Genomic DNA, 69,919 nt, shown 5'->3' with positions numbered 1-69,919 from the left:
AGCCAGCTATGTTTATAGAAATGTTTATGTGTCTGTGATGTGTAAGTGACAGAGTGAAGTCACCTAATGAGAATTTAGCAGTTGCTCACGCTAACAAAAGTTATGAAGTTTGCTTAGAATGCAGTGTGTAGAAGGACATTTGCAGAAATGTTCATTGAGCTGAAATTCTTGACTCTTTCCATCCTTTTGCCACCCAGAGTCTCCTTTTTTTTCTTTATATACATTCCTATGTTTTCTCAAGAAACTAGTGATTTTTTTAAGTTTATTTTTATTTATTTGGGGGGGGTGGGGCAGAGAGAAAAGAAGACAGAATCCCAAGCAGGCTTTGCTCTGTCAGCACACAGCCTGATGTGGGACTCAAACTCACGGACTGAGAGATCATGATCTGAGCCAAAACCGAGAGTCAGAGGCTTTAACTGATTGAGCCACCCAGGCACCTGGTGATCTTTTTTTATTAGACAAAGATATAACTGAGTATATATTTTAAAAGTAATAAGCATCAATTATAAAATGTCAGCCTTTCAAAAGCACTGAAGGTAACTTAAGTATCTTTTTTCATATCTTTATGAACTTCTCTAGGACTGCATACTGTATCACATACATATTATAACATCACAGTGGAAGTCCTGGTATAATAAAGATTTGTGCTCCTCAGCTTAGAGGGAGAGAAAATTCCCCCTTAAATATTCTTCACTAGCTCTTTTTCATTAACTTAGCATTTATTGATTGGCCTAAGCACTGTCTTTATAGAGAAACCAGAAGAAATAAAATCATCTCCTTATCCTCTAGATGTGTGCTGTCCAAAACTGGCCACATGTGACCACTTCAATTTATTTTTTTTTAAGTTTATTTATTTATGTTGAGAGAGTGAAAGGGAAAGCCCAAGGGGGGGTGGAGGGGAGAGGCAGAGAAAGGGAGAGAGAATCCCAAGTAGGCTCTGAGAGTCCAAGTTGGGGCTTGCGATCTCACAAAATGTGAGATCATGACCTGAGCCCAAATCAAGAGTCTATTGCTTAACCCACTGAGCCACCCAGGTGCCCTGTGACCATTTAAATTTAAATTTAAATTTAAATTAAAAATGTGTTTTTTCATTCAACTAGCCACATTTCAAGTGCTGAAAAGTCAAACACAGCTACTGGCTACTCTTTTGGACAGAATAGAATATTTCCATTATTACAAAAAAATTATTCTGGAGAGTGCTGCTCTAAATAGAAGGTGAAGGGCCCCCGGATGGCTCAGTCCATTAAGCGTCAGATTTCGGCTCAGGTCATGATCTTATGGTTTGTGAGTTTGAGCCCCACATTGGGCTCTCTGCTGTCAGGGCAGAGCCCTCTTGGGACCCTGTCTCCCTCTCTCTCTCTCAAAAATAAATTAACATTTAAAAATAAATAAATAAAACACATAAATAAATAGAAGGTGAAATTTTAATTGAGAGATAAAATGAAATAATCATTTGGGAAATATTAGTACACTAAAGATCAAACCTCATTAGAATGTGTACTTCTTAAGAACATGGTAATCTCTAGGAATTCAGGCACTGACTTCAGACTATAGCTTTACCTGTGCTGACCTTGCATATGTTACTTAACCGCTGTTGCTTTATCTGTAAAAGGTGGATGATAATAGTATCAACTTTACAAGGTGGATAGAGGGATTGAATGAGGTAATCCATGAATGATGCTTAGAATGTGACCTTCAAGAAAAGTTAGCTATTACTTTAATAATATACATTACTATAGTAAAGGTTTTTGTTGGTTGGTTGGTTGGTTGGTTGGTTTTTTCATTGTATCCCTGGCACTCCTCATGTACCTGGCTAGTAGGTGCTTGGTAAATGTTGAGTTAATGAAAAATTACAGTGCTACACTAATTTTATGGCTATGAGGGCCTCTGTGAAATATGAAAACCATCCTTTTTACCTCTGTTGGCCATTGTAGGGCAATTTAGGTGGAATTATCATCTTGCTTTTTTTGGTATAAAGAACCCTGTATGATGAGACTTTGGAGTAGACATGGAGAAGCAGAGATCGCTTTAGCTCTTAACAGAAGAAAAGAGGGATCACTTCACTAGCCTTCCTCTTTTGTGCTGCACAGGATAGAAAATGGACCAGTGGGGGGGCAACTGGATCCCTGCAGTCAGGCATCAGGTGTTCTCCCAAGCAACTTCCTGGAGGGCTTTGGGAAACATTACCAAACAATAGAAACTGTTACTGCAAATGTGTACAGTATTTTTCTTACATATATATCTAAAGATAATTTTGTAATCAAGAAGCATGGCTAGTGTGTCTGTTTTTAAATGCTACACTGGTTACATTTCCTTGCACTGGAATTCCAGGATACCAACAAATAGCACTTTGCCAAAATGAAAAGCTCCCTGGATAAGCAATGAATTTACAACTACTGAAAGAATTGAAACTCCTTTGGAATTTTTCTCCATAAGGGCCTGGAGAGGAGATTTGTGCATTGGGTGATGAGTTCGGTCTACTATCACCAAGCAGTTTCACTCTTTAGTAGTTAAACCTATCCTTTTCCTCACACAGAAGCACCTCCTCTCACACACCTGACTTAGGTTGGTTGGAACCCAGGAGTTCCAGAGGAGGTAAATACTAATGTCATCTCTGGATGTTTGTGGTAGTTATCCTGGACCTAGAGAGATAGAATTGAGTTCACGATTTAATAGTGTTGAAGGCAGTGGTTCATTTTTACAACTGGTGTCATTGGTACAGATCATCATGGATTACCACCTTGAATTTTGAGAAAAATGTCAATAGGTCCTTTTGTGGATGGTCCTTTTGTGGATGGTTCAGTGCTTTTCTCGGCTTGTCATAAAATCTAAAGCAGAGGTAGAAATCTCCTTGTCATTTGAAAGGAGGAGCCTGCCAGAGTGTATTGAGAAAGAAATACTGATGTATATAGAAATGGATTGCTGTCCGGGTGCCGGTAAGCACATAGAACTTACGGTTGATTACTTAGATTAAGCCCAATAAATTTGCCCTTTTCTTTTATTCACAATTCACTAATAAGTATCTGCTCTTGGAAACTTTCCTCTGTCTTGTTTCTGCTAAAAATAGTCTGTTCAGTAGCTTGAGAATTCATTACATATTTTTTACATTTTCTGAAAAACTTAGTCAAATAAGCTGGTGCAAAGACATTGTAGCTAAGATATCATTTAAAATTCTGAAATGAATCCCTAAACTGAACTGGTAGTTGTTGTTTGACTTTGTTAGATGAAAGAAATTTAGAGTGCAATAAGCTGAATAGGGTTTTTTCAAAGGAAATCATTGTAGATTCATAAAAAGTTGGAAAAAATGTGTAGGGAAGTCTCAGGTTCCAACCACCCCCACTGACCCCAGTTGCCCTCAATGGCAACATTTGGGTAACTCCAGTACAATATCAAAACCAGAAAAATGATATTGGTATGATCTTTCAAGTTTATATTTCATCAGTTTTACATACACTCATGTGTGAGTGTGTGTGTGTGTGTGTGTGTGTGTGTGTGTGTGTTCTAAGCAATTTTATCATCTGTACAGATTATTCTACTCACCACAATAAGACACAGGACTGTTCTAGCACCACAAAGCTCCCACAACCTACCCCTTTATAAAGTCACATCCATCCTCCTCCCTACCACATCTCTAATTCCTGCAAATCACGAATCCCTTTTCATCTCTATAATTCCAAAAGTGCTATATAAAAGGAATCATACCAGGGGCACCTGGGTGGCTAGTGTCATTTGAGCATCCAACTCTTGATTTTGGCTCAGGTCATAATCTCATGGTTCATAGGTCAAGCCCTGTACGAGAGAGAGGGGAGGGAAGGGCAGAGAAGGAGGAGGAGGAGAGAGACGAGAGAAGGAGAGAGAGAGAAGAGAGAGAGAGAGAGCGAAAGGAGAAAGAGAAAGCGAAAGAGTAAAGACAGGAAAAAACAGAAAAAGAGAAAACAGAGAGAAAAAGAGAGAACCTCTCTCCCTCTCTCCATCCCTCCCCACTCCCCTCTCTCTCTCAAAAGTAAATAAATAAAATTTTTAAAAAGTAAAAGGAATCACACCATCTGTAACCTTTTGGATTGGCTTTTTTTTTTTTCCACTCAGCCTAACTCCCTTGGGAACCATCCAAGGTGTTATGTGGATCAATAGCAGGTTCCTTTTTTTGGTAAGTATTCCATGTTATGGATGTACCACAGTTTAACCATCCACCTATTGAAAGACCTTTCTGTTGTCTCCACTTTGGGACTATTATTAAAAAGCTGCTATAAACATTTGTGGGAAGATTTTGTGTGAACACAAGTTTTCATTTTTCTGGGATAAGTTCCCAAGAGTACAACTGATGGGTCATGTGGTAAGTGCATGTTTAGTTTTATAAGAAATTGCCAAGTTATTTTCCAGGGTAACTGTACCATTTTACACTCCCATCAGCAAAGTATGCATGATGAGTGGTGCATTTTTAATATATTAAATAAATTTATTAAAATATAGTCATACCTGTGTTTTACTATTCACTACTCTACTGTAATTACTTATTTACTTGAACCCCACCAGACTAAACTTCAAGGTCAAGAATCCCATTTTGTTCACCTTGATATCTTTGGTGCCTGATATAGTCCCTGACATATATTAGTCAATAAATATCTCTTTAATACATAAATTAATGAACTTAAGAAGAATAGCTGAGTCAGGTTGAAATCAAATTGAAAACTAAAATTGTCAATAAATTATAACTATAAGTGAATTTGAATCGGATGCCATGATTTTTCTTCCAATATATAACAACATTTTCAAATCAGAAATTGGTACTCTGTAAGTTGAGTTGTTTTGGGAAAAAAATTAATAAAACAAAATGCTAAATTAGGTTGGGCCAAGTCATTCATTTTAGTACTTTGGTGAAAGCAAAAGATTGGAAATAATGCAAATGACCAGTATGAAATGGCTTTAAGAAAATATTGAAACAGTGCAATACTATTTAGTTATCAAAATAATGAATAACTTTTATGTAAAGAATGGACATCCTTGGTGGGGGGGGGGCTGGGTGGCTCAGGCAGTTAAGCGTCTGACTTTGGCTCAGGTCATGATCTCACGGTTCATGAGTTTGAGCCCTGTGTCATGCTCTGCCTGCTTCAGATTCTATGTCCCTCTCTTGGTCTGCCCCTCCCCTGCTCACGTTCTGTCTCTGTCTCTCTCTCTCTCAAGAATAAATAAATATTAAAAAAAAATTTTTTTAAAGAATTTTTGAAATATACTTCAAAAGGTATTTTTAAAAAACTTATGTAAAGTATGTAGAGTACGTTCCTCTTTGTGTAAAAATAAGACAAAGAAATTAAAAAAGAAAAGATACATGCATAAAGATCTTAATTCTCCCTAAGTCAGTCTATAAAGTATAGAGTGTGCCTGGACCATCTTGTGACAGAAAATAAAGAAGTGCTCAAAAATTTAGGGTGACATGTCAAAAGAATACAGGAGCCAACTTAAAGGGACTCCTTCTGGCCAAATTTGGGACAATTTAATTATTAAGAAAAATGACAGTGATGGATTATAATACCTTGAATAAAAGCACAAAAACAGAAAAAGACTATGAGTCCAAATTGATATTTAAAAATTAAATAGAGAATAAAAAGAGAAAGGAGAGAATGGGAAGTTGTTTACATGAGAATGATAAAATAACACTATTTTGCAATCACCATGGTAGTAATTTATTCAAGCAAAGATTGTCAGTGGATGCTAAAACCATCAGGTGAAAGTTTGCTGAGGAACAGAAGATTCATACATTCTCAAAGTATGGTGGACACCTTAGCCAAATACTCAGAGTTACTGTATATTTCCTATAGTTGCTGTAAAAAAAAAATCCACAAACTTAAGGGCTTGAAACAACACAAACTTATTATTGTACAGTTCTGTGATCCAGAAGTCTGACCTGAGTCTCATTCTAGGTATTGGCAGAGCTGTTTTCTTTCTGGAGGCTCGAGGGGACCTGTATTCCTCAGCTTAGGGTCTCCTTCCTCCCTCTTCAAAGCCAGGAAAGGCAGGGTGAGTTTTCCTCTGATCACATAGCTAGGACACTAACTCTGCTGCCTCTCTCCTTCATTTATAAGGATGCTTGTAATAATTTTGGGCCTACTCAGATGATCCAGGATTAATTTCCTGTGTCTCAAAACCCTTAACTTCATCACATCTGCAACGTCCCTATTGCCACATGAGGTAACACATTTATGTGTTCTGGAGATTAGAATAGGGACATCCCCATGGGGGCCATTATTCTGCTACAGCATTGATCATGAAAGATAATGTGATAGATCAGCATTATGCACATTCTGATGTAATGCACTGAGGAGAACACATCACCTAAGGTTCTTGTCAAAATAAATATTTATCTGAATTGAAGGCCTTTCTGAAACAACCGTCCTTCACTATTCAGAAAGGTCAATATTGTTAAAAAAAAAATTGGGGAATTGTTCCAGATTAAAAAAAGGAGAATACAGAAACATGACAACTAAATGTACTGTATAATCCTTGAGTGCATCCTGGGTAAAAAGAAAAAATACAAAAGGTGTTGTTATGACAATTGAAAAATTTGATTATTAACTGTATAATAAATAATAATATTGTATTAAATTTAAATTTCCAGGGTGCCTGGGTGGCTTGGTCAGTTAAACATCTGACTCTTGGTTTTGGCTCATCTCAGAGCCCCAGGACGAAGGGCTGTCAGCACAGAGCCAGCTTGGGATTCTCTCTCTCCTCTTCTCTCTGCCCCTCCCCTGCTTTCTCTTCCTCTTTCTCAAGGTAAATAAATAAACATTAAAAAAGTAAATTTCCTAAGTATGATAGTTGTATTGCTTGTTCTTAGGAAATAGATGATAAAGTATTTAAAAGTAAAGTGTTATGATGTCTGCAACTAACCTAAAATGCTTCACAAAAAGGTTAAGAGAAGTAAATATGGCAAAATATTAACAGCTGGTGACTCTAGATCAGCACTGTAAAATAGAAATACAATACAAGGCACATATATAATTTTAAATATTCTAGTAGATACGTTAAAAAGTGAAAATAAAGTGAAATTTTAATATATGAATCCAATATATTTCTAATTGAAAATGTAATCAATGTAAAAATTGTTCTTTTTACTTTTTTTTATGAGAGAGAGAGAGAGAGAGAGAGAGAGAGAATATGAATGCACAAATGTGGGGAGAGGGGCAGAGGGAGAGAGAGAATAATCCTAAGCAGGCCCAGCCTAGAGCCCAGAGTCCAGTCGGGGCTCGATCCCACTACGTGGGATCATGACCTGATCCTAAATCAAGAATTGGTTGCTCAACCAACTGAACCACCCAGGAACCCCTCAACATAAAAATTATTAATGATGTATTTTACATTATTTTGTTTTTCATATTAAGGCTTAAAAAACCAGCAGGCATTCATCACTTATGGAACATCGAAGTTTGTGCTAGCCACATTTCAATGCATGATAGTCACACGTTGCTCATCTTACTAAATTGGGGAGCACAAGTGCAGATGAAGGGCATATATGCGTTCATTTTCCTACACTTGGAATTTCCTGTAGGTTTGGAATTTTTCAAGATAAAAAGTTGGGAAAAAATACACATTCACTTGTGCATGCATAGACTGTTTCTAGAAGGATATAGAAGAAACTGTTAATGCTGGTTATCTCTGGGAAAAAGAAATTACTGGCTGGGGAAAAGAGAGGGATGGTGATTTTCACTGCACCTTTTTGTCCTGTTGTAGCATATTGTGACTAACCCTATTAAAACTTAAAATTATTCTAAAAATAATATCTGCTTTATCTTTTTATTCAAAACCATACCCTTTGCTACTAAATTCTGGTAATCCCCACTTCCAAGATAAGAGCTCCACCTACCGAACTTGATTTCCTAAAAAGTCCTTGATATAGGAAAGAGGTGTGTGTCCTAAAATATAATTAAGTTTAAAAATTAGTTGTGATATTTCCATGTTTATCAGACCTGAAAAATCCTTTTATCTTCCTGTTTGCATATTATTAAACAAGTGTAGACAAATTTTATCAACAATCTAAACCACCTCTGAGTTGCTGAAGACAAGAAACAATATCCAAGCACAGGCTCACCCAGATTCTGCGGTGGTGGATGCCCGCTGGAACTCACAGTGGCGCCGGGGGTTGAGAGCAAGTTCATTATGAATTTATTATGTTTTACTTAAGCCTCCTTCCATCTTGCAACGGAGCGGGGTCTCTTGGGTTACATTTGTTCAACTGTAACGGTTGGCACTTCAAAGAGGAGTTACATCCTGTTGCCTTCTGCTCGTATTTCAAGAGGGTTTCTGAATCGAGGATGGGCTGTAAGGTTTCTTTACTCCTCTGGTAATTGCATCATTTCCTGGCCGCGTCTGGAGCATAACGCGGAGAGATGAAGCAATTGCCCAGATAATAACACTGAAAAAAAAAAAAAAAAAAAACCAAAAAAAAAAAAAAAAACAAAAACAAAGGATAATGGAAACACAGCGGGTGGCAAGGTTTGGTGGATCCGGGTGCAGATGCTGTCCCTGGTTCTTCACTAGGCACGGCACCCGCAGCTCTCTCGGCTTCGTTAGCCTGACTCCCAAGTAAGTAGTCATCATCAGGATAGATACACAGTTGCTTCCTAAGAGGCCACGTGGCCCTTGGGCACCTACAGCTTTAGAGCCCGTGCCTTGTGCCAAGGACGCGTGCGGTGTCCCACCCGCCAAGACAACGTGAAATGCGCTCCGCCAGTGACAATCTAGATTGAGTACAATGTTTAGTGGCACTTAACATCTGCGTGAGAGGGAAAGACAGAAAGCGACAGAGGTTAGATTTAGAAAGAGCAGCTAGATGATTAAGAAAATAATAAAGCAAATTACAAGGTTCTCTAACATTACAGTACTCTAACTTGTGTACAGGCACCGACACAGTCAGGCATTCATAATTAGAATGAAATTTCAGGACCTCTTTTCTAGCAGGGCATTCGGAAGAGGATTGGAGTTGGAAGCTCCAGCTTTTTCCCGCAGGGGCTGCCTCGGTGCTGGGCTCAGAGCGCAGAAACTGTGCCTCAGTTTTGGAAGCTGAGACTCCAAACCCGAGCCAAGTAGGTGGGGCTTAGAATCACAATCTTTTCTATTGGCCAGATTTACGTAGAGATTTTTAAAGCAGCAAATACACTTCAGGAAGACGCTAAGTCAAGTTCCCTGGTGGTCTAGTGGTTAGGATTCGGCGCTCTCACCGCCGCGGCCCGGGTTCGATTCCCGGTCAGGGAAACACTACTTTTTCCTGCAAACTAGAAAAGTTTTGCGATCTTAACTGCTTTTTATCGCGGATGTGTCATTCAATCATAAAAATTGAATTCGTTTTTAAACGCTATTTGATCTCAGATTTAAAATACACCTTTTTTTCCAGCCCATGTACAACAGGTTCATTCCCTGCTCCTCAAAGCATCCTGCGGGTCGGTTGCACATAGGAGAATGTAAACATTGGGTTCCACCTGCTGGGGCCCTGGTAGGATGCCTTACCCACATAGGGACTGGAGAGTTGGAAGGGAACAAGGTGGAGGTCCTGTGAGATAAGCAGGGGAAGCCTGGTTAGAGAGGAGGGTGGGTGAAGAGGAAGACAGTAAGCAGAGTGGTGAGTGGGGAAATGAGGTACACTTCCTGTTGCAGTGCCTGTCCCCTTAAATAAACTAGAGTGCAAGCTCATTGTGGGAGGAGAAGCAAAGCACGGAACGGCCTCTGTACATAATTACAACAGAAATGTCCAGAAGCAGAGCAGGGAGAGCCTTGGCCCCCAGCACACCAGGAACTGGCAAATAAGACTGCCTATCACAGTTGTGTAGGAAATCAAAGAGAATATGAGTAAGGTTTGATTACGGCCTATTAATTTGGAAAGGGTGCTGGTTGGGAGCACGGTAAAGCAAGAGGCGCTGTTACATTTAGATCTGGTCTGAAGAGGTCATCCAAGTGAACTTGTCCTGTACAGGGAGTGAGATTTTTGACTAATATTGATAGATTTTGAGGAGATTCAGCTCTGAGGTGAGAACTGAAGGCCCAAGAGTGGAAATGCTTCCTAGGAGATGATTGAGTGCAGCATAAAGAGCCAAAGTTTGCAGGCTTGACTTCCACTAGAGCAGAACTAAGTAGGGAAGTCTAGAGAAGAGTCAGTACAAGTAAGGTTCAAATAAGCCAAAGAAGAAAGAGTCTGGAAATTGCACTGTTATCTTTAATAGGATAAAGCATATTTCTCTTGTTGGTTAGTTTTTTAATGGAGTTTCATTTTATTTAGTCTTGGTGTCATCCTTATTGTGTTTCACCTATTTTATTGTTATTTTTAGTCAAATAAGTACACTTTTCCTAAAGAATATCATCATTTAGACACAGCAACACTGTATCACATTATCTACACATAGCACAAAGTTGCTGCTTTGTAGAGCCAGAATATTGTGCTCAATTCTGTCCTTATGAGAAACGGGGGAAATGCTGAAGGACCGTTTGTAGAAATATTCCACATATGAATAGGTTTCTTAAAGGTAAAGGAATAGAAAGTATTTAACCTGCACAGATGAAAACAAAGGTTATTTGCTGCATACCAAAAATATTTTTCTGGGCTTGTCAAATTATTTAATTTTAAACACAAAATCATCATCCATCCAGCGTTGGGCTGATGCATAACTAAATATAAGGATGCCTGAGAGGAATCAAGGGTTGTGGGGAAAAGGAAGGGCAGGACTTTCACCAGCATCTAGTACAGTGCTTAGTATATGGTTGGTGCTAAATGAATGGATTACTTAATCAATTAAACCAAGAAATAGATTGCTAAGACTTTACTTGAAAACAATCATATATATGTGAAGCCCTCATAATTCTATTTCTGTATGAACCACAGTTCTGTATTTCCACTGACAGAAGTGGAAAAAGAATTAAACTGAGTCAATCTGAATGATATCCACAATTTAATGAGTTCTTTTAGATTCTGAACACTGAACTAAGCACCTGATCTATAATAATTGAGTCAATTCTTACAACAATTATCCTTGCTTTGGAGTTTAGGAAACATAGACTCAGAAAGTTTTGTAATTTAGTTGAAATAACACAAGTGTGTGGGGGAACCAGGATTCCAACTTGATTTGCCCAACCTAAATTCTGTATTCTTTAAGACTCCCCACACTACAACAAATTTTCTGGTGGTACAATGGTATCTTCTTTAGACCAGTTTTTACAAATAGCGTGGCTCATGGGGAATGTTGCATAGAAGCAAAGAGGAATTATATGGTATTTCAGGTTCTCTTTTAAAGGTATACTTGAGGGGCGCCTGGGTGGCTCAGTCGGTTAAGCGTCTGACTTCGGCTCAGGTCATGATCTCATGGTCTGTGAGTTCAAGCCTCGTGTCGGGCTCTGTGCTGACAGCTCAGAGCCTGGAACCTGCTTCGGATTCTGTGTCTCCCTCTCTCTCTGACCCTCCCCTGTTCATTCTCTGTCTCTCTCTGTCTCAAAAATAAACATAAAAAAATAAATAAAGGTATACTTGAATTCTTTGCATGGCAGATTTAGTGAAAATCAACTCTAGTAGTTTGTGGGGGTTACCAGATTCCAGAGAAATACGTGGAAAACTTTCAGTTAAGATAGAAGTTCAACAGCAAACACAGTGTACTTGTGTTTATGGCTAAGCATGTTGATTTGTGAGAGTGTTTTTTTCCTTCACTATTATTTTTATATATTTAAAAATCATAGTTGCCACACCTCCATGTTGATCATTATTTTATTGACTTAAAAATGACTCTTGTGGGGCGCCTGGGTGGCTCAGTTGGTTAAGCGTCCGACTTCAGCTCAGGTCATGATCTCGCGGTCCGTGAGTTCGAGCCCCCATGTTGGGCTCTGTGCTGACCGCTCAGAGCCTGGAGCCTGTTTCAGATTCTGTGTCTCCCTCTCTCTCTGACCCTCCCCCATTCATGCTCTGTCTCTCTCTGTCTCAAAAATAAATAAACGTTAAAAAAAATTTTTTTTTAAAAAATGACTCTTGTTTTTTCATCTTCTTCCTTTAGTAAGTAGGCTAAAGAAAAATAGTATTTTCACATTAGTTACATAAAAGGAAAGCAACTTCACTTTAAACCATGGACCTACCTGATTAGCTTTTTCTCCCAACTTATTACTTCCTCTGAATTTCTATACTATATGTAACATAATATATATTATTTTATATAATTTGCTACAGTTTTGCATAAGTTGTGTTTTTGTAAATTCCTTAAGGTCAGAGTTTGCCTTGCAAAGTGATAATCATATCATTAGTTGCTCAAAAATTGTTTCTGTATTTTGGTCTTGGTAATTAGTGTGATGCCCAAAAGCTCTGAAGTGATAGTAAGCCAAAAGCTCCATGAAGGCAGGGTCTTTGTCACATTCATCTTTGCATCCTGTAGGCTACGTCAGTACTTGGCACGTGGGAGCATTTCAAATGAGGATAAATGAAAGAAGGAAGCAAAAGACTGGAATTTGCACGTCTCAGAAGAAACACAGGTGACCAGTAATGGTTTTAAAAAGTATCAACTTCTTTTGTAATCAGGAAATAAAAATTAAAATAAAAAAGATTGTTTACACCCATCAAAGTGGCAAAAATGAAAAAGAAATCTAACAATATCGAGTGCTGACAAGGATATAGAGTAATAGACACTCTTACACACTAATGGCAGAAGTGTAAATTGGTGCAATAAAATCACTTTGGAAGACAATTTGGTATTATCTAGTAAAGTTGGAGGTTCTCATACACAGCAAGACAATCCCTGGGAAATCCTTTCACAAGTGCCTCAGGAGATATATAGAAGAATGCTTACTGTGGCACCATCACAGTGGACTCAAACCGGAAGCAACCTAAATGTGCCTCAAGGAACTAAGGGCACCTGGGTGGCTCAGTCAGTTAAGTGTCTCACTCTTGGCTTTGGGTCAGGATCCTGTGGTTTTGTGAGTTCGAGCCCTGTGTTGGGCTCTGCACTGACAGTGTGGGGCCTGCTTGGGATTTTCTCTCTCTATCCTTTCCCTGCTCACACTGTCTCTGTTTCTCTCAAAATAAATAAATAAGCTTTAAAAAGAATAGTAGAGTGACTAAATATATTGTGGTATAATCATAAAATGAAACACTGCAGTGTAGTGAAAGCAAATGGATTACAACTCCTCTTATCAACATTATGAAGCCAAGAAAAATATGATTTAATTTTAAAAGCAAATGAGGGGCGCCTGGGTGGCGCAGTCGGTTAAGCGTCCGACTTCAGCCAGGTCACGATCTCGTGGTCCGTGAGTTCGAGCCCCGCGTCAGGCTCTGGGCTGATGGCTCAGAGCCTGGAGCCTGTGTCCGATTCTGTGTCTCCCTCTCTCTCTGCCCCTCCCCCATTCATGCTCTGTCTCTCTCTGTCCCAAAAATAAATAAACGTTGAAAAAAAAAAATTTAAAAGCAAATGAAATACAGAATGATTCCATTTTCTATTAAGTTTTTAAATGCTAAATCAAAAATATTGTTTACTGGTATATACACAGATGGTAAACTAAAGAAAAGCAGGAGAGTGGTTATTCCTGGTTCATGGAAAAGATGGAGGAAGGATTTGGCAAGAAATAAGCAGGAGTATTTTGAAATACTGGTAATGCTCGCCTGGGTGTGCAGAGTTGTTAATTCTCATTTGATTATTTATAACTTATATATATATTATACTATTTTCCTCCATCCATTTGATGTTTAATTAAAATAAAAAGCAAAAAGGAATGAATGATATGTTTGGGCAAACTTTTTGGGATAATGGCATGCCAGTAATATTGAGTTGAGGAAAATCTCACTCCTTTCAGTAGTTATAGTCTATAATGGTGCTTTTCTAAGTAGGGAAGTTCCAGGCATTTTGAAAATGATAAATGCAAAAATATACCACAAGGTGGCACCATAGCCTCAAGTATCTCATTTAGGACGTATTTAATCTAAGAAACCCATACTCGCTTGGCAATGTTGGTATAGTTAAAATCTAGAGTTTATTGTATTCCTAGGGAGCAACAGAGGATTTTTATTCCTTTAGCTTCTTTATTCTCATTTCATCAATTATGCTTGATTTTACTTGCCAATATACTGTGCTATCAGATTAAAGTTTGAGGGAAGCAATTCAAATAAAGTCAACACAACAAGTACGCAGGTCCAATTTATGACGTGTCTTCATTCATTCTGCATTCAGTCAGGCAGTCATATATTTGTTCATTTAACCAATGTCCACAAATATTTACTGAGATTTCTTTCTGTAATACACATATGTCAAAGAGGCCCTGGAGACTTAATATGAGCAAAACCAGTCACTACCATTGGCTTTTAGCATAGTGGTAAAGATGGGCAATAATTATATAATCACAAATTTAAATTGCAACTGACAGATTCTATAAGAAGTATGTGATTCTACACTAAGGCAGTTGGAGAGATGAGCAGAGTATTCCATCTGTTGAGATCTGAAAAATGATGAGTTATCTAGGTGAAAAGGAGAGAACAGAACGTTCTGAGTAGAAGGAACAAATTCAAGTCCTGGAATCAGGAGAGAGCAAGGAGAATGCCAGGGGCTGAAGGAAAGCCATTGTGGCTGGATGGCAAGTCAGAGGTAGTAAAATAAGGTGAGAGGGGCCTAAGGAGTGGGCAGGAGACAGATCTTGCATGTCTTTAAAGCCTGAGATTAAGGATTCTGTCTTCATATTAAGAGGACTGGAGAGCTACAGAGAGGAGAGTGGGTGTAGCGGCCTAAAGCCCATGCCCTGTCACTGGTAAACCAGTAGCTTTAGCAGTGTCTAAGAAACATTCTGCCCTAGGTGCTGGATAGTGGCACAGCTCTGTTCACCTACGTCTGTGTGATTTGCTTTCTGATGGTGAAGAACACCATTTAAAGACAGTAATATAATTTCAATCTCAGCCATATTCATTAGATTCAAGATTTTTCTTCTAAAGAAACATGACTCCATTGTATTTATTTTGAATCAGTCTAAAAACCATTGTTTTTGAAGACAGAAAGCATTAAAGCATGATTTCTTAACAAACCAGTAGACCCATTCAGCTCATTCATAACAAAATAAAAACCTTTCATATCTAAAATATGAAAGGTTTGAAAGATGGGTACATGGATGACTCAGTCAGTTGAGCATGCAACTCTTGATTTCGGCTCATGTCATGATCCCAGGGTCGTGGGACCAAGCCCTGCTTCAGGCTACGCACTGATGTGGAGCCTGCTTAAGATTCTCTCTCTCTCTCTCTCTCTCTCTCTCTCTCTCTCTCTCTATATATATATATATATCCCTCTCTCTCTCTCCTCCTTCCCTCTGCCCTCTCCCCTGCTTGTGCTGTCTCTCCCTCTCTAAAATAAAAAAAATAATAATAAAAATAAAGCTATGAAAGAAAATGTTTGTGGTCATGTTGTCCTAAAAAGAACTCTGTATTCGAAATCAGATCTGGGTCACATGACTGTGGGAAAGGTTATCTAATTTGGCTGGGCCTCAGGTTTCTTCATCTGCAAAATGAAGCATTGGTCTAGGTTATGTTCTTCTAACCCTGAAATTTTGTAAATCTGCAAATATATTTATATAAAGCAAAATGTACATGCAAATAATTTAATACAAAAAGAACAGGTGTTGGGCAACTACCTTGGTATGTATTTGAATAAAGTTGTGTGAATGGGGCTGAATGAGACTTATTTTGGATCTTAAGACATTTTCAATAAACTAAATTTTAATAAGCTACACTACCATTTATTGATAGTGTTCTATGTACCAGATCTTATGAAGATTATCTCATTTAATTCTCAGAAAATTCTTGTGAAATTGATGTTGTTTTTAAATCCTGTTTTACTAATTAAAAAACATAATTTACACAGATGCAGTAATTTGTCCAAAGTCACACAACTAATACATATGAAGACCTATCTTGATATATCCAACTTCAGAATTTGTCCTTTTAATCATCATACTATTTATTATATTCCTTAAAGAACTGAGATTTAAAAAAATGACATGTATATTAAGTAGAGATAAATTTGTTATTATATATATGGATTTCAAGTTATTTCTAAGTGATCCATTGAATAAGTACAGGAATTTTAATAAGCTCCCACATCTTACAACAAACAAAACTGCTTAACAGACTTCATTTAACTCATGCACTATCCTAGATATGGCTGTCAAGTTGCACTATTAAGCAAACCATCTCCTCGTTAATATGTTTTTGCTGTATCCATAAAGGATATGCTTACAGAATTTTAACACCTCAGCTAAACATTTTAAAGAAACAAACAAATAGCTTCCGTCATTTTTCTTCCTATGTCATATCCTGATGACAAACAATGGTGAACTTTGTTTCTCCTTTAGTCTCAAGCTCCTGAAACCCAGAGCAAGGAAGCTGCCTGTTGGACCTTGTTTGGAGAAGTGGCTAAATGCATTTATATTGAGTTATTGCTCCTGTGTTGTTTTGTCTGTGGCTCCTGCTCTTGGGCATACTCAAGGTTTCATGGTCACATCAAAGGCATTGTGTTCTCTGTTGTGAGAACTGGTCAGTGTTGGTCAGATAATTTATCGTTTTATTGCTGGGACCCATTCTGATGATAGTCATGCTCAGTAGGCACTTGGTGTTTATGTCTGTTCCCTCAGTGCAACACATTTGCCTTAAGCCTGCGCTTCAAGAGTCAGCTGTGATGAACTTATGGGTATCTTGAGGGTGGGGGTTCTTACTGAACCTTCAAAGGGGGCACATGGCCTATCAAGCCTCCTTACTGTAGGGGTAAAGGATGTTTCTCATCAGAGGCAAATCTTGCCCACTGAGCTTATCTGATGGTCACCAGGCTATATGTAGGTTTGGTGATGTTACCATCTCTAGCCATTTGTACAGTGCTGTGCTTATCTTTCTGACAGAAAGATGTCAAGACAAGAAAATAAATTTAGCAGTGGCTGCTTGTGAGACAAAAATTTAAAAACGGGTGCCTTGCTTAGTTCCTGTTTAGGAGGTGGCGTGTGACTATGACAGAGAAATGTGTTATGACGAGAGTAGAATATGGTCTATGTGCCTCTGTGTTTTCCCCTCCTGACTGTGAACAAACACATCTCTGTCATCTTGCCAGACCTCAAGAGAAGACTATTTAAAGCAGGAGTACTGGGGCAGACTGGCTAGGATAGGGGAGAGGGCAACCATTGCTGGCCCAGGAGAAAGCCTACACAAACAGCTACACAAAGAGCTAGTTGGATTGTTTTGGTGCGGAAAAAAAAAAAAAAAGGTATTTATGTTCTCTGTAATTAGGAAAAGAGTTTAAAAAGAAGTGATGAAAGATCTTGGAAGCAGAGTTTCACAGTATGGTAAATAATATTCAGCTTGATAGCTTATAATCACAAAAGGCAGGGTTAACTCAATTAAAATACTTAGCTCTTTTATATGAGTTTTTGAGCAATTTAAAACTAAGTTTTAAATTTTAAGGTTTAAAATTTAAATTTTACAAATTCCCTTATACAAGTAAAACATTATGAATAATAGCCATTCTTTGAGAAATACTTTTTCTTCCACATGAGAAAATGGGACTTTGTTATCACTGCGGTGAAAACACAAAACTACAATGCACACTTAATGTAAGAAACTTTAGAGTTAACTTGCCAAAGATACTCAACCTCATTTTGTCCCTTAAAAAAAGAAAAAAAAGCTTACAAGGCATTCTATTACATGCATATCCATTTCATATGCATGAATCTCTTCATTCCCACAGACTAACAGAATGACAACTGAGGTCAAGGAAACAGAATATTCAATTCCCAGAAGACTAAGAACTTAGAGGCATATAAAAATGTCTCTAGTTATAAGATTTTTTAAAAACTGTACCCATATAAACTCTTAACTGTTATGGAAAACATGCTTAACTGTAGGCCAAAAGGTTTAGGCTAGTTCAAAATCCCTTCCTGTTAATAATTTACAGTTACAGTGGATGGGTTACTGGGCAAGTCTTTCTAGGCCAAAGGAAGAATGTTGTTTAATGACATGATGACCTGGAATGTATAAGGATTCAGAATGATCCAGCATTCTCCCCCTCACCAAAAACCTATCTTTTACATCCAGTAGAAGACTGAGGTATAACGTTTCTTTTCAAACTGAATTTTCTCAGATATCTTTTTTTTTAAGTTTGTTTTATTTATTTTTATTTAAGTAATCTCTGTCCTCAATGTGGGGCTCGAACTCACAACCCCAAGATCAAGAGTAGCATGCTCTTCCAACTGAGCTAGCCAGGTGACCCCAGATACCTTGTCTTAATACTTCACCATTTTACTTCACCTTTGCCATCACCTTGAATGAGATTATAGGATATTCTTTGGTAGACATTACTGAGGGTTAAGGTCACCAATCAAGGTAAGGTAGGTATGACCTGCTTGAAAGTTGAAAGTTAAAACTAGGAAACTGCCAAAATTATTTCCTTTTATGTTGTACAATGGAATAAAGTGGGGTTATTCTTTTTTTAATTCTTTCATATATTAAAAGGGTAAGATAGGGGTGCATGGGTGGCTTAGTCGGTTAATTATCTGACTCTTGATTTCAACTCAGGTCATAATCTCACCGTGGTGAGATCAAGTCCCCTGTCCAGCTGTGCCCTGACAATGCAGAGCCTGCTTGAGATTCTCTCTCTCCCTCTCGTTCTGCCCACCCCCCCCACTCCTGCTCACTCACGGGCATGCACATGTCCTCTCTCTCCCTCTCTCAAAATAAACAAACATTAAAAAGAAAGAAAGAAAAAAAGCATAAGATGGTAGAGGCTTTTATGCTAATACTATAGACAGATTTACTCTTATCAATAATCCAAAATGATCCCAGGAAGGTTGAAATATTCTTGGTTAGTCTGAGGCCAAAAAAGCAGTGTCAAAAGCCATAGCCCAGAGGTCAAAGGTATGGGCTGAAGAATCAGACAAGCCTGGGTTGAGTCATAGCTTAAACTACTAGTTGCAACCTTGGGCAATCAACCACTTATTTTTCAAATCCTAATATGTAAAGCAAAGATAATAATATATGTGCTCTACAGGACAGTTATGAGGCTTCACTGAGACAACAGATTTCACACACTTAGCATAGAGCTTAGCACAGAGAACAATGAACAGCATTTGCGGTGAGTATTCGCGTTTTGTCTTTGTTAGATCTGTGACTTAGGTTGGCCTGGTTCTGTCAGTTACAGCAGAGGACCCAATTCCCTGACCAACTCCATTCCTGTCTGTTCCTTTCAGAAGAGAGGGAGAAAGTACCACCTGGTACCTAGAGAGCCATTTCTCGTATGCCTTTGGTCCCTCATACAAGATTGTGTATGCAAGCTAAGGGGCTTTTTTTCTTTTTAAATTCTCCCATCTGAGTTCAAAGACTTATCCTTCCAAAGAATATGAGCTATAGTCACAGTTTATGATGTCATATTTGCTGTAGCATTTTGTTTTAGTTGCTGAAATATTCACAACCTCAGTTATTGCTTAGATCTTAAAAGAATTACAAGGGGAAGTCAAACTCCATTCTTCAGTAAAACCAGAACTGGGAATAGTCCCACTGGGCAATAAAAACATGAAAAGCTAAAAATACATCTATCTTTAGATCATAAAGCTTACAAAGTTAATCCAGATTCTTAATTTGACTAGGACCCTATCCTGATGCGGTTTGTTTTAATTCTAGAGAGAGAGTGTGAGCAGGGAGGAGGCACAGAGGGAGAGAGAGAATCTTAAGCAGGCTTCATGCTCAGCTTGGAGCCAGTCTTGGGGCTCAATTCCATGACCCTTGGATAATGACCTGAGCCGAAATCAAGAGTTGGATGCTCAACTGACTGAGTCACTCAGGCACTCCGGGGTATTTTTAAAGTAAGCTACTTAGCCACATTTTAATCTCTGTACATCTCTAGCCATGGATTTTTAAACTTGTACTTAAGTACACTATTATACTATAGTATTGCCTCAAATCCAAGATGTACCTTTTTTTTTTTTTTTTAACACTCTGGAAATTGGGATGTCTTATGATCAATGGATAAAGTTCTGTTGTGGTGATTCTTTTCCTTAAAAACTGATCTTAGGGATGCCTTGGTTGGGTAAGCATCTGACTCTTCATTTTGGCTCAGGTCATGATCTCACGGTTAGTGAGATTGAGCCCTGATCTCACTTTTAGCACAGAGCCTGCTTAGGATTCTCTCCCTCCCTCTCTCTCTGCCTCTGTCCCACTCCTACTTTTTCGCTCTCAAAATAAGTAAACTTAAGAAAAAAAACAAAACAAAACAAAAAACCTGATCTTAAACCAACACTGTTTCTTGCAATTGATGGTCTTACTTATGGAAATTGCTTTGTGATATGACCTAATGATGTAATGATTGGAAAAGGGACAAGTTGATTATAAAAAGAAGATAACCCAAAAGACTTAAGATTTATGATACATATCATATGTACATGTGGGTCATTAGAGCCATCAATCTAGTTAACATTTGGCCTTTTTTAATGTTTGAACAAAACGTCCTCCTCATTAGTATAGTGGTGAGTATCCCTGCCTGTCATAATGTTTGAACATTACTTTAAAAGTCCCTCAGATTTATTCAAATTATGATGAATTATCATGTTTGTAATAGTACAATATCCCAATGAGACCAAAAATCCTCTCCAACTAGTTCTCAGAAACCTCTTGTCTCACTCTCATGGCACTTCCTTATTTTGAGGGTCCTTGTGAATAGCTAGAGTGACAGTCACACCTATAATTGTCAAGCTATAGAATCACATTAGCATGTGCTACCACATGTCATTCGAAACTTAACATGTACAGACAGTGCTTGGTACACAGTAGTTATTCAATAAATACCTTCTGGCTCACTGATGGGAAATACAAAAGTGTGTTTTAATTACTGTTGAACTATATTTCTAGGCCCAAAATGGAGCTACTCCTACCCAAGTGCTACATGAGCAGATGGGCCTTCAGATAACTTTTGAGTCCCTATAAATGTTCCACTTGACTAGAGATGTGGTATATCCAGATAGTCAATCCCCCAATGCCAAGCCAACTCTGGGCCTTCTCACCCTAAACAAGGTTGATTATGTAACCCTGCCAATCAGATATTTTCCATTTTTCTCTTCCCTGTTCTTTATTCTTTATCCTATAAAATCTTCCTTTTGCCCCATTTTGCAGTTCTCCAAAAGGAGACTGCCTCATGAAGTGTTAAATAAAGTTTCTATCACTTAAATTGTTTTCTTTAATCGTTTTCTGACATTGGGCATACATACAGCTTTTAACATTTGGAGAAAACCAAATTTCTAATAATGTCACCATTTTCCTTTTATCCTATGAAAAATCCCTTGAATTAATTTTGGGATTAACTTTTACATAATTAAAAGCCACTAATAAATCAAACTTTAAAAGTTATTTTCCTCCTGGGCCATAAAAACTATTTTTTTTTCTGTTTTGTGAGCAAACATGAAAGCTACCACACTTAAAGGCAGAACACCACTTTCACAGAAAATTGTATCAGAGATGGGAAACAGTTGTTAAAAAGAAACATCAGGCTCAAAATGGAGTCACTTGTGCAAGACCCACATAGGCAACCAAGACTTAATATCTAACCAAACTGCAGTGACCTTTAACCAGTCAATCTGGAATTAACCAATCAGTACCAGTGAGGCCATCTGCATGACAGACCCCCACCCTTTCCCCAAAGGAAGGTGACCTTGCCTGAAACAATTCACTTTTTGTTAGAAACTTCCTTTTGCAGCCCCCTTCTGCCTATAAAAGCCTTTCATTTTGTATACCTTCTTGGAGCTCCTTTCTATTTGCTAGATGGGATTCTGCCCATTTCATGAGTGGTTGAATAAAGCCAATTTGATCTTTAAATTTACTTAGTTGAATTTTGTTTTTTAACACAGCAAAATGTGATGTCAATAGCTAATGATGTGAAACATTTATCAAGGACCAAGTAACTTCAAATGACCAAAATTATAGACAACAATCACCTTTAGGAACTATGACACCCCTTAGCAACTATGTCGCAAGTTGTTTTGCAAATATTTTAATCAATTAATTGGAAAAATAACAGCCCATATGTAACAGGGAAGGAAAAAAATGTAAGGAAAAACCAAAAAGGACGAGAAAGGGAGGAAAGGAGGAAGAAAGTGGATTTATCTTAAACTATTTAATCCAAATTAAAAATAAAAATTCCTGATCTCTAAAATGGTTTACATTCCAAAAAAGGAAAAGAAATTCTTTGAATGCTGACATTATAACAGGCACAGAATCAGCTGCTAGATCTTAAAATAAGAATTACTTCTATCCCTATTGTCCACAAATCATGACTCAAAAGCAAACTTCAAATACTACTAAATCCATTTCCTTATTTGTTACTTAACTCCATCAGAGCTAATAGAAGATGCAATGATCACAGAACTTATAGACAGGAGGAACAAAGTGATCTGGTTTTGCTCATATTTTACCCACATACAGACAGAAATTAGAAAAACTATATACTTAATTTTTCAAAACTAAAATAATGTAAGAAACCTCACACTTTTCCCCTCAATATCATAACTGACATGAATAAAAACATTCTTTTTTAAAAAATTCTTTTCTTACGTTTGGCCCAATAGCTTCAGGAACTAAAATAATCTCTTCTAGGCTTTATTGAAGAAGGAGGGATATGTGCACAATTTCTATAGCATCAAAAGAAAGTTTCATTGAGGTAGGTACAGAGGATTTCTCATCAGGAAGCATGTATATGCTTATCACATATACAGGTGATGTTTTAAAAACCCTCTACAAATGTTTTTGAGTTACAAGATGTATGACACATTCTAGCTTATTATCCCAGGCTCAATGTACTATTATTTGGAGCTCTTGTATTTGCACTTTTCTAAGAACCACGGTTAAGAATAAAAGGCAGAGGAAACTGATCACTTCCTGTCTCCAAATAATGTCAAACCCGCCTATGCTGAATTGATATACAAGCTCAGATAAACACTATTTTCAGGCAAGCTGTGAATTATATTAAATGACTCTGAAAGAGAAAAAGAAAAGCCACGGCTTAAATTGTTAGTGAAGGAAGGCCTTGCTTGAAATTCATGTCAACTTTCCATTCTGCAAAGCAACTCATCCACATAGAAATAGTCAAAAAAAGGACTTCATTTAATTAGTGATATTTAGACTTTTGCATAGAAAAAGGTTACAAAGTAATGCAAAAAAGACTAGGTACAATAATTTTAAAACAAATATTTAAAAGTATAATCTTGTATAATGTTTAACATTCTCATGTTTATTGCTTTCTCCACACAGCAGAGAAATGAAGTGCGTAATAATACATGCTGTGTCTTTACCTTTCAAACATAAAATCTCACGTGCTCAATTTCAATGTATTAAGAGATTATTTTGTCATTAAAAATAAAAAAACACCGTTATGCAGCACTAGTCTAGGCATGAACAAAAAATAATTTATGTACATCCCACTGCATACATTCATCTTGATTTGGGATCAAATGCAATCATGAGCTTGACAAAGAGCATTTAAAAATCGTGGCTTTTCTCTTCCCAATGCTCTCTCCCTGTCTCGTCACCTCCAGAAATGCAGCTTTTCCCAAAGGGCGACAAGAATAGGTATTACACATTATCAGGACAAAATGAAGAGGATAAATACGTAAAAACAGTCCAAATGAAACAATAAATTAACCTAAACTTTTACACACTGGAGAGTTTTCAAGTTGGCATGAATCAAATAGCTTCTGGGGGGCACATGGTAGGCAAGTGCTTCTAGGTGCACTCTATGTATGGTTTTACATAAAGAAGCACCAAATTTTGAGCCGAGGAAAAAAAAAGTGCCTGGGGGCTTGCAGGCAGGGCAGAAATGGCTGTTAATCTGAGCACTGATGGAATAATTGCTTATACCAATGCATTGCTAAATGTCACCATTTGGCAGGCAAGTCTGTACAAAGAAAGAAAACTAAGATAAAACTAGGTCTTTCAACTTGAAAATTATTTTCAGCAATCCTTTTGGCCAACAAAAACCTCTTGGTTTCAACAGAGTACTCTTCGCTGGCATTTTATTAAAATGTCTGCAGCCTAATACAAGACTTCTGTCCCTTTCCTGTCTTAACCTAACCTCTATGATCTTCTTTACTTGTGCAATGTTAATCTGTTCACAAGAAAACTTTACTAGCTCAGGCACTTATGAAACACAAATTTTTTTTTTTTTTCCATCTAGTTTCAAGAGAATCCAGTCAGGGCTTTTTTTTTTTTTTTCTTCCCCAATTCAGACATACTGATGCACTCCTGGATGGTACAGTCCATATATTTCCCAGGAAACTTCTAAATGAGAACAAGTGTGAAGTTTTCAAAAGTTGCTGATGTCAGTTACCAAGCTGCCTTAAACAAAACAAGAGAGAAAAGATAATACCACATTTCCACTTGTGAGGTTTGTGTCTCAAATAGCTTTATTGTTCCTTTGTGGATCTGTAGACATCTGTATGGCTACTTTCAGGGTGCAGAGGTTTAAGCTGACTCTGAAATGAAGGACATTCAGTTACTATTGCAAAAAGTTCAATGCAAACTTAAAAAGCTCCCACTTCTGTCCCCCAGGGTCGGTAAGGTTTACTGTTTGTTCCGCCGCTGGTCTGCTGAGGGCTGGAGGTGGCTGACACCGTTAGGGGCGGGCTGATGGCGGTGGCGGCTGCCACTGCTGCAGCTGCGTTCGGGGGGAGCATGGGGAAGGCCCCCGCGAAGGACAGAGGGAAGCTGTGCGCGGCTGCGGTGGCTGCTGCAGCGGCCGCGTGGACAGTGGCCGAGAGGGACAAGAGAGAGGTGGACAGAGGTGGCACGCAGGGGGCAACGCTGCCCGTTGACGGCATCCGAAGGGCAGAATCAGCGTGGGCAAACGTGGCCGTGAGCAGGGCGGAGCCGTGGGCAGGAGGCACTTCTGAAGCCGTGGAAAGGCGACAAGGCGTTGACTCGGAGGCGTGGAGTCCGTTGGGTTGGAGCAGGGCAGCGGGGAGATGGTGGAAGGCCGCCGCCCAGTGGTGCGGGTGCAGGGGGTGATGGTGGTGGGCCAGTGAGGACGTCATGGCCGCCGCCTCCCGCTGCGAGGCGCACGTGCTGAGATGAGAGACCAGTCGTACCCGCAGGGGATCCGAGGAGTCCAGGCCCTCCACGGAGCTCAGATACCTGGCCACCTCCGTTAAGCACTCCCGGAATCCAATGCTCATGAAGTCCATGGCAAGAGCATGTGCGTCAAAGTAGCCTAGAAGGGGGTTTGAGTGAAGTGGGGGCCAGGGCAGGGAGTGAGAGAAAACGGCACAATTACTGTGAGTAAACACCAACTGTGCTCCTCTCGTCGCTGCAGAAGATTCAAGCGGGATGACGACCCTTTCTGAAAATGTTGCCAGTTATTATGGTTGTAACTTCTGCAGAAGAAAGTACACTTTGCAATTCACATGTGTGACAAGGCTGGCAATGCTATATACTACAGTTGTTCTTGCAACCAAATACTACGGTAGGGAAAAAAAATAAGAACATCCGTGTTTCAAACACTTCCATAAAAAACCAGGAGGGGATGTCTCTCCTTTTGTACGGTGGGATAGTGAAATTCCCTCGTAAACTTTTGCACGGAAGTACCGAGTTTCAGTCTCTTTGTCTCTGTCACATGAGGTGGAGATTAAAGGGTTTATCTGAAACATCCTCACTCTTGGCATTTGTCACAGAGTTATGAAATGTATCTTAGCAGCTTGAAGACCTTCTTTAAAAATATGCTAGAATCTCTTAATAAACTCAACAACGCTTTTTGACTCAGTGTTTGTTTTTTTTTTCAAAGTGAAAACATCTTGTCGTTAGTTTGTAACAAAAAGATTTGATGAAAACAAAATGACTTTTTAAAAATCTTGGTTACTAATTTGAAGATCTTACTTTTCTATCATGCAATATCAGGCTGCTTTACTGATATGAGATTACTATACCTCTTTACTTTTCTTAAATTTAAATATATATTTCCTTCAGTGGTTAGCTTACATTTTCCTGGCATCTACCCAGGAAAAAGATGTGCATTAATTTTTCAGTGTGTATGAATGCACAGCCCACATCGAAGGTCACTACCGTAAAAATGGCTGGAGCTGGGTCACATTTAGAAGAATCCCTTTTTATCCACTGATAATATACTGGACAGAAAATAATAAAGTATTTTTATTAATAGTGCCAATTTAGGATAGAATAATAATCAGACAATTGGGGAAATGTCACCACTTTGAATGGGTGACCTCTAATATGTACAGATGCATCTTTTTTCAGATTCTTTCTCATTTGTAACTTTTTTTTTTTTTAGCTATTTTCAAATTAAAAATTTACTCAGTTTTGGGATATGGGTGTATCTAAATGAGAAATACCACAAAGTTATTTTCGTCTAAGGCATTTATATTATCTTTTTCATGTTTCTGTAGATCAAAGTATTACCTGTTTCATTTATCATCCACTAAAAATTAAACCATCTTATTCTGTAATCAAAGCATTTGGAAAATAGTATTCACAATATTCACAGTCCTAAATAAAGTTAGAATATCAACAGAAATTTGGAAGTCCCAAAAACACATCTGAGGCAAAAAATACACCATGAAAACAGTAAAAATAACAGCACAAAGCAGATATAAGAGAATATCATGAAATGTGGGAGATCAGCAACAAAAATAGTTAGCATCCCAGAACTTCAGCTTAGTTAGCAACAAAGTCCCTGGGATTAAGAGGGAAAGCTCTTCCTGAAGACGACGCCTCTGTGGACAGATTTCACATGAGGACCCTCAGGGTTCGTTGCAGGGCATTGCAGGCTTCTAATTTTCATGAGGTAAGGAGGGAGGAAATCAACAGAAGTCAGAGTCCAGAAATGCAGAGGGATCTAGAAATTTAGGTTCCTCTCTAAATTCTCTCTAGAAGCTACCTCAATACCAAGATAGACTATAAAGAATGGAACAACATAATTGGAGCCCCAGGAGCTTCCAAGAATTTTCATGAGTGGGTACAAGGTGATCGAAAGTTGTGGTTTGCCAGCTGTATGTTGTTATACGTGGCTGAGTTCTCTGTTGCATATTAAGGAGTATCAATTGTGTAATTCCTATTATGTTGCTGAATGCAGAGGGAAATGGCGACCAACAGCTGTCTCCTGGGAATAGATATTGGGCCAATAATAAAAGCACACGGGGCCATTCCACACCACTTCCTTCATGCCGTCACTGTTATGCGGCTTTAAGTGAATAAACTCACAACAACCTTGTGAGGTAGACACTATGGCTGTCATTTTGCAGATGAGAAAATGGGCTCAGCGAGGGTGAGTAGTTTACCTAGGGTCACAGAGCTAATATATGGCAGATCAAGGATTTGAAACCAGGCAACCCAACTGCAGAGTCTATGCCCTTCACCACTGGGAGGCCCCTACAGCAGTTTTGAGTCTTTGATGATGTGAGATCACATTGCCCGCCCCTCCTGTTTAAGGCCCACATTTTCTCCTATGGGATGACCTCTCTAATGACTTGGCAGTCAGGCGACTTGTGTGGAGCTTGCTTGGAAATGTCTGTTCATAAACTATTCTGGGATGAATTTTAGGACTGTTCAGGTAGCCAAGAATAGCAACCAAGAATGGAACTTAGTTTTTATAATAAGGCATAAGAACAATATTACTCTTTAGAAGTATAGCTCATGCCAAATATTTGAAACCCTGATAAGAATTCTTGGCCTTGTGGTGAACAACACCAAGGGAGGCAGAGCAATCAAAAAGCTGTTCCTGCACCATCACTAACTCAACCAGTCTTCTACATCTGAGGTAGCAGGTGCAGAGACAAAATCATGGGGCTGGAGGTGCTTTAGAGATCAGAGTGCTAGTGTAGGCCTCACAGTACTGCAGAGCACTTCTGCCTTGGGTTAAAGGTCAAGCAGCAGCCAAGTTGGGCTGGATCACTGGCTTCTACGATTTCATCCAGTTCTCCTCTATTATGTAAGAACTTTTACATCCTATTCTGAGGGTTACATTTTAATGATTAGAAATCACAATTCTATACCCATTCAGGATGGTTTCTAGAGAAGGTGGGCTTCTCTTTAAAGTGTTTACTTCCCACCTAAAAGATTGTGAAGACCAGTGCTGATGTTTTGTTTTTTAAGTTTACTTATTTTGAGAGAGAGAGAGAGAGAGAGAGAGAGAGAACGAACGAACAAACAGGGGAGGGGAAGAAAGAGAGGGAGAGAGAGAATCCCAGGCAGCTTCCACACCATCAGTGAGGAGCCCAATGTGGGGCTTGAACCCATGTACTGTGAGATCAGGACCCAAGCCAAAACCAAGAGTTGGACACTTAACCAACTGAGTCATCCAGGCACCCCCAGGGCTGATGTTCTAAAGGGCTTCAGGGGCGCCTGGGTGGCTCAGTCGGTTGAGCATCTGACTTCGGCTCAGGTCATGATCTCACAGCTTGTGAGTTCGAGCCCCGCATCAGGCTCTGTGCTGACAGCTCAGAGCCTGGAGCCTGCTTCTGCTTCTGTGTCTCCCTCTCTCTCTGCCCGTAACCTACTCACATTCTGTCTCTCTCTCAAAAATAAATAAATATTTAAAAAAATTAAAAAATAAATAAATAAAGGGCTTCAGCAGTATGGCCATACTGGAGTTAAGTACTAAAGTACTTCTATACCAATTGGTAAATAGCTACTTCCCTCCAATGCTTTGCCTCTGCTCTGATCTAGGGCAAACTGTGATACTATGTGATAAGAAGCTAATGCTGAGCAGAGAAGCCTCCAGGATGGAGGGAAGCACTTAGCCCCTGGTGGTACCCTCTCCCAACCCAGTTGTCAAATGTACTGAGTAACAAAAACACTCTTGGTTAAGGTGAATAGCAAAGGCTTGCTTGAAGGCTAAAAACAATACAAAAGGGCAAAATCAAGTCTCAGTAACATGTGAGAAGAAGGATAATAAAATGTGAATAAATTATTACAGCTTTCAGGATCTCGTCTATTTTCAATATAACATGAGGGTCCATCCCCGACCTCTGGATGATTCTAGTACAGAAGATATCTCTCCAGGGCACTGCGCCGGGGGCACCTATTCCTGTTTGCTCTCTGCAGGAATGACTGCTCCATTAGTAGTTTCCAGTCCAGAGAATTACTACCTACACTTCAAATGTTCTGTCTGGTCCAAACCCAAGACCAACCAAAATCTGAAAACAATGAAAATAATTCTTAAGTCAATTCCTTTGAAATAGCTGTACTGTATTGAGTCCCAGCCTTGATCTAATGGAGTCTGGGGGAAGGGAAAGAAGAAGAGAAAAAGATTGCCTTTAACCTCCTGTTTATGTTTGGATGTTTGTGTGTTTGTTTTGTCTTTCTGTACAGATTCCAGCATGTGCTTCTGAGGTCCCAAACAAATCTCTGACCAGGCTGCTGTGAATGAAGCTTTACTCCCACAGTATTATGAAAGCAAACACAAGCCCAGGGTCAAGTGCTTCTTTTGTTCCAGAAGTTCTTTCCCACGAGTTCAATCCTGCCATTAGCATTGATTTCTACAGCTTTAATCTGGGACCTCCTATCTCAGCTTGTTAAAGAACTGTTCAACTATGACTTTCCTATAATCTTAGGGGAGGGGAATGAAAAGAGAAAGGCGGAAAGGGGGTAAAAATGAAGTCACCTACTTACCTTTACCCCCAGTTGCCTGAAGCATCTTTAAATGATCTACTGTCATTTGCAGTATTTCGGCTTTCTCTAACTTTGCAGATCCCTGCATAAACAAATCATGAAGTCTTATAAGTCCTATGGAAACTGACTTGGAACATTTTACACTGGATTTTCAATTTTTCTTCTCACTAGAAAAGTCTAAATTTAATTTTTTTCATAGAAAAATCTGAATTCTTTGCAAGCTTTACATGCAAACAATAATTATTATGTCATACCTAATGACAGATATTTGCCAATTTATCATTTAAAGACTAAAAGGCATAACAAATAATTTTTTAATCATATGATTAAACTATACTCCAAAGATCACTCCACTAAAACTATTACACTGCAAAAATGTCAAATCTTGTATCCAATCTCTACCCTATATTGGGGGACATTCAACAGTCTAGATCAGCTGAATCCAACTCTGAAGGTTAAGGAAATAGGATCTTAGAAAATTAGATTTTTCAAAAATAAAAAGTTCTAGTAAGCCTTTAAGATACACCCCTGGTAAGGAGAACCAAAAACAAAAAAGGGAAGACTTAAGGTTTTTTGGTTTTTTTTTTTTTCCAAAAATTACCAGCAGGTGTCACTGTGAATTCCAAGTTCATAAACAAGAAAGCATAATTTACTCCTACCTAGTAAGCATCAGAAATGCTTAAAGATTATTTGAACCCTTTAGAACAGTTCTTAATAAAATGCCTTGGGAATATATTTATACGTTCTACTTTTCAAAATAAGGCAACCTCTAGAAACCAACCAAAATACAAATGTGCCACCTTGAACTGCCTCAGAGGACTCGGGTAGCTTCTAATTTCCTGGAAAAACTAAATAATTAAATCAATGTGTCTTTCTCAAAAGGAAACTGAAGTTTTCTTCAAGTTCCTATGCTCTACTTTTTTGTGAAAATTATCAGCACCCTGTACATGGTGAGAGTGCCAGAGTCATTGAAACCGCTAGAAAGAACACTCTTCTAATCACACCGTAACAGGGCCAGCTCGCCAGGGTTGGTAGCCAAGCCTGGCAAATGGGAAAGCCTGTGTTTATGGTAACTAACTGCCAAACAACTGAGGTTAGCTTTTAAGGTTTAAGTCGACATTTAAGAAAAAAAAAAATCTAACAAAGTGATGGGAAAAATACTCACCAAATAACTGCAGACATTTCAGTACCCAAAGTGAAAACAGTGATTACTGATGTTTTCATTTTCAGCCTATTGTCATTGAAAATGTTACTAATCAAAACTACAATTTCCACATTACATTTAGCTTACCAAAGTCGGTTTCAGCATATAGGTATCTTTTTTTTTCTCTCACAAATGTATAATCAAGAGCCTGTTACATCTTGCACTTCTGTCAATATTCACTTTTTCCATCAAGATGTACAGGAGTTTCAGTGAAAGTAATAACAAAATTGCAGTTTCTGGATAATTGCCAAGGGCTTTTGTAGGGCTTGCTGTATAATGTTTGTAGTTCAAGAAGTAAACAACAAAATGACATAAACAAACAACTGCTGTCTTATACGTTATTTGAATTAAATTGAAAGTATTTTCAACAGTGTATGATGCCATATTCTTTGATGAAAGATGCTCTTAGAAATCTGTGCCATTAGCCATTGCGGCAAGAGATATAAAACTTTTCCAAGAAAACAAAGGAAGATTTAAACATTTGGCTTCCTTCTTTTCTAAGTATGCAAAAAAAAAATTTTTTTTTTTGGTAAAGGAATACTTGAATTCTGAAAGAGGGAATTGTTGGCTAGTTTTATTTTTATCAAACTTCCAAAGAGATGCCCCAAATAGAACACCACTCTATTAATCTAGGGATTAAAAATGAAACCAAGTGATTTGGTAAATAAATTTTATTAGTATTACCATTCAGGAACTAGAGCTAGAAATGTTACTTCCTGGACTTTTGTTATTTTTAAAATAAAAAGCGCTTTTTTTTTTAGCAGTTTACAAAAAAGTGAAATTTTGTGATATATATATGTATGTGTGTGTATTTAAAGAGTACGACATACAGCTGGGTTTTGAACAAAACCACTACTGGTCTTCATAGAAAGAACAGAGAAAGCATGAACACTGTTACCCTTAAGGGAAAATAAGCTGAAGAATGGAAATGTTTTTCAACTTCATGATGGATTATGTTTTTAATAGTTTTGCCACAACAAAGCATTTTATTGAAATAGCTGCTCTGTGCCAGATCAGGGCACATACACCATTATTTTAATGAGCTTTAACAAGAACCCACATTCCCAGATGAGAGAATCAGATTTTCTGAGTCTTTTGGTGGGGTGGTCAGGGGTGAGGGTTGCTTACTTGTTTCTCAAAAGCAGTTGGCACCAGTCGTCTCAACTCCGATAAACTGTTATTTATCCGATCTCGACGCCTTTTCTCTATTATCTATCCCAAAGAAAGCAAAACAACAACAAAACTTTATGAATACACAAATGATAAAATTACTCTTAATGGAGGAACACCACTGTTATACATTAGTCTGAATCACATGAACTAAAAAGAAAAAAAAATCACATACCCCTCTCCTTTTCTTTCTTGCCATAATCTGAGATGTTGTTGTTGGGGAATTCGATCTAATCACAGAGCTAGTACTTTGCCTGTGAAACAGGAACGGTACATCAGGTGCTGCATTAACATAACAATGGTTTCTTCTGGGTACTTCATAGCACCCATTAAATATTGAGTGACTGCACAGCTCAGGTCTATATTATTTTATTCTTAATTCTTACTTTTCTCTTCACATACTTTGTTTCCAGCCCTTATATCTCTTTCCGTGCCTTTTTTTTTTTTAAACAAGTAATCCAGACACCAAATCCATTGGCAAAAACATCCCTCAACTTTTAAGTCTTGCAGGGAAAAAAATTACAGGCAGACAGAATGAGAAGTTAGAAATTAGTACTTCCTGGTGCCACTCAAAAATGTTTCTTGAAAATCAGCTAATCTCTAATAGCATCCTTCCTGCACCCTCCTCGTCAGACCCACTAAACAAAGCAAAGCAATTTTAAAATAAAAGCCATGTTTAGCACCACTATCAAACAGATATAAGGTCATCACATGTCAAACTGTTGTCCCTAGATGCAATCTTCAAAATAAACAGAAGTTATCTTACTATCTCAAAACTTCAATTAGACATACCTCACAACAGAAAAAAAAATGTAATGTTTTGTATACTAATCTTCCAAAAGAATGCCCCAAATTAAATACGGCACTGACAGGGAAATTAAAATTACATCAACTACTAGGTAAATGTTTTAGTTTGAAAACGAAACTGTAGGTGAGTATCCCCCCGTCTTCAAGCTAAGCTTAAATCTCTATAGGGGCTGCAATCAATCTTGAGTTTACTAATGAAAAGGTATTTTATACTGAAAGTTCAATCAATTATCACTTATAACTTTTATGATGCTTTCTAGTTTGTACATGTTTCTCTTCATAATTCGTGGATACTATGCTTCTTTATGTTCTCGAATTCTCCAGGTTCCTGTTATTTGCTCTCTTTCATTTTAGAAATGTTGCACACACCAGGTTCTTATTACCTCACCTTCTCACTTCTGGATCTTATTTCTGAATTAACTGTCTCCCTCAGTCCCACCCCATCTCAACTGGTTTCATCTTTCACAAGGCTTCTTCTGTTTTTCAGATCTCATTTTTTTAAGACGACACACGCTTTAAAAATAATTAAAAGATACTTTGGAAACGCTTCCTGTAAATATCTTTGCTGTTGCTGATTTCACGCTTTGGCTTGTGCTTACGAGAATAACGATGTGGAAAGAAAACCAGTATTCCAAAGGTAGGAAGAATTTTGCTCTTTGAGTGACAGCTGCAGATAAATAATTAAGGAGCTTGTGGGGATGCCAATTAGAAGCAATTATCATTTGACCCGCCTTGGCACTAAAATGCCTCGGTAATCTCCCTCTGTCACTGGAAAGTGGAGGTCTGGCTTCTGTGATCACGACTCCGATCTTTTCCAGACTTAACAGCAAGCAGTCGAAGAGATGATCTACGCCCAAAACGATCCCTCACTCACTCTCCCGTAAACCCACTCACACATGGCCAACGGAAAGCTTAACCTCCTTAGCCTTAACATCGCAAACTACTTTACTGTCTCCAAAAGGCAAGTCATCATTTTAGGCTCTTGAAAAATTAAAAAAAAGAAAAATTCAATCTGTTTTGCTCTTCACCTGGCCCATCCTTAAAGTGCTCCCACAGTTTCAGAGGCGGGGGCGTCGCCCGTCGCCAGCCGGTCCGCTTGCCTAACGCTGACAGCCTGGGACCCTCCCTCGCCAACTCCTGCGCAGTCTTTCAGTCGCGTCCCCTTTCCTCTCCGCCCCACCCCTGGTGTGAAAGCCGACATCCCCCGCCCCACCCCAACGCACGCTCCGTGAGCGCCCACCGCTCAAAATTTCCCGGGCAAAACTTTCCCCGCTATGTTAGGACGCCGCGGAGAGGAGCCTTGGGATTTCCAAGGAGCCGCTCGCGCACAAAGCTCCCCGATGCCTCGGGCTCCGGGCAGTTCCCGTCGAGCCCGCGCTCACCCCGAGTAATTGTTCTCGCTCCCCACGTCGATGGTCTCGTCCATGTCGCTCTCGGAGGTCGTCTCCTCGCAAGGGCGCTTCATCGCGGCGAAGACGGCGCTGGGCACAGCCCAGCCCGAGCCACCGACGCCGAGCGGGGCGCAGCGCCCTCCCTGCCTGCCTCCTCCCTTCCTCCCTCCCTCTCTGGGCCCGGGCAGGCGCGGCTCCCGCGGCGGCGCGGTCGGCTCCTCGCGGCTCTTTCCCACGCCGCAGCCGAGCTCGGCCGCAAGAACCGGCGCCGGCCACGCCCCTCCGCGCGGGCGGGGCCACCTCGCGCGCCTCCCGCGCGCAGGCCCCGGCCGCCCCGCCGGGTTCCGCCTCCTCGGGGTCGGCGTGGCCCGCGATTGGTTGGGGCGGAGGGGCGGGGCCGCGCTCGCCAATGCTCGCGGCGGAGGCTTCTGCAGAGGCGTGGGAACGCGGCCGCGCACCTGGGGTCCGGGAGCTGCGCGCTGGCGGGAGAGGCAGCGGCGAGCCTGAGCGTGAGGTTGATAGCTCCCGCTAGGGCGGCACGCGGACGTGGGCGCGAGCGCGGCGAGAGAAGGCCGCTGAGGGGCGGGCTCCGGACCTCGGGTTTCGGCCCTCCTCCTCACCCCCCCCCCCACAGTCTGACGGTGAAGTTTCTGTCTTGTGTTTAAAGAATAACTCCAAGCGCGTGGCTGAGTGTGAGCGAACGTGTAGTGACGTTGGGAGGCGCCTTGGCTTAACCGAACCGCCCCACTCGGCCGTCCCTCGTCTGGACCAAAACTGCTGACTGGCTGACCCTGACGGTCACATTTGCCCTCTGGGGTTTTAGAAAACCTTAAATGAAAGTTGCTTTTCTCCCTGGCAACTCCCGAGGCTGCTTCCGCGGCCTCTGGGCTGTGGACAGATAAGGACGTGAGTTTCCCCGACCAGGTACTTAACCGCTGGCTGTCGGAGGGTCTGAGGTCGGCTACCATGTGACGTTCGCTTTGCTCTAAATCAGTTATTTCCATTTGGCCACAGGGGCCTTGGGTAGTAGACTCCGCTGAGTAGACCGTGAGCCGGAGTTGTGTCTCCTCCGGCGGCGGGAAAGACTAGAGCAATGGTGCAGGTATTTCACGACACACTTTTAGTAGTTTTTCAACTTCGAGGTTTTCGGGCTTGGATTATCCGCATGATGGCAGTTCTCCGCTCCCCTTGGTGTGTGCCGTCGCAGCGGCAGAGTTCATTAGAATCCCGAACGTGAAAAAACCGCGCTTGGAAAATCAGTTTGTTTTCTAAAGGACGAATTCGTGTCCTGTGTTCAGTGCATTAGACAACGTGGGTTGTAAAAACGACAGAAGTGCTTGGAAAACATGTTTTTAAGCGGCTCTTCCCCTGTGTTGCGGGGCTCGGAGAGGCTACGCCGACGTGCCTCGGCGAGGGCAGGAGCTGGGCAGACCCAGAGCGAGAGGCGGCGTCGGCTGGCCCGCCCCGGCGCCGCGGTACCGGGAGGCGGGTGGCGGGTTGGTCGCGGGCGAGCCGGAGGCTCCTTGCTCCGGGACAGCTCCGTGCTTAGTGGAGAAACGGCTCTGAGAAAGGGGCGTCTGTCATTCATCACAACCCTCCGCCACGGACGGATTCCTGATTTTCTAGGGATCTGATTAGGGCGTCCCTTTGACACTCCATTCTGTCCCCACACAAGACCGGCGCGGGGCGGGGAGGAGGAGAGGAAAGGATGAGACGGGAAAAGACTGGGCCCGGGCGGGGGTTGGGCGGGGGAGAGCGGGAAGGACGTGCAGCCAGCGTGTTAAGCCCTCATTAAAACACAAAACCCCTTCCCCACACGCCTTCGTTTCTTTTGTGCGGTCCCCACCGCGGTGCCTGCAATAACCGTGTGAACAGAAATCCAAAACGTTTCATCCTGACTTCTGAAACTTAACCCCAGGCAAAGCACACAGTCGGCGGGGGCCGAGCGGGCCCTGGTGGGCTGGACCAGGTCAGCTCAGGACGCCCGGGACGCGGGGGTGGGGGGCGATGACCCCCCCCTCCCCCCCCGCCCAATTCGGCCGTCGGCCTCAGGGCGGGAGCCCAATCCGCGCGGGTCTCTGGGCCTGTGCTGGTCTGCAGTGGCTGAGTAGCTGGGCACGCCGAACGCAGCTGAGCCGGCCCGCATCCCTCGGGCTCTCGGACCTCCCCTACGCCACTCAGCTCCAGATCCCCGCAGGCCTGCGGGGCTGAGCCCGACGCGCGTGTTGTCCGCCCCGCATCCAAGGAGGATGTGCCAATGACCTGTCCGCTCAGGCCACAGGTGAACGCGCTGCAGCAGGCCTGGCGCGAACTCAACCTTCACAACTTTCAGAGAGGGCTGCACGTCTTTCTAAAAACAAATGCCTACAGGTGCAATTAACGTTTGCCACGAGAGCAAGTAATCCCGCGCTTCTAAACGCCAGAGGCAAAACCTGAGATTGTCACTGAAAAAAAATAGAGTTCATTCTCACTATATTAGTGCATTTGATTACTATAATTGTGAAAAATTGCAAAGAGGAAAATGGTTTGCTTGCAATAAAGTAGCAACTACTTATATATAGTTTTTCCATATTTGCCTTTGAAGAGTTAACTGTTCTAACGTGTTGTAAAGAAGAATACAGCACGGAAAAGCACACGCGGATTTAATGTCGATTATTATTATTTTTTTTATTTTTATTTTTACAAAGAGAGTCATATATTAAAACCTTTTGGAAAACCGCTGGCACATGGTAAGCGCTGTATAAGTCTTTTAAATAAGAATGCTTAAGACCAAAGACCTCGGTGTTTTTAACACTGTCATAAGCATTATATGCTCACTTATATGCAAAATACTTAATAGTAATTAGGAAGCATGGGATTTTTCAATCAGGTCTTTTATTTCCCTCAAGTATCCTATTTGACTATCTCCTGGTTAGGCGTCTTGCCTGATCTGTCTTCCACTGAAAGTGACTCTCAGGTCAGAGGAGGAAACAGAAGGAGGAAACTCTTTAAAACGCCCCAGTTTGCTTAGGAACGGTTGTGGATTGTCGGGGGCTGGAGGGGGCTGGAGGGGTGGCCAGTGCGGAGAGAAAGAAAAGAGAATGAGAGAGCGGCGGGATTTCAAGCCTCAACGCCCCTCCGCTACATGCTTTTCAGCGAAAGTTGGTTGAAGGCTTACTAAGAGCCGGGGCAGAAGAAAAGATGTCCGATTGCAGAGCAAACCGCGGTTCTTTCCTTTTCAGAGATTTGTACAATGAGATAATGAGACCCAAAGATATGAAGGACTTTCCTAGAAACGAAATGCCATTAGGAGAGAAAGCCCAGAGCGACGGATCTAAAGGGAATGGAGGAGGGGAGAATCTGCCGTCTTCCCGAAATTGGTCATCTAGCTCATGTTTTGTGCTTATGTGATTTAGCTCACTTAAAGACATGAGAGTGAGATATCGAAAGCCAAGATCTGGAAACCTCAGACTCAATGGCCCTGATCCCCTTCCCCAGTTCTTCTCCCACCCATTTAATTTTACAGCTCTTTAAATTACAATTTTTGTACTTGTATTAATAAGTTTGGTGGTATTGACCTAGTTTTATCTTGTCCCACAAAATTTGAGTTTTCTTGCACAAATTAATGAAGTGATTGCTTTGCTGTAATTCTGAAATTCTCCTGGCAGTATTTTGGAAAGGAACCTGGGAATTAAAAAAAAATCTTCTTGGTCTGCTTTTTTGTTCATTAGAGCACTCTAATGTTTCAAAATCACTTGTCACATGTTTTGCTATTTGTGACTTCTTTGAATCCTTTGAGGTGCTCCTTACAATTACTTAAAAAGTATCTGCCATTCCAATGTTTGGCTTCTCTTAAGTCACCAAGGCATGGCACCATTTAAAAAAAAATGTTTAATTTAGTTCTCAGTGAGATTGCAGGCAGTTCTGTTATGTAAAGACTTTTATGTTAGTCTGAGAAACCTAAGTGCACAGAGTTCAAATTGAGGAGTCTAATTTTTTGCCCTATCTGAAATACGTATTATAATTATTTACACAGCTTTTTCTTGCAAGGGGAAGATAAACAGGTTGCTGAGAAGTGGTAGTCTATTTGCAATTGCTGGGGCAGGTGACCAGCACGTGCATCTGTGGGCAGCTTTGTTGGGCTGCCCTCCCTGACTACAGGGCTATTGTGAGCTGGCAATGCTTTAAAGTGTGTGAAAAAGCTGCCCCCTGAGAGTGGAGGCCAAGGGCAAGATCCTTGTAAATTTTAATACCTTTCTCAACATCAGGCTGGCAGAAGGCAGGCCAACCGAGGGTCATGTAAGACAGAACACATGTTAGGAAGGCACTAAAGTAAAACAAAGCTGAAAGCAAGTGCCAATTTAGGCCCACCAACCTTGAAGTCATTGATAAAAGGGAAATGCTTTACTAGCTAACAATTATTTTTGCCTAGCCACATAAAGTACATCATATTTCTTGGCTTGTCCCAAGTGGTGCTACTTACTTATTTGTTACATCAAAAACTCTGAGGTAGGAAATCTTATACCCAAAGCCCCCTTTCTTAGAAGTTAGAATGTTTAAATTTGTTATTAACGGGTAATTTATTTAAAAGCTTTTATTTCAGGAATGGTGTTATTAGTTCTTAGAACATGCCCAGGAATAGAGGCTGGTTTTATTGCTAGACCCTTGAGGAGAAGGTTGTATAATTAGGTAACTAGTTTTCCATATCCCTGTAAGCAACAGTCAAAAGATAACTTCACCCACTCTTATCAACTTGTTCTTTGTGAGGGCTAAATTGATGTTGGGCAGGCTTTTCTTTCAAGGAAATTCTTTTAAATTTCTGTTTTCTTGAAGTTGGTTTGACTGCGAGATATTTTTTTCCTCTTTAAGGATAGAATTAGTAAGGATATATTCACTTCTCTCATGGAAGAAACCTTTTAACTAACTGCATGCCCATCCTCTAGAGTATGGCCTGACACGTACTGGGTGTACAATAAATGGTTTGAAATGAAATCCTTTTTGAAACCAACGAACTCCCTACTTCTTTCCATATATATAGAATTTAAATACATTGGCATAAGTAACTAGAAATAAACAACCATGAATTTAAACACCAGGAAAGCATTTACTGTTAATGGGACCTTAGTTTAGCCCAGAGCTTCCTGGCAGCCAAGTCAGAAAGAGAAACATAGTGTTTTCTAATTCTTGTAACCAGAAAAGAGGAAGCACATCTGTTTTTCAATAAAGAAAAACTTTATCCAGCAGCTGAATTCTAAAAGAACTACATGATTGCTGTGTTCACAACTTAAGAAATTTTATTTAAAACAATTATACTTTGTCTAAAATTCTCTTCCAAGTGTTATATTAATTATAAAATGAACAATAACATTCATATTATGTAAAAAATGAAGACAATAGTTTATCTACTAATAGCCCAATAAGCCATCTACTAAGCTCTCAAGAGTAAATAATTGCCATTAATAGGACCTGTGCCTCAAAGAGTTTCAAAAGTCTGGATTCTCCACAGTAAAGTTTCTGCTTTCAGTTTTAGAAAAAAAAATATATATCAAAGATTCGTGGATCTGGTTGGTTGGCATTATTTGATGAAAGTGAAAGAAAGAAACTCTACATGTTTCTGAAATATCAATTTCTGTGGAAAAATAGAAGAGTAAAATTATTTACCACTAGAATGCAAATGAACACCTATATTTTCTTAACATTTTTATTGGAACATTTTATTAGATGTGTGCATATTTATGCCCTTATCTGCTTATTTAAAAATTGATAGATGACTTTATGGAGAGGAGAACTCTGCTAGGTTGGAAATAAGAACTTGCTAATTTTAGATTTTCTGTGGAAAAAAAAATAACAGGCTATTTTTGGACCTTCATGCTTTGCAAACCTATTGAAGTGCATACTTTATGAGAAACATAGAAAAATAACAAGTTTTTTTCCCCCCCAAGACAGGGCTGTATTGGTTTTAGCAGATTCTGGTTACCCAGAATTTAAGTAATTCTGGGTATCTATTGGTTGAAAGGCAAAGCACAGAAGTTTAAAAAAAAAATTCTGCCTTTAGCTTTCAAAATAATTCAATGTAGTAATGTAAGAATTGGAGATATAGTTTTTAGAGATAGATTTTGGTTTCAAGTAATAGCTCATTCCATTTCTAGGAAGTGAATACTTTAAATAAAATAACAGTTCTTTTAGGACTTTAGCATTCATTGGTGCAACACAACCTGTTTGGAAACAAAATGTCACGGTGCTTGGTAGAGAGCAATCACGCTCAGCTGCAGCGTGCAGAGAGGCTGTGTACTGTGCCTTGACCATGTAAGAAAGGTGCATCTTGAATATGTAAGAAAGGTGTTTCCATAGCACTTTTAATCTGAGAATTCGAGGGCTTCATTGAATCATGCATGAATCAAAACTCACAGCGTTGTAGGATTTACTTGTCAGCGCTCGCTATCAAGATTTTGCTAGAATGGTCTCAACAGGAACATTCATAATGTCTGAAAATAGGTCAAGATATGAATAGGAAATAGAAGACCCATACAAACGTTGTTTATGGGTACTTAACATGTATACCTATCTACAAGTAGATAGAAGTGTCTATATGCAGATTGATATAAAAAGCACAAAGTAATTAAAAGTTTTTAAATGGACATGATTGTTAGTAAATAAAAGGCTATGGTAATATCTGGCATAGAGCAGATATTCAAGTCAGGAAAGTGCAGCATTGTATAATTAAACCACCATTTGTAAGCCAATTTAAAAATTTTGTAAGTTTATTTTCTTTATTTCTGAAAATTGCAATCATTGTATTCAAGTTTATTTTATTTTATTTTAGATACTGAAATACCTTGTCTTTTGTCTATTCTATTGTGTATTTTTTTGTGTATTTTCTAAGTCTCTTAGAAAAGCAGACTTTTGTATTTTGAAGCTCTTGGTGCAGGGGAATAAGATTGTTATATTAAAAGGTTGGGAGAGTGATTTTTTTCTGGTGTTCAGGTGAAACACCTGGGAAATCATGCTCTGCTTGTGTGAACCCATGAAATATTGATAAACTGACTATATTTGTTTGCATGATTCTAGTTGTGATAACAAAGGTGTGAACAAAATTTAAAATTGAAAAAAATCCAACGATGATTTAATGTGTTTGTATGAATTGGGAAAAGAATGTCCATACTTTGATTTTTGCAGTGAAATACTGTTCTCATTCAAAAATGTAGTTTGAGAACTAATATGTTGGGAACATCAGAGTGGGGGCTAAGTAAACAGAACTGTGGGGGCGGGGGAATTATCTAAAAATGAAACCAAAGAGATTGTGAACAGAGATCACTGACAGAATTGTTAGTTTGTATACTTGAAAGTAATAAGACTCACTCATTAATCCTGCCTGATTTTTCAGACTGTGCAGGTCTTAAATTCGTTCTCATTTCCAGGCCACTGATGTACTGAATACCTACTTTGAGCAGTGCTCCCTGTTAAGCAGTGTGGGTAATATCTGGTGAATAAGACTTAATTTCCACTCTCAGGAAATAGCAGGAGAAATAATATAGGAGTCTAAACACAAAGAACTGTTACACAAGATGGGATTTATTTAAGGCCAAAGTAAAAGAAAAACTGCATGCTATGGACATAAAGCAAAAAATTCATTTTTCTTTTCTTTTTTTACAGTTTGTTTGTTTGTTTATTTATTTATTTATTTATTTATTTATTTATTTTGAGAGAGAAGGAGAGAGAGAGCACTCACACGAGCAGGAGAGGGGCAGAGAGAGAGAGAGGGGGAGAGAAAGATTATACCAAGCAGGTTCCCTGATGTTAGCCCCACTCAGGCTCAATTTCAGAACTGTGAGATCATGAGATCATGATCTGAGTCAAAATCCAGGGTTGAAAACTTAACCAGCTGAGTCACACAGGCACCCCAATGAAAATTCGTTTTTAAAGGGAGATTTCATGAGTGGTGGTTCCAAAATTTTGGGGTAGAATTAGAGGGAAGCAATGATGTTGGAAGGGTGGGGGTGACCCAAGGATATTTGTCTTCAATTTCCACTTATATAATAAGCACGATTTTCATTTAGAGATTATTGGGATGTCTTTGTATTGCTGTCAAACATTATGAGGAGGATTGTCTAATCCCTTATCTATCCCTTGGTACAATCATGGGAATAAGAGAAAAAGTGGCATTTGAGCAAAGTTTTGAAGGATGTCTGGAATAGCTACAATCTTAAATACACTTTCTTGGGGAGGGATCAGCATTTGCAAAGATACACGGAAGCTGAAGAAGCAGGTGAATCTTAGGAAAAGAGGTGATCCTTAGCTGGAGTGTAGGATATGGAGGAAAGGTGGGTAGAAGGGAGAGAGTTGTGTTGGGGAAATGAATTAGGTTGTATCCAAACCATGGAAAAGCTTGCCTGCCAAGCTGGGTGTCTTGAAGTCATTTGAGAGTTACTGGAGGTTAAGAGAAATGACGTGTTCAGATCTGTAATTCATTAGATTGATCCAATCAAGTTTCTTCCTTGTTTTAGTTGTCATCACTAATTTGAATCAAAAACATTGTAGTAGAAGAAAAATTCCAGGAAAATTTGTCCTTCTAAGTGGAATTTTTGATATTCACTGTTTCTCTGCATAAGTCTTTATGCCACTGGATGAGCATTGTCACGACTGTTAACTTGGCCTTCAGGAAACTCATAGTTTTTCTATAGGTTACTTGGGTTTATTTAAAATGACCCAATTTAGATGAAAAAACATGTTCACTGTCTATTTTGTGGAGAATTTACGGAATTATGCCGTGACTTACACATCAATATTTACAGATTTGTTTTAAAATCTGCCATGTCATTATTAAAATAAGCATAGGGTTATACTCTTAAGGATTAAGAGAATTTTCGAAACGTGAGATTTTCAGCTTTATTGACTTCAGAGTAACCTATGGCACATGAACACTGCTAGCTAACTCAGATTTATCCAGATTAAATACTTGCAGTGAAAGATTGAGCCCTGATTCCTTCCTGCTACTTTCCTTCTGAAAGAGAAAAATAGGATACAGTTACTTTTCTACAGGCTACCATAAATATTTAAGAATATTACAATTGAGGTGTCCTTTAACTGTTTTTAGACTCGTATTGTTACATTCTTCCCTGAAAGGCCTTGTCAAAATAAAAGAAACTTGCATCTAAATATTGAATATTCAATCAGTAAACAACAATAATGTTTAAGAAGGAAATGCAAGACAGCCTTAAAATAGTGATTTTCTTTTAGTCGCTGTATTACAGGTAAGAATAAAACAAAGCTCCTTTTAGTGAATAAAGGTTAACAAGGTGGGGCCCTTATTGAATCAGAGCACAAAACTTGCTGTGCTGAGATTTGCCATCAGATATTACTTTATGTCCATCTCCAATCCATTGATCAATCATCTAGTGAGCTCTTTAAGGAATTCAACAGCAGTGTAACATGCGATTTGGTGGGGGGGGGGGGGGACTTCCTATCCAGAAAATACATTAGTGGTTGGAATAGCTGCCATTTATCAAGAGCTTGCTTTGTGCCAGTTAGCTAACAAAGCACTACGTGGATTCATTTATTAAATCCTTACCAGAACTCCTTGAGGTAGGACAATCATTATCCTTATTTTACTGGTGAGAAATCAAACCCAGTGAGGTTAAATAACTGCCCAAGGTTTTATGAGTATTAAGTGGTAGAGTCAGGTTTGACGCAGGAAATCCAAAACTGGGCCAGTGCTCTACCCACTGGATATTGCCTCCAAAAAGGACGCATCTGGCACAGACAGTGCAAACAGGTAGAGGCAATGCAGTTTGAGAAAAATTTGTTTCCCAAAGACCATTTATAAATGTATTGTTTGGGCCAAATCTCATAGCAACTATGTAATACATGGTAGGTTTTTTTTTGTTTTTGTTTTTTGGTTTGGTTTGGGGGGTGTGTGTGTGTTTGTTTGTTTGTTTGTTTTGAGGGTCTACCTTCAAAAAGCCTACCTACTTCACAACAGGAAAATTTGTGGTTAAGAATATAAACTTGGCTTCAGACAGCAGGAAGGTCTTTCCCAACTCTGTCACTAACTACATGACTTTTAGCGCGCTCCTTTTTTTGAACCTGAGATCTCAGGTGTTAATGACACCTAAATAAAAGGGTAAGGAACAAATAAAATAATGGGTATCAAGTGCTTAGTGACATGCTGAACACATGACAGGAAACAGATATTATAGCTAATTAACTAATTGTGGGTCCTGAGAACAGGAGACCTACTTTCCTGTTCCTTTTGTATCTTTATTGAAATTGAAACCATGTTTTTTTTTTTTATATTATAGTAGCAATACATGATTACTGCAAAAAAATTAGTAAGCTGAGTTAGCAGTAACATTTAAATTGCCATTTAACTTAGTCAACAATCACCATTAGTGATTAGGATGATTATTCTTCCATTTTTTTCATCTTTACAAAATATGAAATGATTTTGCCTAGTATTATTTGGTAAATTGCTTTTTAAACCTCAATTAGAACAGTGAACATTTCCTGTATTTCATTAAATAGTCTATAGCATTTTTTTTTTCCTAATGTAGTAGTTTTGGTATGGATGTATCATAAACTTACTTAACTGTTTCTTATTGGGCAATTAAATGGGTTTACAATTTTTTTCTATTATGAACAATGCTGAAATTTAGAAAAACTTTATAGATAAAAAGTGTATGCATTTTAATTATTTTGGTCTAAATTTCTAGCTTCAGGTGACCAAACAGTATTCACCTTGTAAACACTTGATATTTCCTGCCAAACTACCATTAATAACAGTTGGACCAATTTATTTCTCTGCCAGCAGTGTGTAAGAATACTCAGTTTTCTGAATCATCACCAACACTAGATAGTTCAATAGTTGCCAACCTGATAGGTGAAATACTATCTATCATTTTTAGTTTTTTATTATTAATGATATTAGAATTTTTTTCATAATCTTATTGGCTATTTATAATTTTTTTGTGACTGTTAATATACTGAGTTTTTCTTTTGAGGTAGTTGTCTTTTTATTATGAAAGGTGCTAATTATAAACCAAAGCACTTAATGTTTGTCTCATATATTTTCAGTTTGTCATTTTCTTTTAAATCTTATTTATGAACCTTTGATGTTTATGCATAGAGATTTTTGCTTTTTCAACTTTATATCAATATTTAATATTTTTTCCCATTAAGAAACAATCTTTATTCAACCTAGAATTTATTTTGGTATATTTTTTTACGTGGGAATGAATGTTAGTTCATTCAACAAACATTAACTGCATGCCTGTAATGTACCAGGTGTCGTGCTTTTGCTTGGGAAATCGCTGGAGCACAATGCAGGCAGAATTCCTGCCCCAGGAGGGAGTTCATCCTTTAAATGAGTTATTAGTTGTCTCAGAATAAACCGTCGATGCTCAGACATTACCTTTTCAGTGACTTAAATTCCTTCTTAATTGCCTACTAAATCCATGTGTATAATCGGGTCTGCTTATAGAGTTCCTATTTGATACCATTGACTTATTTCTCTGTTCCTGTGCCAGGATCTCACTGTTTTAATTGAATTATAATTTAAAACAATGTATTTTAATAAATAGACAAGGGATAATTTCATTCTTCATTTTTTTCTTTGTTTCATGACTTATTCTTTCTTCCTTTTTTTTAACTATTTTTTTAATTTGTGGCATAACATGTATAATATAAAACAAAATCTTCCATTATAACTGTTTTCATATGTACAATTCAGTGGCATTAATTATATTTATGACATTGTGCAGCCATCACCACTATTTCTAAAACTTTTCATCACCTCAAACAGAAACTCCATGCCCATTAAATAATAGCTTCCTATAATCCCCTTCCCGAAGCCCCTGGTAACTTCTAATCTACTTTCTCTCTCAATGAATTTGCCTTTTCTAGATATTTTACAGAAGTGGAACATAATATTTGTACTTTTATATCTGCTTATTTCATTTAGCATGTTTTCATCCACGTTATAGCATGTGTTATAATTTCATTCTGTCTTATGGCTGAGTCGTAGTCCATTATATGTAATACCACATTTTGTATATCCATTCATCCTTTCTATTTATATAGTTGGTAGAGGGTGCAACTCATCATCTCGGGTTTGCAAGTTCAAGCGCATGGTGGGTGGAGATTACTTACGAAAAAAAAAAAAACACTTGTACTTCTGGAAGAACTTTAGAATCATTTTGTCAAATATTTCCTCCATATCCTCTAATGTCTTCCTAACATCCTCTCAAGTGCCTTTCTACCTTCCATCCCATGAATCCTATCTCCCCAAGTTGCTAGTCCTGAGTGCCTTCATAATGAAGTCCCAAGCCCACCATTGTACCTTGATCCTTGAACATTTCCTTCCCTCAAGCTGTCCCATGCTTTAAAATTAGTTACTTCCAGAGGCTCCTGGATGGTTCAGTCAGTTAAACAATCTGACTCTTGATTTCAGTTCTGGTCCTGATCTCACAGTTCGTGAGTTTGAGTCCCACATTGGGCTCTGAACTGACTGTGGAACCTGCTTGGGATTCTCTCACTCTCTCCCTCCTTCTGCTCCTCTCTCTCTCTCTCAAATAAATAAAAACTTAAAAAAAATTAGTTACTGCCATTTTCATTCTCCTAATAAGAATGGACAGTTCCTTATTATAATCGATCTCATAGAGGTATTGGGAAAACAGTGTGAATTGGTCTCTAAGCTGTGAATGTTAGATGTCTCTTAGCCCTCTTAGTAGGAATGTGTATTTTAGGAAAAGGATGTTTGTGAACTCAAATAATTTGCTATTTTTTTCAAATTCCAATGGTATAACAAAGTATACATATACAAAATTTATGTTAATTGACTGTTATTGGTAAGGCCTCTGGTCAACATTAAGCTATTAGTGGTTATGTTTTGGGGGAGTCAAAAGTTATACGTAAATTCTCCATTAGTGACACCCCTAACCCCTATGTTGTTCAAGGCTCAACTATATTAGATTGGTGGTGTTTATTCTCCGACTGTGTATGTGTAATGGAAAGAGCAATGGCTTTGGAATTAGGCTTAAGTTTTCAGTCCTGTCACTTCGTAACCTGTGTTATCTCAGCCATATTAATTTTTCTTCTAAGACTTAGTTTCCTCAACTGTAAAATATGCATCATTGAGTTGTTTTAAAGACCAAGTAAGATAAATAACATGAAACCTTCTCACTATATATAGTCCATTGTATATTCTCAATGAAGGTCAATTTCCTTTTCCTTCCTTCCCTAAATAACAACAAAAATAGTCTGTATGGGGAAAAGCATTTGTAGCACTGAATGTCAACCCTTCTTGGTTAATGGCTAAATAAAGATAATGTGTTAATTTTTCAAAATGCCTCAATTTTCCTATATGTAGCTTTTATCTCATCCTTCACTAAATTATGGTGCTTGCAAAGCTCCTTGAACTTTACCAGTACAAAGCATACTGTTAGCAGGATGGAATTAACATTATCCCTGGTCTATAAAGTATCATACCTGCATTTGTAGTGAAAGGGACAGATTCTTGCCTGAGTCCTGCAGCAGTGTTTTGCCACCTGTAACAGTGCTGAATAAAAGTGGTCCCATCTATCATTTCTGTAGCTCTTCCTCACAGAAGCAGTCTTGATAAGGATAAGAAATCCAGGACATCATAGTATCAACAATACTTTCCTCTTCAAAGCCGTCTTTCAGACAAGGCTCTGACTGTGCCTTACAAACACTAATTATATAAATCTTATATACTATTGCTTTGTGGGAGGTGAAGTATTTAGTAAAAATGATCATCTGAACAGAGATTGTCTGTGTGGGGGCAGGATGGAAATATGAAAAGTGGGAAGTGGGTGCTCAGCATACAGTCATCGCTGTTACAAGGTCAGCTGTGTGCTTGGCTAGGACTGTATACACTTCTGCTAGGTTTTCAACTAGTGTATAAAATACAGGCTATTCTTTGTTAGAAATCTGTGAGTGGTGTGAGCTCCTTGAATACTAAAGATGTTAATTCTTATGGTTAATTCTGCATACTGCATACGTAGTGGCACTCTGAGGTCATATGATGAAGAAGCAACTTCAGGTTGAGGTTAAACTGAGTTAGGATGGCTCAGTCTGACTCTGTAGGGAATTAAATGGTAAATAAGAAATCTGGGGGACCCTCATCAGAGTATCTTACTGGTAGAGAATGATTTAGTGGAGAAATGAGCTTTAAAGTTAATAGCAATAGTGTATAGGATTTATATGATTTATATGTCTATGTTAGTGTCTACACTTTTTATTTTGTTTTGTTTTTGTTTTATTCTATGATCTTTGTTCCTAATCGGAGGGCCCTTGCATCACCGTGATTCACAATAATAGTCATGAATATTTTTTTTTTTAAAAAAGGCATTTTTTCTAAAACCCAAGAGAAATTACATACTTATTATTTATTTAAATGTTTAACAATGCTTTTTAGGCAACAGAAACGATATCTATTTATGTCACAATGATACCGAGTAGACTAATAAAAATGTCAATTCATTCTCAAAGTTTCAGTGCTTCAGCTATCTTCAAAGTTTCATTTTTTACATTTTAGGATTTCTTAAAATTTATGTCATTTTTTTACCTCTTAGGATTTCTTATAATTTATGTGTCTCTGATTAATTTTTAAGATGGAAAACCAAACTAAAGTTTTGTTGTTTGCTGGATAGGTCATTTTTTTGCAATGTAGAATTAGTGTAGAAAAATAATAAAGAGGCCTTGGTATCCAGAATCTAGCACAGCACCTGATACTCATAAGTGCTCCATTAATATTTGCTAAAAGAATCTGATATATTGCCGTAAACTGTTTTCCTTGGTTGAAATCTTTGCTAACTTGATTCTTTGTTTCTGATAAACTCATTGTTTCTACATTTAAAAAAATGTAGTATAAAATAGAAGGATTATTCTCTCTGACAAAAATCTTATACTTGCCCATAGTTCTACTTGTCCAGAAAACAGAGGAGCTACTGTGATACTTAATAGGAACTACCTGGAGTGAACGTTATTTATCTTCCCAGTACCTACTCCTACTTGCTCTCCTAAATTGCAATACTCAAATTTTCCTTTGAAGAGCCACGCCTCATCCCTGTGTAGTAGCCATTAGCTGAGGCGAGATTGAGCAGACTCCCATCCAGGGGTTGACACTGAATTGGGATAGACCAACCCGTCTGCTTGTCTAGGCTTATGTATGCATATACATAGTCCCCAGGCAACTGGGATTGATGCTTGGGAAGTTCAATCAGGGAGCATATTGAGATGTGAGTGAGAACGTGTGAAACCCTCCTTCCTGGAAGACTTGTTTCGGAATCCTGAAGGAAGTCTGAAGGTGACATTATGGAGAAGGGCAAAACCAAGGAAACTGTAGAAAAAAAGAGCCATGTCCCTGACTGAGCTATACATGAAGCCAGTCCTAGCATTGAGTTTATTGTTTTAAGAGCCATCATGTCACTTTTGTTTTTTAAACCAGTTTGTACATGATTGCCTGTTCTTTGAAAGGGGAGGAAAACTTTAATGGACATATAGCCTTATCCTAATCATATTCTTTTACTGGGAAAAAAATTTAATTATTAGATTCTCTGCAAAATATTTTGATTAAGTTTTTTGCATCAAGTTTTTTTTAATGTTTATTTTTGAGAGAGAGAAAGAGACACAACACAAGTGGGGGAGGAGCAGAGAAGAGAGGGAGACACAGAATCCCAAGCAGGCTCCAGGATCTGAGGTGTCAGCCCAGAGCCCAACACTGAGCTTGAACTCAGAAACCATGAGATCAGGACCTGAGCCGAAGTTGGACTCTTAACCAACTGGGCCACCCAGGCACCCCAAGTTTTTTACTTTTAGAGAGAGGCACAACTAATTTCAAAAGCACAGAAGTTTTCCTCTGACTAGAATGCAAAGATATACTTATGTATTTTAGATAACAAAGCCACTAGCAAAATAAGACTGAAGTTTATGAGAAACTCCTAAGTATTGTACACATTTTTGTTCATGCATACCCAAGATATTGTAGGATTTTTTGCATGGCACCATCAATTCATCTATCTTTATACACCCCTGATACCTATCAGTATACCTTTTAGGTACTGTTCATTAGAAAAACCCTGTTTTGAAGGAAGTTAGAAAAAAATAGTCATGTTAACAAAAAATTCATTTAGGTAACCTTTGCAGAGTTGGTGTTTTTTCATGCCAGCAAGTCCTTTGCTTTATATTCTGCCTTGGTTTCCATCATTGTGCATTTCAAAACCTCCCAAAGTCAGACTTTCCATGAAGAGTCATCCAAAACAGAGTATATTTGGAATTCTGCTTCTCATGACCTAGTTGTATCACTAGAGGGATCAAAGAGGTTTTGTTCTGTTTCTATAATCAGCTATTTCTTTGAGAGGGCAGATTCATAAGAGTTTGAATTATGCTTAGAAATGCATACAAGGCAAGCAGCTACATGGCATTTTAATTACCTCCCTCCACTCCAATGAAAAACAACACCAGGCACAAACAGATGTCTCAGGTTAAACTCAGTTGATTCTCTTAACGTAGCAAATAATTAGACTGTTTCCTTTCTCCCTAGGCTTTTTCTTTTCCTTTTTCTTATTTTAATCTGTTTGCTCTCCTAGCTCTTCCATTTAATTTCCGAGGCATTCACCTTTTGCTAATGTTAAGAAAATTCCTACTGGACAAATTCTTCTCCTTACTAGACCCTACATGACATAGTATTAATATTCACAAAGGGAGCAGATGGCTGCCTTTGGGGTCCACCAATTACAGTAGTACCTTGCTTAGTCTGAATTGACTAATTAAAATCCTCAATTAACTAGAATGGGAAATTCAGTATATACAACCCCTATGGTGACCTCATGATATAGTGAGTTTGCAAATGAGTGTTTAGAATTCTTTCCCTGCCCTTTGGGGGGATAAAAACAAAAGGTAAGGAAACGGAGTCATCTAAAGGATTTTTGAAAACTCTAAAAAAAACTCAAACCCTGAAACTATGGAGTTTTCTCTGGCATCAGTGTACATTTACCCTAAGTTCCCATATTTTTCCACATATACATCTATAATTTGTTTTTTTTAAATCGTCATTGAAATTTAGATTAGTCAATATTTTGAGATGTTTCATTTTATATTTAATTTGATAAGCATTTACTGCACCTCCAAAGTACTCAAAATATTATGTTGTTAAGGCAAAAAAGAAAAAAAAAAAGTTTTCTAGTTACCCTTGCTGCCAAAGGAGTCACCCAAAACTGATGGTTGAAAATAACAGAAGTCTGGGGCGCCTGGGTGGCGCAGTCGGTTGGGCGCCCGACTTCAGCCAGGTCACGATCTCGCGGTCCGTGAGTTCGAGCCCCGCGTCAGGCTCTGGGCGGATGGCTCGGAGCCTGGAGCCTGTTTCCGATTCTGTGTCTCCCTCTCTCTCTGCCCCTCCCCCGTTCATGCTCTGTCTCTCTCTGTCCCAAAAATAAATAAACACGTTGAGAAAAAAAAAAAAATTAAAAAAAAAAAAGAAAATAACAGCAGTCATTTTATCATGACCACAGATTCTGTGACACAGGAATTCAGGAAGGCCTCAGATGGGCAGTTATGGCATTGGATATCTCATGTGGTTGCACTAAGGTAGTGGTTAGAGCTGGAAGAGCAGGTGGCTGGAGCAGCTGAGGACTTATATATCTTCCTTCAAGTATCTTCAGGGTCTATCCATGGGTCTCTCTGAGCTGATTTGGGCTTCCTTGCAGCATGATGGCTTCAGAGCAAATGTTCTGGCCAACAAGGTAGAAGCTAATCCCCTTTTGTGACCCAGCACTTCAAGTCTCGCAGTGTCATTGCTGCTGCATTCTGTTAATTACACATGAATTGCTAGCCCCTCCAAATTCTGGGGAAAGGGAGTTAGACTTTGTATCTCATTGAGGGAGTGGTAAGTTTCGAGAAAAGCATGTGGGACTGAGAAGTGGTTCATCTTTGGAAGATACAGTTTGCCATGATGAGTCAGATATAACTTCTCCAAAGAAGCTCATAGTCTAGTGGATATAACCACGATTCTCAAACTGTGCATTGAGGTCCCCCAGGTGTCTGTGAGGAATTCACAGTGTATTCACCGGATACTTTGCATTTTTGCGGGAAACAATATGACATCAGTCAGACACCATGTGAATTATTACTAGTAAGTTGTTTGGACCTAATTACTTAATAAGTGGAACTGTTAGGCGTTTCTTTTGTCCTAGTTGTGCCCTGAAAATAATTTATAGAGACAGAGAAAGTTTAGGAATCACTGGGATAAAAAACAAGATACAGATACTCAACTACGGTCTTAGCAGGTCCACAACTGACATTTGTAAGGTCCAGGACATGAATACAAATGGGGTTACTAGCTTGCTCCTTTCTTTTCCCATTACAGCTCCTGTGGACACGCCAGCTTTATACCTGAGCTCTGTGCATTCTCTTCCCCCACTGCAATAGCAGTTTCTCCTTGACCCTTGGAGTGAGCACCCCAGAGGTAAGTCAGTCCTTTGGGGGGAAGGACCAGTGGGGGAAGCCCACACAGAAGCAGACTGTGTGGATTTAAGCTAGGAATTTTGGAGTCCCAGGCACCCCAAATGTGATATAGAAAGGAGATCAGGGTTCTGGATTAGCCCATTTGGAGGGGAGTAGCTGGAGGGCCTTCTAAAATACCGGGGCTTAGGCAAGGCCTGGTCTAAGGGAGGTAATGAGACCCAGCACAGAACACAGCATATAATTGGTCCTCAAAGTATATTTCATGAATAAATTAATCCAGAGCAGATTCTGATATGTATGATGACAGAGATTAAATACCGACTGCTATGGAAATTGAAACAAAGAACAATTCATTCTTGGAAAGGCTTATGTTACCTTCAGAGATGAGGGAGAGAAGAAGTAGAAGTGTGATGGGAAGTCAGCAAAACGCAGGGATTAATGAAGCTGCTAGAGGCAAGCATCAGAAGAAAATCTAAAACTACGCTCACCATTAGTGGTGAACCTGAGTTTCAGGGCTTCCTGAAGCATACATAATTTGAGGGGCTCTCTTCCAAAAAAAGAATATGAAATTAGGTACGAAAAGATCACACAAATTATACATTTATAGAACCTCACAGAGTTACAAATACCAAACAAAATGTCCGGAAAGAATTGGGGCACCTGGCTGGCTCGGTCAGAAGAGCATCTGACTCTTGATCAAAGTGAATTTGAGCCTCACACTGGGTGTAGAGATTACTTAAATAAATAAAACTAAAAAAAAGTCCAGGAAGAACGATTTTATTTTTTTTAATGCTTATTTATTTTTGAGAGAGAGAGAAAGAGAGAGACAGAGCACGAGTCAGGGAGGGGCAGAAAGAGAAAGAGACAGAATCAGAAGCAGGCTCCTGGCTCAGAGCAGACACAGGGCTTGAACTGACAAGCTGTGAGATCATGACCTGAGCTGTAGTCAGATGCTTAACCCACTGAGCCACTCAGGCACCCCATAGAAAGAGCAATTTTCTGGATGCTTTCTTACTAAATACCAATTTTATGTTCTGTAGGGAGAACGGAAAGATAATTTGTTCTAGTGTTGACTGAATATTTTAAAAAATATTTATTGTTTACAAAATGTTAGCACCATCGTTATTAGTAATGACATGTAAACTGCTGTCATCTGTTGTCAATTGTGAATACCTCTTGTCATGCTGTTGAACTGTTACAGACCTGCTCTATTTTAAGTATAGTTACAGCTTTCTTCCCTTCAAACCTAGCAATTCTGAAATATTTTGTTTCACACAACTACCATAAACTATGAAAAATATGGAGCTTTTATAATTGTATATATAGCGCATTCTCAAATATAGTCCTGAGAGGAGAAGGCATCTGTTTTGATTAGATCTTGATGGGAACCAAACCCTCTGTTAAAATTTTATGTTCTTGATGTTGGAAGAATTTTCTACAGATTAGCTTCTGGCTCCATAACTTCAACCTCCACCACACCTACTTTCAGAGCCGAGCTATGTAAGAATCAGCCTCTGGCCCTGTACCTTTGTGTCAGAAGACCAGGAGAGTTGACACAGTGGGCAGTGAGGGTATTCATAGAATCTATCCCTACATTGGGACAGCTGGCAAAAGCTTTCATGGAAGTAGCTGTGAACCATATAAGTGACAATAGGCTGAAGTTGTATGTATCCCCAACTTAATCAACTGCTCCTTAACTCATATCCTCAAAAGCTACAAGGCTCTCCAGTGCCACCTCGTATGAAGGGAGCCTGGAGAGGAAAGAGACAGGGGCCTTAACCAATTGCTGTTAAAAAAAAAAATTACTTTTCACATTTTACAAAAACCACGTGCCCGTGTGAACTCAATGCTACGGCCCTCCTAGGACCTTAGAAAGGGCCCATGCAAAGCAGGCACTTGAAGCTTAAACCTCATTCATGTAAATCCACCTTTCCCCACCATTCTCTATATTTCACGGAAGGAGACAAGTAGCGCAAACTGAGAAAACATGTTCTAGAATAGAAGTAACACTGGACTGGAGTCTGGAGAACTGGAGCTTTGTTTGGTTCCACCTCTCGCAGCTCTATTCCTTTGGGCCACCCTTTGGGACTTACTCTTGTTATCTGTTAAGTATTGGCCCTTCCTCATCTGCAAAAGGAAAGGAGAAATCAGCAGTCCAGTGTGGGACTCTTTGTGGTTCTACCTGGGAAGTAAATTATATTAAATGATGCAAATTATGTACATTTCAGTCCATATTATTTCTGTCAGTTACTATTGCCATTTCTGCAACTTGAAATAATGTGAGAATTATAACCAGCATGCAAGAACTTAAAAATATTTTAGCTCTGACATAGGGAGGTAGATGTACTGCAAAACACTCACGAGAAGCAAGAACAAATTGTCATTCTGAACACCATCACTAAAAGTACACAGAAGCACTTTTCCTCCAGTTTTAAAAAAGCTTATCTTTCAAAAAAGTGCAAAAGTCACATAAGCTTCCATAAAAAACACTTCCAATGCAGACATGTATACAGTGAAAAATACAAGTCTCATCTCCAAATTTCACTTCCAAGAGGAATTACTGCTAACAATTTAGACCTGTGTGTAGCCTTCCACAACTAGTCTATGCACACACAATGGCAGATGGCATTTTGAAATATTAACTGAGGGGTTTCCTTTCCACTTTATTTCCTGGTGGTCCTGGCCTTTCACCCATTCTGGCACGCATTCTGTCAGCTGGCACGCATTCTGTGTTTGACACCTCAGGGAAAAGATAACCCAACAAAATACATTAAAAAAGGAAGTCAACAACTTTTGAGTCTCTAATTTTTTAGTTTCTAGTCCTTAAGGGAATAGAAAGACACAGGGAATAAAAAGAGATTTGGAAAAATATATGATAAGTCGGAAGAAGCCTTAAGGCTTCCAAGACTAGATAAAAGAATTTCAATTCTTGGGAGAAGAGAGAGATTCAGAGAGGAAGAAAGGACCTCTGGCAACTTATGCTGCTTTTCTCCGAAAAATTAGAAAAAGGCCACATTTTGGTGAATGAATTACAGTAAGGTGCCTTGTTGAGCAGATCCTTCCTGGGGGCAGTGGCTTAGACAGCTGACAACACCTTTGTACAAAGACAAGAGCCCCTCCTTCTTCCAACAGCCTTGGCCCCATGCCAAGGGTTTTGTCTTTCTAGATTTCAGCCCTATTCACACCCAAGCATCTTTGTCCAGTGTTCAAACTACATAACTGTATGAGACAGCCTTCCTTGTGGGTTCCTGAGAAAGAAGCTCATCTGTCCTGCCTCTCCAGCTCAGGTGAACTTGGCAGTGAAGAGACAGGACATAAGCATGCTTATGCAGGTATAGAGGTTGTTCCTGCTTTCTAGGTACACTCTCAGCCAGGGATGGTGGCCAGGCCCCAGGAGCAAAAGAGATGTCAGTGGGGTGTCTAGACCCCTTGGATTTTTTTAATGGTAATGCAATATTTTGTTTATTCTGTCCATTAATAACTAATATTAGAGAACACTTATAATATTAATGGAACTTAATCTAAGAGGAGTTCATCTTACATTTTTTTACATTTCAGTATCAGGTGATCATAAGCAGATAGTCAAAATAATTATGGCCCAAAGTATTATACCAAAAACTTTTAATAAATGCTTGGTGTTGGTGTATGTACAATTCAGATTTTGGTGTAAAGTTCTTTGGCTGCAAGGAAGAACATTTGGTTTACTTCCCTAATAGGAATGTCTCTTGATGTGGGGATGGTCTCTTAGTATTTCTTTTGCTATTGATTTTCAGCATAGTTACCTGTGATTGTAGGAATGGAGTTGAGTGTGGAGAGATACTCATCATGTTTACTCCAAATAAGAGTACATAACCAATTACTATAGTAATGAGGAGGCAGACAGGCAGTGTAACTGCCCAATATTTTTGAGGGCAATAAGTTAAGCCTAAGGAGTTTAGCAAAGATTCAGCAATGAAAGCCCATGCAAGATAGAGTATGAAGCCACACTGGGAGCTTAGGGAAAGAACAAAGGCATAATCACTCTTTCTGGCAAAGGTAACAGTGATTTTCCACCATTTCCCTGTGGCTTTAGATAATCTCCAACACACACATACAAGTAGTGCTGGAGGACCCACTGGACTTTACACAGTCTCTCAGAATTTCCTACAGCCTAGCATGAATGGAATGACTCTTGGGAAGGGTATGGGAGTAGCTGGGAGAGCCAGACTTGGGAAGGGGAAGACACAGAAATGATTGGCATGATCCTAAGATGGGTGGCCAGACAGGGTAAGAGTGGATCCTAGCACCCCAAGTACTGATAGAGGGCAAATCCAGTGATGAGATGTCTTTTTACTCACAGCTTGGCCCAAATAAGCCTTCCTGGAACTCAAATGCAGTATCAGAAATTAATTTTCTATTACTACATAAAAGTAAGGTTAAAACAGAAAATAAGTTCATTATTTTTTTAAGAATTACATTTCTTGGGGTGCTTGGGTGGCTCAGTTGGTTAAGCATCCAACTTCAGCTCAGGTCATGATCTCGTGGTTGGTGAGTTTGAGCCCCGCGTGAGGCTCTGCACTGATGGCTCAGAGCCTGGAGCCTGCTACAGATTCTGTGTCTCCCTCTCTCTCTGCCCCGTCCCTGCTTGTGCTCTCTCTCTCTCTCCCTCTAAACTATAAACTTTTAAAGTTACATTTCTTGCCTATCTAAGTTTGTAAATCGAGATTCATACTTTGTTAGCATTGCAATGGTAATAAAATTATATGTATACTTGACAATATATCTGGAACAGACTTCTTTTTTTTTTTTTTCAACGTTTATTTATTTTTTTTTTGGGACAGAGAGAGACAGAGCATGAACGGGGGAGGGGCAGAGAGAGAGGGAGACACAGAATCGGAAACAGGCTCCAGGCTCTGAGCCATCAGCCCAGAGCCTGACGCGGGGCTCGAACTCACGGACCACGAGATCGTGACCTGGCTGAAGTCGGACGCTCAACTGACTGTGCCACCCAGGCACCCCTGGAACAGACTTCTATATGAGCACATATAGATCTACCTCAGTAAAAAATCCTTTCATAATATGGCTCACGTAACATTTATCTAACCATTCTCTGGATGTTTAAGTCGTATCTGATTTTCACTCTTATGTTGCAGCAATAAGTGTCCTTTAAACCAACTACTGTTAGCACAGCCTCTTTGAACAATCTTTCTGTGTACTTAGATGGCAGGTATTGACAGTATTACATTCCAGTTGGAAACACACACTCATCCACACAATCAATATGAGAAATTGTGTGCTAAAATTCATGTTCTGTTGGATTTTTTTTAGCACCAATATCTTTTTTATCAAGTGAAATATTTTTCGGCAAGTCTATATTTTAAAGATATGAGGTAGAGGCACTCTGGATGTGTAGAGACAGAAGGCTAGGGGATCTGATGCTCTGGTCAACTCTCCCTGTCCCAGTGCCCCACCTTTTCCATGCCCCTGCCACTGCATCAGTTCCAATGCATAGGGATGGTACTATGGCCGTTTTCGCACTCATTGGTCAGGAATACCACAGACAAGATTTAGGATGTTGGTCTGGCAAAGGCGGTTAGATGTCACAGGTGTCTTTTATGGCTTTTTGACTTTTGCTTTTGTGATTTAATATCAACTATTTTGAGGTTAGTTGTGCTGTCCTTTGTGTTCATGATACATAGTGTATAATTCAGTTACAGCACTTGTCACATTGTTCTTTCCTGAAAGTACTAGAGAGAGAGAGAGAGAGAGAGAGAGAGAGAGAGAGAGAGAGAGAAATGTTTCCTTTAGAATCTATAGAAATAGATTTCCTTTGGAAATAGCTCCTTTAGAATCTATACAATGTACCATAAAACTTGGCAAGTACTAGCTTTTCCATAAGGCCTTCTGAATGAAGGAATGAATGAATGAGCCACACACATTTGCACAACTTAAGTATAAGACACACAAACTCTTCTTCAAGTGTATAGATACTTAAAAAAAATACAAATGTATCTATTTTAGTCTCCCCTAGTCTTCTTTGGACCTACTCTATAGGTGTCTGAGTATTCTTGCTTTAGAACAGATTTATAGAAGAGGATTGGAATTGGTCCAAATGGCTCACATCATATTCTTGTAGCCACCTCTGGTAGATGACATAATGAGAGCAGCATATGTACTTATAACAACTACCACTGTGTGTGAAGGATGGATTTGGTAGATATTAAGCAAAAATGGGAATATGTATGCTTTTTACATCTGAGAGTTAGGAGGATCTAAGGCTGCCCACTCCATCCAGACTTTCAATTTTGTCACCAGGATGAGTGGGCGGAAGATCCTATAGAGGGGAAAACAAAATGAAGTAGAGGAAAGAGCATATGATAAATGCCCAAATAAGTAATAGGGAGATCAACCACATGAGGATAATAGTTTTTTTCTTATATGTTTTTATTTTAACATACTTTCAGACTTACAGAAAAGTTGCAAGAAGATTTTAAAAGATACTCTTCACCTAAAAGATTCTCAAAAAGATAAAATTGAAAGTTGCAGATATGAAGCTCCTTACCCCTAAATATTTCAAGTGTACACCCTAATATCAAGGACATTCTTTTACATAACAAATATAATCATAAAAAATCTGGAAACTCACATTGATACAAGTTATTATTTAATATACAGATAGATTTTTCAAATTATCCAAGTAGTTCTCTTTATAGAAACCGACCAACCAACCAACCAATCAACTAACCAATCAACCAAACACAACAGCAACAAAAAACACTGCCAGATCTTACATTGCATTGTTTAGTCTCCTTTAGCCTGAAATAGTTTGTCAATCTTGCTTAATATTTTGTGACACTGATATATATATATATATAAATTAATTAATTTATATATATATAAATTAATTAATTTATTTTAATTTTTAACGTTTATTTATATATTATTTTTGAGAGACTGAGAAAGAGCACAAGTGAGGTGGGGGAGAGAGGGAAGGAGAGACAGAATCTGAAGCAGGCTTCAGGCTCTGAGCTGACAGTACAGAGTCTGATGCAGGGCTTGAGCTCACGAATTGTGAGATCATGACCTGAACCAAAGTCAGATGCTTAACTGACTGAGTCACCCAGGTGCCCCAAGTGACACTGATATTTGTAGCCAGCTATATTATAGAATGTTTCTCAATTTGAATTTGTCTGATGCTTCCTCATGATTACACTCACATTACACATTTTCAGCAGGAATTTCTTAGGAGAGATGCTGTGTCCTCAGTGCATCATTCTGCACTAAAAAAGTTACTATTTTCTTTCAATGTAATTAATACATATCTTATGGGAGAAGGAACTTTGAGACTATATAGACATCTGGTTACTCTTCAAATTGGTACGTACTAGTTTACCATTCATTAATGATTCTTCCCTAAAGCAATTATTTCTTTTAAAAAAATTTTTAAAGTTTATTTATTTTGAAAGAGAGAGAGCAGGGAAGGGTAGGAGAGAGAGAGGGAGAGGGATGATCCCAAGCAGGCTCTACACTGTCAGCACAGAGTCCGATGTGGGGCTCAAACTCAAAAACTGTGAGATCATGACCTGAGCTGAAACCAAGAGTCAGTCGGATGCTTAACCAACTGAGCCACCCAGGTGCCCCTTGTCTAAAGCAATTATTTCAATGACAGTTGCTAAACAGTGGCTTTTCATGTTCACCATTTCTTCTATATTTACCAGTTGCTTTTGTACAACAAAGAAGAGTTTATTCTTCATATGTATGTATGTATTTCTATATGGACTCTTGATTCTTATTTTATTCAATGGGTTATAAGTTACTTTTATTATCATTTTGATGCCCAAATTTCCAAGATTTGATTAGTGAGAAGTCCTTCAAGAAGGTTTCTTTGTCCTTTTGATATATCCCCATCATTCTTGTTTTCTGCCATAAAAAGTTATTCTAGGCTCAAGTTGTATGTTCCCTGTCCCAAACTGGTTTCGTTTTGTTAGTGGAAAATGGGTATCATTGCTTCCAGTCCTTGTCAACCAACAGAGCCGGGAAAGCCACAGGGATCATTCAGACCTTTCTCCTACCCATATTTGTAATTCTTCTTTGTCAGTGAGAAAACTGGCTCCCATTGACATTGTATATCTACTCATTTGCTTAATTCTGGAATATACAGAAAGTAGTTTCAGGGGTGCCTGGGTGGCTAAGTCAGTTAAGCATCCAACTCTTGGTTTCAGCTCAGGTCATGATCTCATGGCTCATGGGTTTGAGCCCTGTGTTGGGCTTCATGCTCACTGCATGGAGCCTGCTTGGGATTCTCTCTCTCTCCCTGTCTCTTTGCCCGCCCCCCCCCCCAGACTCTCTCAAAACAAATAAATAAACATTAAAAAAAAAAAAAAGAAAGTTGTTTCAGAATTGCTAATTTCTATGTCTGAGGAAAAAACCTCCTCTGATTGAACAGTCATCATTAACGCTTTTTGACTTTAGCTTGAAGAGATATAGTCCAACTATTCCACTTAATGATACTTGAGTTTGATCTCCCTCCTGCCTCCAATTTGGTTCATTTGTTTGTTTCCGTTTATATTCTGTATTAATTTTTTTTCCCTTCATCCTTGATTTCTTGAGTATATGAAGCATTCACATGGTTCTACAGGTCAGGATTATATAAAAAGTGGTATGATTTCCCACATTTGTTTTATTCTTTTCACCAGTCTTAACTGGTTTTCTATTTTATCCTGCTTGTGTTTCTTTATGCACAAATGAGTACTACATGTATATTTTCTAAATTTCTCTCTTACACAAAAATAACTTACTATATATACATATAGATATATTTACTTTAACAATACATCTTGGAGAGCACTCCAAATTGGTTCATAGATCTTATTCTTGCATAGTACTCCATTGTGTGGGTGCACCAGAGTTTATACTGCTCTCCTGTGAATGTGCATACAGGTTACTTCCAGTATTTAAAAATTATAAATAATACAGCAATGAATAATCTAAATAATATTGTACAGATATATTTTTGGAGGTATATTTTCAGGGTTCCTACATGTAGCATTGCTTGTTCAAAAGGCAGACACATATGTATATTTGTTAGATATCACACATCCCTGTCCATAAAGGTTTTGTACATACTCACTAGCAGTGTATGAGAATGCCTGTTTTATATTTTTGCCATATGATAGATGAGAAATATTATCTCATTATAATTTTAATTGACATTTACTTACTATGAATTAGGTTGATTATATTTTAATATGTTTATGGGAAATTTATATATATATATTTTTGGTGAATTCTCTACTTATATCTCCTGGGAATTATATTCAGTTATCTCATGGGATAAATGGAGTAAGTGAAATAAATATGCTCACCTTTGAACACTTTTTGAAAGAGTGGCCAACTCAATATTCAGAAGATTGCAGGTTTCCTCATCTGTAATCCATTTTCTACTATTGACAGGACTCTTCCTAACCAATCCCAGAGAGAAGGGATTTTACCTTGATTACAAAGATATACAAAGCAGGAAGTTCTGTAACAACTAGAAGCACTGTTCTGTTTGCAATTGAGTTTGGAAAGTTAGGGAAGAAAGAATGAAGATGAGAGCTGGTTTTTCCACTTAGTTGGGTGGTTGAATTAGCTGACCTTTAAGGTCTCTTCCACCCTGAATTTTATGATTCCATGAATCATTCCTCTGATTCAGGCCAAGTCAGTGATGAAATAGCTGGGGAGGTGTGGAGGTCAGAGGTGAGTTGGAGATGTGGCGAGTGGGTGAGAACAAGAAGAGTGAAGCGATTTTGTAATTTTTTTTAACATTTATTCATTTTTGAGAGACAGAGAGAGACAGAGCATGAGCAGGGAAGGAGCAGAGAGAGGGAGACACAGAATCCAAAGCAGGCTCCAGGCTCTGAGCTGTCAGCACAGAGCCTGATGTGGGGCTCGAACTCACAAACTGCGAGATCATGACCTGAGCCGAAGTTGGACGCTCAACGGACTGAGACACCCAGGCGCCCCAGAAGAGTGAAGAGATTTTAAATTGGAGTACAGAGTTAAGAAACAAATAGTTTTTTTCTCCTTTAAAAACCCAGTGTCAGAAGGGTGAATAAAAATGTGCATTGGTGAAAAGGAATATTGGGTGGATAGGAAATTGGAGGGGAGTGGTAGTACGGTCATGGTAGAGAATGGACTCAGGAAGTTGGACAGGATTTTAAGGATGAACAAGATGACAAGAAGCATGATCAGCCACCATCCCAACAGGGAGAAAAAAGCAGTTATTGGGGTACACAAAGTCTTCACAGTGATTTTCCCTTCTTCCAACTTTATCTACCTTGTAAGAAATGTAAGAAAACTACTTTGGATAAGACAATCTGATGTAAAATCTGTAAAAATTTTTTGAATAGAAACACATGCACTGTCTTCAGATTTTAAGGCCACACTTAGAGGACAGACTTTAAGGGAGAAGTGAGATGCCTGTATTGATCATGACATTTATAAGAGATTGAAAGTATCTTGAAGCAACTTCATGTTATTCAGCTATTCAATCATAGAGGATATTTTCCTTCAGTTGACCAAGGAGAGGTTGAATTGGCAAATCATTGCATATGGAAGTGGATGTGCCACTTTCATTTTGTCTTGGAGAAATGCTCCAAACAATAATATACAAAGGAGAAGTACGCCTAGAGAATGATAGCAGTGACAATGGCGCAATGGTGACTTAAGATGGGGAGATAATGTTTGCCTGTTGTAGCCATGATGATGATAGTGACAATTATAATAACAGTTAATACAGAGACTCACAGAAAAGCTTAAGCTTCTGTTTTGCTAGTATGCTGGTATCTTTCTATTACTAACGGGATGAAAAACATCTGAGAGTGAAAATTCACATGCAAGCAGCACCAAGGTAGCAGGAATAAGAAAACAACATTTGACTTTACATGACCTCCGTGGTTCCCTTGCTCTTCTGTGGTGGCTTCACGTTGCTCAGCCTCTGAATGGCTGCAGAAGACACAATAAGTATCCCGTATCCCAGCCATTTGTGTCCCATACAGCTCTTCCATTTTGAAATGAGCAGAAAGAACAATGAAAATGTCTTTTATTTGCCTTTTGGTTCTTTTTTTTCTTTTGCATAATTGCATTAATTCAACAATTATTTACTGAAAAGCTAGTCTGAGCTCAGCACTGGGTAATTTGTTGTAATCAATATGCTGCATATTATTTTATTATTGCTGTGATATGCACATAATAATCACTGATGATATGCACATAATATTTGTCTAATGAATGAAGAAATAAATGAATGGGTGGGTACAAAAGGGATATAAGGATGAATAAGATGGAATAGCTTACTTTTGAGTATCTTATAATGATGAAGTAAGTACGTAATAAACACAGGGACAGGTAGTTATGAAGCAGTGTGGTAATTCAAGTGATGAAAATGCATGCAGGAGATTATAGAAACCCATGTCCCTGGCTGGTTTTGACATGAATGTGATAGAAAAATATTACATAAATATGACTGTATTATTAGTCATACTTGTATAATCCTATCTTTTTCACTTTTTTGTTATCCTCTTCATTTTCTCCAACTTACTATTTAATTTCTAGGTATGGGTAGACCTACTCAATAGCAAACTTTGAACTTAGTACTAGAAGTAGTTAATAGTTGTTGAGTTATCTACTTCATCTTATTTCTTAGTCAAAATATTATTGCATTTTAACTCATTAATTCTCACAACCCTTTGAGGTGGTTACATTTTTATTCCCATTATATAGGTACAAAAACCGAGGCACAGAAAGGCTAAGTAATTTGTTCAAAGACACACAGCTAAGAAGGGGTAGAATGAGGATTACATCTAGGCACTTAGTTCAGGATGCTCTTTTTTTTTTTTTTAATTAAAGTATAGTTGACACACAATGTTACATTAGTTTTAGGTGCACAGCGTAGTGATTCCACAAGTATATACCTTTTGCTATGCTCACCACAAGTGTAACTACCATCTGTCACCATACAACACTATTACAGTACCATAGACTATATACCCTTGTATCCCTATGACTTACTCATTCCATCATTGGAAGCCTGTGTCTCCCACTCCCCTTCACCCATTTTTGCCCATCTCCTATCCCCCTCCCCTCCGGCAACTATCAGTTTGTTCTCTATAATTATGGGTCTGTTTCTGTTTTTTGTTTGTTTATTCCTTTGATTTGTTTTTTAGTTTCCACATGTAAATGAAATAATATGGTGTTTGTCTTTCTCAGTCTGACTTATTACTTAGCCTGATACCCTCTAGGTGTACCCATGTTGTTGCAAATGGCAAGATCTCATATTTTTCATGGCTGAGTACTATTCATTGTATGTATATGTGTGTGTATGGATAAAGAAGATGTAATATATATATTTATATTTATATAAATATAAATATTTGTAATATATAATATATATTTATATATTTATCCATCCATTCATTGATGGACACTTGCATCAGTGATTTTTGATCAATACTCTCATGCTTTTTCTCCCTTTCTTCCTCAGAACCTCAGAATGGGCTTTCAGGACTTTCTTTACATTATGATCTAAGTATACAATAAGTTTAACATGCTATTTACCTCACGAGTATTTACAAGAGCAGAAACACTAAGACAAAGGAATAATCTCTAATTGTAGAATCTCAGTTACCCCAGATAATGGGACCATTTCGTGTGGGGGAAGGGGGAGAAATCTTTAAAAATGCTCCTTAACTCATACCACTTTATTTATCCATTCAGTTGTCAGACATTTATTGAGCACATAATGGGTGTGTTCCAGGTTATGTTCTCTCTGGAAGCAGCTGCTGAGATGGAATTGGAGTACAAGATATTTATTAGGGATCAACCTCTGTGAAAAGAAGCAGGTGGAAGCAAAATTGAACCAAGGGAGAAGTCACATTGCAAAGCAAGAGTGACTAAATTTGTCCATTTGGCATGAGGCTCTGGAGTCAGAACTGCCCATCAGAATTGTCCCAGATTGGCTTCGGGCCTTTATCCTCCAACATCACTCCTCTTGGTTGCTTGGTTACTAGATGCAGGCTTCCATAAAAGGGCATGATCTCAAGTGAGGCAATTCACTGTCTACAGCTGAGGCCAACCTAAAGGGAGCCAACAGCTGGAGGCTGACTGCACTCCCAGCGACTGACCAGCAAGTCTTTCCTTGAAGGGGCATCTGAATGACACATCTCTGTGTCTACCACAGGGTGCCAGGCCCTGGGCTAAGTGCAGAGAACAACTAGATAAAGCAGACACAGTCCCTTTGCTCAAGGAGAAATTGTTCCATCTGATGTATCAATGGTTACTTCTGAGTACTTTTCCTTTTTAATAATTTTGATTTCCCAAAACCCTAGATTTGCCCAAAGTCCTTAGAGGGGCTTTCCTGTTCATGGGCAAACAGTAATGATTATTGAAAACAGTGCAGGTAGACCTGGGGTTGCCCTTGGGGAAGTCACTTTTCCTGAGGCTTTGTTTGCTTATTTATAAGGTGAATATTACAATTATCCTTTGGAGAGAGTTCTAGAAACTACACGAGATATTTATACATTGTCTAGCAAAGAGTTCTAATACTTAGTAAGTGCTCAGTAAATGGCAGCTATTTTTACTGCCCTGTTCGTCATCATTGCATATGGCTACCACCATGGGCCTTCTCTATATATCCATTATGGTGGGTTTGAATAATCTTTTCTGTCCTTCATTTTGACCATGACATATCTTCTCAAATATGTCTAGATCCTCACATTCTACTTTAAAACTCTGTAGCTCTCTGCTTCTTATGACTTCTGTCCATTTTCCCTACCTCCTGCTACTTATATTTTTGTACCTGTCTAGGTAAGCTTTAATTAATGCTTCTACTCCATCCTTAAGTTTCATTTCCTCGATTACATCTCATGTTTAGGAAGCTTGAATCTTTTAACTAAGCAGACATTTTTGCACATTAAAATACTCTATTCTTTTGTAAACTCTTCCAGGATGACTGGAAAAGAGCAACAAACTCTCAATGACACACATTCCTTATGATTCCCTCTTTACTATTATTGAGTATCTTACAGCATACGTTTTCTGCTTGGCTTACATATAGCATTTATAGACATTCATTACTAGGGACATAGAATCATATAATTGTAAAGCTAGAAGTAATCGTAGGAACTTTTGGCCTCATCTGCTTCATTTAGAAGATGGGGAAATTGTTCTTAGAGAAGTTAATTAAGTTGCTCATGTTCATGTAGCTAGTTAAGCAAACACAAACCTTGGTGATTAAAGTTCTTTAACTCTATGCTCTTATCTGTTCTTTATTTTCTGTGTTAATAATGTTGTCTTAAGTTTCATGTTCCTTGGGTATATACACATGAATCAATATAGTCATCAGAGACTTACTCTGTAAGAACTCAATAAACATGTGAGGGTACATGGTTCTTGCCTACCTTCTGTTTTCCCAGTTAGTCACCTAACAATAAGGAGAGATGGGATAATCTTGAGCAGGTATGAGAATATCACCATTCTCCCTTCTCTCCTGTCCCTATACTTCTGCCAGGGATCCTACGCACACCATCAGCTAGGATGTCTCTGTAAGGTGATGTTTCAGGAAGAATTGGGATCAGTTGCTTACCTTCAGGTCCCAACCATCTTGCATTCCCAGATTTTAAATGTCAGTTTCCTGGGACCTTCCTTTAGGATGAGGGCAGGACCCTATATTGCAAGTCTCAGAGCAAATGTGGACATGTGTAAGTCCAGCAAGAGATCTTAAATCTGAGCTGCTCAGGGGAATACTGCTCAGTCTGGGATGGAGAAAGGAAAGTAATTCCAGTTTTCACTCATGAGGAAGTTTTACTGGGACTTGGATGGACATTTTAGTCACATGAATAATCCCTGCCCTTTCCCTAATACAACTCACAGAACCATGACTTTGGAGGGCTATGGGGTTTTCTCTGTTCAAGCTGTGGGTCATGGTGCACTTTGCTGACAGCTTAATGTATATTTAGGAAAATTCAGTTTGTCTTGGGCCATTTCCAAACCACAGACCTCCTTTGCATTCCTGACTTCTCTACTGTGTCCTCTATGGGATTTGCAAAGGAGGACAAGACAGTCTGGAGAGAAAAACAAATTATTCTGTATTTATTAATCATAATGATAAAATTTTCAAGCTGGGAAAGTTATCTTTAAGTCAAAAGCTACCTCCCAAAGAGCACATAAGTGAGAAATTGCAGATTATCTCATGTGTTTCACATTTTAGGTGAACACACCTTCCTTTGAGTAACTCAACGAGTTTTGAATTGGATATCCTTTCAATGTAATGGTTGTTTGAGAAATTTTTATTTTCTTTAATTTTTTTGAGTCATGGGTTCAGCAAACATATCTTTTCCATTGCTTTTTGAAATCCAAATACTATTTTATTTCATTCATTGAGGATACTATGGTTTATATTATTAATAGACTATTGGAACTATAAATGCTTGTTTGTAATTCCCAAAAGCCACAGAATTTTAGCTTTTATTTTTACTTTAATTTTACTCTTCTTTGTAGTTTCTAAATAATAATGAGGTCATTGCATACTTTTTACTCCTTATAAGCATCCATTCACAGGGACAGAGTGATGATTAAGGAATGAGCTATCCCTGGAGTTCAACATCTGGAGAGAAATTAGACATTGAACAGGCAATTATGTACCAAGAAGACATCACCTCCTTAATTTCCAAATGCTGTTGTTTAATTAAATTTACAATTGACACCAGATATGAATTACTAGAAGTGGCCAAAGAGATAAATGCACAAAGAAATATTTCAAGCTGTGTTGAATACAGTGGTGATTGGTTGGCAAACCTAACTTAAGAGGGCTGGAGAAGAAAAGTGGGAATTTTCACAAAGATAGTTCTTATTTTTAAGTTTGTAGTTTCTTTTTCAAAGGAAACCTAAATAATGGCCTTAAGGCTTTGGTTCAGGGCACAACTATTTAATCTGGTTGTTTCTGAAATGGCCTGGGGAGTCACAGTGGGCAGGGAGGGAATGTAGGACTGGCTTCATTTTTGCTTGCAGAGATTTAAAACACTGACTTCGTTTAAAGACCCTGAAGATATTTTATTTAAAAATATAAATTAACAAAATAAGAATAAGGCAAACTCCAAGAAAGTAGACTATAGCTGAATATTAAGAAGCCTGTATCAGTCAGATCTGCTAGCCTTTGGAATAGCGTGCCTAAGGAAGTATGAGAAACCTTGTTGCTTGATATTGTTTCAAACTGGAATGACTATTCTGATAGAAAAACAAAAGAAATCACAGCTTGCACTAACAAAAGAATAGATGAAAAGACTTAGTAAGCATTTCCACTTCTCGGGTTTTTGTTTCTGTAGTTTTCCTACGTGACCATTGCCAGCATGGTAAGGATAATAATTTCCTACTTTAAAAAGTTTCTATTGGATGAATACTCTCATAAACACATAGTATAATAATAAAAAGCAAGAAATTTTGAAATCATTACATGATAATAAAATTACGAGACATGTATTTGCTTGGCCCATATGGAGCAAATATTCCCCAGAATGAAGGAGAATATTGGGGGATTTTTCAGTCTGTTTTAATTCCAGAAGCTCATGGTTTATATACTGCATTAGAGTCCTCTTTTGTTTTCATAATGGACAGAAACACTCAAAAGTGGCCCCATACCATCAACTGTGAAACTGTAGCTAGATTCCTTTGGCATCCTACACACATCTATCCCCAGCACTTTGTATCAGTTCTGAAATTCAACCCAGGGTACAAAAGTCAGATTTGCCACAATGTACACTTTCAGAATGCATTTGTTTCAACTTTTTATTTTATTTTATTTTTTTTAATTTTTTTTTTCAACGTTTATTTATTTTTGGGACAGAGAGAGACAGAGCATGAACGGGCGAGGGGCAGAGAGAGAGGGAGACACAGAGTTGGAAACAGGCTCCAGGCTCCGAGCCATCAGCCCAGAGCCTGACGCGGGGCTCGAACTCACGGACCGCGAGATCGTGACCTGGCTGAAGTCGGACGCTTAACCGACTGCGCCACCCAGGCGCCCCTGTTTCAACTTTTTAAAAGTTTAGATTCATCATTATCTGTAGACTGACTGTAAGAAGATACTTGCTTCTATTTCCTGAATGTTGAATAAAAAGAATTTTGTTTTTTGTCCTTAGAATTTTTTTACCAGAAGAAAAAGACGAATCTGGCAAACATCCAGATAATATGAGTCTGGAGTATGGTCTCATTAGCACAAGAAAGTTTAACATTTGAACCGGTTAGAAAGGGTCC

The 69,919-nt window shown here is 38.9% G+C and overlaps 1 protein-coding gene, 1 non-coding gene and 1 pseudogene across 2 annotated transcripts; 1 reads left to right on the top strand and 2 right to left on the bottom strand.

The window, feature by feature from the left end:
• The first annotated feature begins 9,174 nt into the window (after positions 1–9,174).
• On the top strand, positions 9,175–9,246 carry TRNAE-CUC. The gene has a single exon. It is a non-coding gene; the product is annotated as a tRNA-Glu (tRNA).
• Positions 9,247–23,231: 13,985 nt separating this feature from the next.
• On the bottom strand, positions 23,232–34,344 carry HEY2 (hes related family bHLH transcription factor with YRPW motif 2). The gene is made up of 5 exons (XM_030316272.1): positions 34,190–34,344; positions 32,176–32,254; positions 31,959–32,042; positions 29,627–29,708; positions 23,232–25,214 (listed from the first exon to the last, which is right to left on the bottom strand). The coding sequence occupies exons 1-5, from the start codon at positions 34,270–34,272 to the stop codon at positions 24,529–24,531; spliced, it is 1,014 nt and encodes a 337-aa protein (XP_030172132.1). The 5' UTR covers positions 34,273–34,344; the 3' UTR covers positions 23,232–24,528.
• Positions 34,345–56,308: 21,964 nt separating this feature from the next.
• Positions 56,309–60,213, bottom strand: LOC115514991 (annotated as a pseudogene).
• Between the last annotated feature and the right edge of the window lie 9,706 nt (positions 60,214–69,919).

Source organism: Lynx canadensis, chromosome B2 (genome assembly GCF_007474595.2).
Source record: "Lynx canadensis isolate LIC74 chromosome B2, mLynCan4.pri.v2, whole genome shotgun sequence".
Lineage (NCBI taxonomy): Eukaryota > Metazoa > Chordata > Mammalia > Carnivora > Felidae > Lynx > Lynx canadensis.
Note: the sequence above shows the minus strand (reverse complement) of the source record. Positions and strands in the feature narration are given on the sequence as shown.

Bases quoted from the DNA above. Each gene is read 5' to 3' on its own strand.
- HEY2 (XM_030316272.1), bottom strand. From the start codon at position 34,272: ATGAAGCGCCCTTGCGAGGAGACGACCTCCGAGAGCGACATGGACGAG. The intron at 32,255-34,189 runs GTGAGCGCGGGC...CCTGTTTCACAG, and splicing joins AGCGAGAACAATTACTCGGG to GCAAAGTACTAGCTCTGTGA. The intron at 29,709-31,958 runs GTAAGCAACCCT...TTGTTTATGCAG, and splicing joins CAACTGCTTTTGAGAAACAA to GGATCTGCAAAGTTAGAGAA.